Below are 72,089 nucleotides of genomic sequence, written 5' to 3'. Positions count from 1 at the left end.
TATATTTCTATTAACTCATTCACTGCTCGACGATGTGCAAAAATGTGTCCACTCCAGCGCCAGGGTTTTTGTCATTGTCATTCAAATTCCAGGAACCACAGAATATGGACTTTTATGACTACATACACGTTCAATGTAGCGTAAGAAACCATACACTCTCTTCTTTTATCAGAAAAAAGGAGTTAATTCCTAAAGTATGTCGGTCTGGAGTTATATGAGCTTGAAATGAGGGTGGCTGTCCAAAATACAGTGCAATACATACATATTGGTTTATATGGCGCGTTAATAAAAGCTGAAGCTGGAACAAAGTGTTAAGATGGAAAAAAGGCAAATGCTGTCCCCTTGTGGAAGGGAAAAAAAAATGGACAGAGGCCATGGCCAGCGCTTATCGGCACCCAAACAAGAAAAAACAAAACCCGAACAAATTCGGGACTGGCGCTCTACGTCATATTTACAATTCCCGAATATATCCGTGAATGAGTTAAAACAGCAAGACTACATATACATGGGAGAAAAAATGTTGAGATCCATCTACTTTTAAATGTTTTCACTTTGAAAAAAATGGAAATGGGAATAATTTATCATTTACAAAATTAACCATGCAGGTCAAAACAACACTTTTGTTGACCTACAGAATACTTCAGATTTTTTGGACTCTTGATTTCAGGGATCTCCCAGCAATTGCGGTCATTGCTACGGTCTCCAAACCATACGACATAACTGGGTGACTCACATTGTATAAAATTTTCCATCTTTCAGCTGGTCCTATTCTGTCACAGATGAGCTCAAGACTACGACTAGTTATTTGTCTCCGAGGACATCGAGCATCTGTCAGGCGTGGACGATTTCAGTCGAATCTTGTCGTTTTATTGGAAGTTCATTTTGAATTGAGTTTTTGAGTCTCTTTTTGGGGTCAGCTCACTGGACTTTTCTGAGACGTCAGAAAGAAAAAGTATAACATTCATGCATCAGAACGGATATTTGATATACTTTGACATTTAGATTTGTTTTAACATTTTTTCTTCGATGAAAAGGTTTCTTCAGCCGTCATCTGTACATCTTTGAAGGTGTCGGACGTTTCGCTTCTTATCCAAGAAGCTTCGTCAGCAAACTAAAGTTTTACTGGTAGTTTCGGCCCTATATATATCCCTACTGTCCAGACGCGGTGGTGACAGTCAGTCAGGACAATAGAAGTAATCAGTGGAGCCACAGGGATTAGTCCTCTGCTCCCCCCATCCTGAGAGCATGGACTAATCATAGCAGAGTCCGGCACCCTATGTCAGAGATATGACAGTCGGACACTGTGGACAGAGACTCGGAACCAGAAAGATTGTCCCTACTGCGGGCAGTAAACGTAGTCATCCATGACATACGTCTGAATTCTGCGGCCCTCTGCCAAGCTATTTATTGAGGGTACATGCAAATTAAAGTGATACATTAGTAAAACATAGTTTTCTTGATTATAATACCACACCTCTGGATGTTCTGAGCACCAACAGCTGTAAGCAATAAAACATTGTTTTCCATGACCTGATAAGTTTGTAACCTGGCTAATGACCTCTTCCTGTGATAAGGAGTTTGAAGTCCTAAATTACTCCTGTGATAAGGAGTTCCTGAAGTCCTAAATTGCTCCTGTGAAGCTGACCGTTTAACTTGCTGTGTCCGTTGACCCGATTGACCCCAGGTTGTCCGTGCTTCAATTGTGTACTGAGTCACAAGTGTTGACTAAGCATACAACAGCATGCAACTTTTAAATATGATAACTTCTTATTCTGTCTAATCTCTAGCAACCTATCAGTTTTCCAAATAATCAATTAAACCTAAAAACTGAGTGACTAAAAGCAAGGCCACAATCATCCAATCCATGTATTTCATATATAAATATGGTGATAAGATGATACCTACAACAAGTGGAAATTGGAGATCCTCTTCCGTCTAATATTTGGTTACATGGCTTGCAGCACACAAAAGGGCGTTGATATTTTGAGGAAAAAAACATGGACCAGGGAGCTTTGGGACGGATGCTGGACAATCTGTAAGCCATTTGACTGTCCATCTTGAAACCTAAAGCTTTCCTGAGAGACTCACACAGCGCCTTGCATCCCCCCCCCCCTTAACACATTGAAGTGTTGACGAGGGACTGAGTTGGAAGTCGACCCTCTCGAATCCCCGTTATTCAATGATTTTTTTTTTTGGGGGGGGGGGGTGCTGCTGGTCATGTTGTCTCATAGATTTGAGAAGTGCTGTGTTAATGAGCAACTATGGCAGGGGTGCTCACTTTTTTAGCATGGGAGCTAGTTTTGTAATGACAAAGTCAAAATGATCTACCCATTATATTTAAACTTTATTTGTATAGCGTCAATTCGTGACACTGTCACATCACCTCATGTGATCCACCAATAGTACCTTGGGGATCGACAGGTAGGTTGCGATCTACGTATTGAGCACCACTGAACGATGGTGTCTTGCAGTTTCTTGTTTTTTTGTGCTTATAGTTTGGCATTGTTAATGTCTGGATCCTAAAATAGGATCATCCTTGCTGTCTCATGTTGATCATACCTGACAACACGTTTAACAAGATGGCGCCCGAGTAGGCAATCATTACAAAAACGGAGCGTCAGCGCAGGGCGCCGATGCGTGTGTGGAACTGTCGCGGCTTGGAATTGAAGCGGATTTACGTGGGACAGGAGATGTGAGGCAATCTCTGTTTGTCAATGGATGCTACAGCTTTGTGTTTACTTTCAACAATTAGTTTGTCGCAGACGTGCACATTCCATCATGACGTCCCTGATCCACTGGTGAAGAGGACGGTTTGATCCTCTCCTCTTTCATCTAGTTCATAACAACAACGAGGGTGCAGAAAGTGCTCAAGACTGTCTGTGTCTTTTGCGTTGTGTCACATTGTTTATTACTTTGTTTTTGTTGTTTTGACTTCAAGATGGCACCATGAGTGTTTTTTACTTCCTTTCCTATTTCTTTCATAACTTTGTAGCTGTGAAATGTAACTTTCCCCACTGTGAGACTAATAATGGCGAATGCAATCCGATTGGTTTCTGAAGTTTAAGTGTTGTATTTGCTTCAGATTTGATGATATTTTATTTAAAAACCAAATCGTTACTCCAGAGTCCAATCATTTTGAATGTGTTAAGATGGACGTTTGACAAATGTTTTAACTTTATTTTCTGTGATGCTGTTACATCAGGCATTACTGTTCTGGCTCTCTTCGATGATACTGCATTACAATGGCATTCCTTTTCTCCAGACAGACAGAGCCGCTTTTGGGGACTGATAAAAAGTGTCCAGGCTGTGATGTAAAAATGGTTTGTGCATGTGTTGTTCCACTTTCTTTTGACTCCTGTCCTCTTGGTTTCACCATACCTTCAAGCCAGACTCTCAGTCATTGTTTGCGAAAATTGGGAAGTGCAGCGCCAATGATTGGTGACAAAGTGAGTTTTGTGTTGACATGATAATTAAGTTCTCAGTTTATTGTTTGCAGTGACCTAGTGTCAAATGTTGAATTGAATGAATGAAGACTTGAGTCAAAGCTAATCTACAATTAAATTGAATGAGTGGGAAAAAAGGAATGTCAACAAAAGTCAATAAATTATCATCTGTTTTGGCATTGATGTCATGGGAAAAGCCATCAGTGTGTTAAAGTGTAATGACAGTCTTGAGTTCGTTTCAACTGGAGTCATTGTTTGCACGTCTGCCTGACATCTGAGAGGAGCTACAATCTTGGTGGAGATATGTATTGTTTTTATTGTAAAGTGTCCTTGGGTGTTCAGAAAGGCGCTAAAACATCAAATATAACTACAGTAAAGTCTCGTTATATCGATATCGGATATATCGATAGTCCCGGTTATATCGATACTATTTCTATGCACGCACGGAGAAAATTACATGCAAACAGGGTCGGATATATCGATAGTCCTGGTTATATCGATATTTTTTCGGACTCCCTTGAATATCGATATAACGAGACTTTACTGTATATGCAGTGGAATCTTTGTAAAATGCGCTCAGTAGAAGTCATTTGAAGTGATTTGACAAATTATGGACACAACTTGTCCGGAGGTGTCTGTTGACTTTTAATAGTCAAGTAAGCGTTGAATACGAAAAGAGAGCAAAAGGAATACGAAAGAGTGCTGTGCGAATGAAATGCAACCTGTTGATTTGTGTCAAGCAAAGCGGCTTGAACAATGCCTGTTGTTTTAAGCGACGCTGACGTTGCCAGACTTGGAGATTGTTTGTTGCTGACCCCATGTGAAACACACACGCACAGACAGCAAGCAGCTCGTCCCAAACAAAAGTCGCTTGCAGCCACTCAATGCAACATGTCACATGTGCACGCACTCCATTTTTTTACGCATGTGATCAGGCAGTACAGTATGTTTTATGAAATACTGTCTAGGCCCAACCACTGGCCCATTTTTTTTCAGGCGGAAATATTAATTTAATAGATTTTTTTCCCCGCAAAATTCCCATTGCAAATTCATTGTAATTTTTTTCTGTCCTTTTCTTCTGTATTTTTTTAATAATTAATCTTGTCTAAAACAAAAACAATATCAGATATATGATGCATGACAGAATACTAAGGTCAAGGAAAACAAAGCATTCATTATTTTGCATGAGTAAGATCTCACAAGCTAACAGGTGGAAACAGGATAATACTTACTTATGTCATATCTTCGTACTTCAAAAATGGAAATAGCGCATTTGGGCTCGATTTACAGCTCAGTGTCTCATCACTAAAAATAAAAAAAATGTCTATTGGTTCAAAGCAAATGACCAAATTAATCCTCTTAAAGGACAACCGACACCATTTTTTGTTTCCTAAGTGACATCAGAAAAACGTTTTATAGCATCTAAAATACCTAAAACACGCAAGTCGCATCAGACAGTTGGAGTGCACTGTATTGTAGCGACAGCTATTTGTTTATGGAAAAGGGAACTCCACATTACATGTGATTAAATTTTAAAGGGCCAGTAAGAAGGGCAACGGCGGTGAAAGTGTGCATGTTTGCACTTTTTGCTCGTCACATGACAAGAAACGGTGTGTGTGTGTGTGTGGGGGGGGGGGGCGTGCTGGAGGGTCGTGCGACTGGCGTGACGCCCGCTGGCACAGTGCCCACATCTCCGGCTGCTGCCGTGCTCCGTGTCATTGCCGGGACTCCCTGTCAGGGCTTTCCCCAGAATTCCCACACACATGCACAGACGTAAACGCACGCAGATGACACAAACAAAATGAACCATATTTCCCAAGTGTCTACCATATAATGTGCCTGTCCACATACTGGGCCTCATGCACATAATTAATTTTCAATAGTTACTTCTTTTATATATATATATATATATATATATATATATATTTTTTTTAAACTGGACCAACTGTGCACCTTTGACATGGTGGGTTAAATGAATGTAAAGGTGAGTACATTATTATCATCAGTGCAAAGACAAGCTAAGTTAAAGATGATGGTTTTAAAGGGGAGTAAAATAAGCTATTTTCATAAAATGGCAAAATCCTTCCCTTAACCGTAATGGTGGGGTGAGGTTCAATTTGGATCGTTCATACAATAGACTGCTTAAGCAACATAGGCTTAGTTATGCTGATGAGGTGATACCAGGGCAAAATGGGCAATCAGGCCAGTCGTCAGCCAGGACCATTAAAGCAATCAGTGGAGCCGCAGGGATTAGTCCTCTGCTCCCCCCAACCTGAGAGCAGGGACCAATCATAGCGGAGTCCGGCACAGCCACGTCACGTAGGGATATATATATAGGGCCAAAACTACCAATAAGACTAGTTTTCTGACGAAGCTTCTTGGATAAGAAGCGAAACGTCCGACACCTTCAAAGAAGTACAGATGACGGCTGAAGAAACCGTTTCATCGATCAACCTAAGTTGAAGGTCATTTTGGGTCACATCAGCTAGCTGAGGTCAGGAAGTGCGCGGCGCCTTGTGGCGGAAGTGTCCTACTGTGACAGTTAGGCACACCCCCTCTCATGGCGACCGCTAGAAGGCTAAAAAGACTTTGGCAAGGAACAACCGCACACTCTTCCTCTTGGCCACCACCCCTCCTTGTGCCAAGCGGGGTCAGAGGATGTAAGTGGGAAAGGAAGTGAAACCTAGCTAAGGAGGGGAGTGGGGGGGGGCTGGTACCTTGTTGTCTTGAATATAGAGACCTCTGTGCACTGGTGACTTCCTACTTTTCACAACACTACCCCCATGCATCAACTGTAATCAAAATAGTAACAAGGACCTCAAATGTATTATTAGTGACGGCCTTTTTTTTTTAATTAAAGGACAACCGACACCACTTTTTTGTTTCCTAACTGACAACAGAAAAACGTACCCAAAACACGCAGGATGATATTTTTCATCAAATGCAAAACACCAATAAAAATGACTTAAAGTGTCCAAAAACTACTTCAAACTGAACCCGTAAGAGGCCAGTTTCAGAAGGTCCCGCCCCCTTGTTCGTGATGTCACGCCAAGACGTCTTGCCTTGCTCTCGAATCAAAAGAATGGCTTTAGATGCTTTAGATGTTTTCTTGTTACTCATCCAGTTATGAATATGATTCAAATAGTTCTGAAGAGGAAAGCATACATGTTTGCAATCGATAAAAGGAGTCCTCCCATATCAATTCGAACCGTCAAGGACAGCATGTAGTGTCCTACAAAATGCACAAGATGGCCCCCAAGCTCCGTTAGAAATGGGCTGATTTGTCTCCAGGGAATTTGTGTCAGCAAATATCAAATAGTTGCCTTGGTGCAACACACAACGATGCACCATCGCGTTATTTCTGTGTTTTCTTTCTAATTTCGCCATCAACACGGATCGACACGATGTTTTCAGACCAAACAAAGTACCGCAAAATGCATTGTGTGTCGTTTTCTCGGTCAGGGGCGTTCCTTCTGTGACGTCGGGAATCGTCACCAACTCAAAAACAAGACTTCCGGAGTCTTAAAAGATAAAATATAGCTATATGCGGTGGAATCTTTGTAAAAAACGCTCAGTAGAAGTAATTTTTGAAATGATTTTACAAATTATGGACACAACTTGTGCGGAGGCGTCGGTTGGCCTTCAAGCATTGAAGGATGTTTTTCCCTTGGAATTAACGTAAAAATTCTTTTAAAGAGTGATATTGTAGCACAATTTCGATTCCCCTGTCGCTAAAGGTGCAAAATAGATTGCAAACATACATTTGTATTCTTGTGTTCTTTATGTGTGTGCGGTGCAATGTGCAGTTGTAAAAAGAAAGCCTTCCTGTAGGTCAAAGGATCACTGCCAATGGCGGACCTCCTTCCCCCTCCGAGGTGGCTGCTCCTTTTCAATGGGTTCACCAAAGCTTGACCTCTCGCCTGTCACACTAGACTTATTTGAGTGGCGCAGAGACCCTTGACTCTACCGCATGCACACAACTCCTGTTTTCCCTCCTTTTTATGCGTTTCTCACTTTTTGCCCATTTGTTGCACTGTTGTTTGCATGCTTCGGCGCCACACTAAGCTCTTTTAGTCCACGTGCTGACCGTATATTTTGAATTGAATACAAACTCAATAAGGCAAAAATTGTAAACAAATATTTGTGGAGCTGCAAAAAAAATGTCAGAGAACATCTAATAGGTGAAAAGGTTTCTTCAGCCGTCATCTGTACTTCTTTGAAGGTGTCCGACGTGTCGCTTCTTATCCAAGAAACTTCGTCAGCAAACTAAAGTCTTACTGGTAGTACTATATCCTTCATTAAACCGGTTTGGTGGGGTGAGATTCAACTTGGATCGTTCATACAATAACCTGCTTAGGCAACATAGGATTAGTAATACTGATGAGGTGATACCGGTCGAAGTGGGGCAATCAGGCCAGTCGTTAGTCAGTACAATAGGAACTATCAGTGCAGCTGCAGGGAGTAGTCATTTTCTTTGGCTGAGTTATTGGAAGCTTGCTGTGTTGGATACAGTTATGATATTATGCCACGTTGTTTATATTTCACAACACGGTGTGTGTCTCTTGACTTTTTTTTGTAATTATTTATTTATTTATTTAGTTTTTTGATCCATAGTAAGCAGTGACAGGCAGTCATCATGGAAATATCAAATGAAAAAATAAATTAAAGTTATAGTTATTTAGTGATTTGTACTTTAAAGTTCTTTTCCATTTAACTTCACCATTTTTTGATTTTTTTTTTTCAAAATGGCTGAATTTTCACATTTACCGTTCAAATACTAAGTAGAGACGAGCGGTGAGGCAACAGCCGGCTGAGCCTCACTATGGATTGCGCAATGACTATGCTAACTGTGCTGGCTTGCTCTGAAGTGAGACCGCATTGCTGTCCCTCTGCATATCGCTATTAAAGTGTTCAAACACTTTTAGTATATGAACTAAGTTAACTGGTGTATTTAATGTAGAGTCACTTTACATTATAAACACTGTACTACAGTGTTTATTTTGTTTTATTTTTTTATCAAAACTCTGTGCGTAGGTGAGGCGAACAGTTCTCCCACCTCATGACAGGGGGCGCTTGTGATTCCAGAGATACTTGCGTCTCCACGGCTGCAGAATAATAGAATTAGGGACAGCAATGGAGGATTACATACCTAAATTGAAAGAAATGGAGAGACTTTTAAAACTGAAGAAAGATACGCTTCGACAAAGAAGGTATAGATGCCTTTCTTCAGAAGGCGCGCCGCATGGACTTCATTTATAAGTAAAGTAACACGATAAAGTTTTTTTTAATTCTTTTTTTTTCCTATGCTACAGTTTAATGAATGCGGACATGACATTTTAAACAAAACACGTTAACTGTTGCCAATCAAATGGTGAATAAGCGCCTCTGTAGAGTTCATATGTTTGTAAATCTGACTGTGATGACGTCAGTGCCTCACCAGCCATGAACCTCACCGCACATCACTGATAGTAAGTGCGTTCTAGATGCCACCAAAAGTTTGGCACACACGGCAAAATGGTTGGCAAAGCAAAATTTTCCCCTCAAATGCTTTATCCGCGCTGCCCGGCAAGCAACGGTGCCTAACCGTGCTAACCGCATTGGCTATATACAGAAAGGCAGTGCTAGAAAGGCTCAGCTCGTGTTGGGTCAGACCGCAGCATAAAAATATACGGTGAGCAAATGGTGCACTGCCAAGTTTATTTGCTTTTCTGTACATTAACTAGCAAGTACTTAGTGGCTCAGAGGGCGACTCATAATGTTGCTAATTAGACAAACGGGACCATGCCATTTATGATTGTGGGACGTGATCCACTGAGAACATCAATTATCTAAACACAGTGGCAAAAAAAAGTGAATAGAGAAGAACGAAAGATGTTAGTATCAACGTCTTCCATGTGGATTTGAGGGTGAAATGGAGCAGATTTGTTTCATACACATACAAAAATGGATCTTCCTGTTTGAAAATCTCATCAAGTTTGTTGCCTCTTTTTGTCATTCAATCTCCAAGTTGAATATATCTTTATCATTTGTGATTTCTGTTAACCAAAATGCTGCTTTGCTCCCTCAGGTATAAACATGGCTGGTTAGCATTATTAAACTTTAAAATGGATATGTTTCTTCCTATAAGTAAAATGCTTGTGGAGTTGACATCTGTATTTGTTGTGAAAAGAGTCATTTCTGCTGTCCATTGAAGCCCTTTATCTCACAATGTGGATTTGTGAACTACAGCACTAAAAATGGATCCGTAAAGAATAATGAATATGACTTCAAACAATGTTTAAAGGACAACCGACGTCTCCGGACAAGTTGTGTCCATAATTTGTAAAATGGCTTCAAATGACTTCTACTGAGCGTAGTTTACAAAGACTCCACCGCATGCATATAGCTATATTTTACGCGTTAAGACTCGCGCTGAATATTCCGGAAGTCTTGTTTTTGAGTTGGTGACGAGTCCGTACGTGACGTCACTGAAGGAACGCCACTGACCGAAAAAAAGGACACATTGTAGCAGTCCTTCCATCACGTCAATATAACGCCGGTTGCCCTTTAAGAATGTTTTTAAAATTGTCCTTTGAACATGTGATATACTTTGTCTAAACATTTATTTTCATGAAATAAACTCCCGGAATTCAAAACTTGGAGCATTTGATTGGGTAACGACGTGATGTCCAACGGAATGGCATGTTTGTGTAGCACGTTCATCTCCTCAGGGAACGACACAGCCTCTACCCCCTCGCTCGCTGCTACTCCAGCAACAACAACCCCCACCTCCACCTCTTCCCCTTTGCCTGACTACCCCCTCCTCATAAGAGCGGCTGTTGTCACCGAAACTCCACATGGTGAACTCAGCCTCTATATTTAGGCTGTTGGTAAATTTCAGTCGAACGGCGCCCCTCGCCTCACTTTGCCACCATTCTTGGCCCGCGCCGCTTCGTTTGTATCAAGCCGGCAACATTTGTAGACGTCATCGACTTGACAAACATTTCACTCCTCTTCTCGCATGCATATGGATGGTGCCGGCATCAGTGGGGTTAATGGCAGTCACTCAGCATGCGGGGAGCCGCGGCGGCGGGCGGGCGCTGCAGTGCGGAGGATGACCTCTGACCCTGCTGGAAAGGAATGTGGAAGCTCTTTCATCCAGGACAGAAACCAAAGACACCCAGGCGGAAAGTGGCGGTTCAATGCTGCTTTCAGTCTTCCTGATTAGGGGAAGCGAGCGGAGCTTCCAGCAAACGTACGTACGTGAGCATCCAAGCCATTTTGGAAGCAACGTTCCCAGTCCAACTTTTATGATTTGCGCAGTGAGGCTTGTACGATTGGACGGTGGGAACGGTCGCGGTTGTATTGTTTGTGCTGAAGCTCTTAACTCATTCCCTGCCAATTCACAATCGTAGAGCGCCATTCCTGAATTTGTTTGGGTTTTGTCTTTTTCTTGTTTAGGTGCTGATAAAGTGCTGGTCATACCATTTGGCAATGTTTGATTTTTCTTTTCCACAAGGAGGCAGCATTTCCCACTTTTCCATGTTATCGCTTTGTTCCAGCTTAAGTTGTTGCTAAAGTGCAAAATAAAGCAATATGTCTGGATTGCATTGTATTTTGGACAGTCACCCTCATTTCAAGCTCCTATAACTCAAGACCCATATCATTTAGGAATTAACTCTTTTTTTTCGAATGAAAGAAGAGACTCTACGGTTTCTAACGCTGTATTGAATATTTATGTAAACTAGTCCTAAACCTCAATATTCTGTGTGTCCTGCAATTATTACGGAGTGGACATATTTTTGCACGTCTGGCAGTGAATGAGTTAAACTGCCTGTGCTTCAATGCGACTCTTACTTCCCAAAAAAATGTCAAGATGTCAATTGTAAAAGTAAAGTGAAAATAAAGTCAACTTGAAGCAGAAATGTCAAGAGTTTAGTGAAGGAATGAGCAACTTCAACGGGGCAACAGTTTTTCATCAGCGCTAATGAGGGGCCACACTGAACCAGATGCCTGACCAAGTGTCATATTCACCAAAATGATTTTACGATCATACAACCACGTCAGTCACATTCTCAAATTCATATTTGGCTCACTCACCTGTGTGAAATGAGTGTATTGTAAGACAGTCAAGTTGGTCGGAGATGAGTGAATCCTTTTGGCAAAGCCAGTCCAACCCAACTGCTGCTCTTCCAATCAATCCACCATGTGCGTTTGCAACATTTTTCCTGGCTGAATCCATCTGTTTTTGGAAGACAGACAAATCGATCAACTCCTCTTGCACTGCCAACCAACACTCAGCGATGTGGAAAAACAAAATCATTGTTGTCTTGTGTAATTTTTAGACTGTCTTGACGGTGGCCATGACACTCTCCTCTTCTTCTCTGATACATTTTACAACCCCTTGTGAAGAATGTCTGCCACACTGTGGTGGACATTGGTATTACATCTCGAAATGACTCAGCAACAGCAAATCACACTGGTCAACTCACCAGGATAGTCGCTTGTTGGCTTGGAAGTCCTGAAATAGTTTGTTGACCTGGAAAGACCGGAACACCTCAATCACCTGCTAACAACCTAACAGAAGTTAAAGGACAACCGACGCCTCCGGACAAGTTGTGTCCATAATTTGTAAAATGGCTTCAAATGACGTCTACTGAGCGTATTTTACAAAGATTCCACCGCATATAGCTACATTTCACCTTTTAAGACATGTGCTGAATATTCAGGAAGTCTTGTTTTTGAGTTGGTGACGATTCCTGACGTCACGTCACGGAAGGAACGCCCCTGACCGAGAAAGGACACATTGTAGCAGTCCTTTCATCACGTCAATGTATTTTGCGGTACTTTGTTTGGTCTGAAAACTTCGTGTTGATGGCGAAATTAGAAGGAAAACACATAAATAACGCGATGGTGAATCGTTGTGTGTTGCATCAGGACAACTATTTGATATTCCCTGACACAAATTCCCAGTAGACAAATCAGCCCATTTCTAATGGAGCTTGGGCGCCATCTTCTGCATGTTCTGGGTGCTACACATCAGTCCTGATGCCTCAAAATGACAGGGAATAACTTCTTTCATCGATTGCAAACATTTATGCTTTCCTCTTCAGAACTATTTGAATCATATTCATAACTGGATGAGAAACAAGAAAGCATCTTCTCCGAATCTGAAGCCATTGTTTTGATTCTCGAGAAAGGCAAGACGTCTTGGTGTGACATCACGAACAAGGGGGCGGGACCTTCTGAAACTGTCCACTTCAATTTGAAGTAGTTTTTGGACAATTGAAGTCATTTTTATTGGTGTTTTGCCTTTGACTAACAATATCAGCCTGCGTGTTTTGGCTATTTTAGATGCTATAAAACCTTTTTCTGATGTCAGTTAGGAAACAAAAAAGTGACGTCGGTTGTCCTTTAAATCATGACAAATGATACTTTGGTACCTCCTTGTGTGAACCTTTGCCTTCTTTTTCCTGTGAACAGCACAAGGAACTTACAGGCCTTGACCATACTGTCAATATCTATGACGGTGTACTATATGAAGACGACCTAAACCAAGGGTGTCAATTTGTGGAAGCCATTAGAATGTTTAATCCCCTCCACAAATTACATATAGAGCGCACAAAAAAAGAATAACTAGTTTTCAAATTTCAAGTAAAAAATAATTACTGTTATTGTGGTTTATATATGACAATTTGAAATTTTGGTTCTGACTTTAGCAAGCAACATGGCACTTGACATGCTTGATTTGCTTTCGCGGGCCCAATAAAATGATGTGGCAGGCCAAATTTGGCCCCCGGCCCTTGACTTTGACACCTGTGACCTAAACGTTCATTGCAAATTACGTTACAGTAATCCAATTTTGTGTGTGTGTGTAGATATACGTGTACATCAAATGTGTGTTTATGTGTGCTTGTATGTGCGCATGTGTGTGTGTGTGAGAGAGATGCTGCACGAGATGCATTGCACGTCGCTGTTGAGCGGCGGTACGACACGGCATGGTTCAATCCAGGAATGTGCGACGTGGGTAGGCTGCAACAATGGAGCCGGGCTCCCTGAGGGTGGTCAATGGGATGGGTGTCACCCCCCTGCACACTCCCTGCTGGGTGATGATCACCGCACAATACTCCAGCTGTCACGTCCTCTTATCCACCACTGGAAACACACACAACACACACACACACACGAGAGCTCACACGTGAGCATCAATAGATGACATAACATGTGAAATTCACAAAATTGCTTCACTTTGCTTTTTTTGTTAAATATCGTCGAGCTCTTTGTGTCTGTGTGTGTGTGTTATGTCCATTGGAGCCCAGAGATAATATATTGCCTTTAGACTGGCTCGGTAGGTAGGTAGGTAGGTAGGTAGGTAGGTAGGTAGATAGATAGATAGATAGATAGGTAGGTAGGTAGGTAGGTAGGTAGATAGATAGATAGATAGATAGATAGATAGATAGATAGATAGATAGATAGATAGATAGATAGATAGATAGATAGATAGATAGATAGATAGATAGATAGATAGATAGATAGATAGATAGATAGATAGATAGATAGATAGATAGATAGATAGATAGACCTTATTTTCCACACTCTAAGAGACTTTGGAGTATAACGCACACTAATATTTCAAAACCATTTTTATATGTATCGGGTGCACCGCATTACAAGGCACATAGAATGAAAGCTACAATAGTGGTTGTGTTTGCGTTGTTCATCCACTAGATGGAGTTACACTGAAGAAATGCAATCCAACACAAACAACATTCAATCATAAACGTATAATTTGACATCTTCGTCAAGAAATAAAATTGTTTTGCAATTTATTTGAAAATTATTTTGCAATTAACGGGTTATTAATACTTCTATTTCATCATTAAAATATTTGGTATCAACAACTTCTTTCTACAAGTATATTAACGATAATATACAATAAACTCTTTCTCTCTTTGGGTTACACTTTTAACAAGCACATATAAATATTTCAGTACACCATTTACAGGTATGTGTGTCATGTGTACTGGTATGTACTATGCACCATAGCATTCAAAATGGGAGTGGTGACCCTCTCAAAGGAGTTATCTCATCTGCTCCTCATGGAGCTTTTAAGACACATATTTTGTGTGTGTCTTCGTGTACAGTACTTGTAATTGTATGCATGTGCACGTTTTGTGCCGTGCACGCCAAAACACGCTGCTAGCAGAGACATGAAGACGCCTTTGTGTACATGTAAACAACATCCGAAGCATCTGTCAAAACACTTGCAGCAAATTCCATCATATTTGCTGTCACTCTCAAACTCGGTGACCTCTTACACAGAAAGTGTGTTAGTGTGTCTGTTTGTGTGTGTGTTTTGTTCAACACGTGTTTACACAGTTTCAAGTTTACGCTCTGGACTCATATGGAACCTGAGCCTGCCGTCGTTGCGTCGGCTCAACCTTGGACTTAACTGTCCGTGTTAGTCGGTGGCGGAGGGTGCAAAGGTCACATGGGGTGCATAAAGGAATGTGTAATGGCCGAGGGGGTGATGGGGTTAATGATGGGGCTGGCGAGTTGTTGTTTTCGTTTCCCTCAAAGTGTGCATCAGTTTTGGTGTCGGGTTTCAGGTTGCCGTTGTCAATTTTTGGGCCATGTGTGTGTTTTCCTCAGAGTTCCACTTTCATGACAGGTACATACCTGTAAATGTACACACGCACACACACGAATGTAATGGAGTGCTGTGGCCATAAAAACACACTTGTCATTCAGCGCCCTCTAGTGAACGGAAGTAGCTCAGGCTGTAAATTACTTGTAGCTTTTGAAACCAGAGGGTCACAGTCCAAGTTCCGCTGCAGGTTAAGTCAAATGACAAGTCGTCATTGGGGAAATGGGATATTGCAAGATTGGAAATTGATACAGCGCAGCAACACCAAGCAAAGTCATTTGCATGGCGCAGTTCATGTACAAAACAATTCAAAATGCTTTACAAATAACATCAAAAGCAAAGAGAAGCCAATTCATGAAAACAATCTTCATCATAAAATCATCTAACATATCTGTCAAGCCATGTTTACACAACGTTGTCATTTTCAACTTTCTGTATTCTTTTGTTTTTCTCCCAGAGTCAAGATGCAGAAGAATATTTGGCACTCTCCGCCAAGCGTGGCTCTTGGAACTGGCTGAGGAGGAGACGTAAGAGGAGGACAAAGTCCAACACATGTCAAGGAAATAAAGACAAACAACAATATTAGTGAGTAGGGTACTTTGTATTACACCAAATACTGTGGTGAAGCAGTGGTGGGCCGTGCATGTCACTCCTTGGCCTTCAGTAGTGCTACGTCTGAATCAAGCAGGTGCCAGTGTGGTGTGATATTACTACACGTCCACTAGAGGATGCCGTTGGCCACGAAATAACTTAAGAAATACTGTCATTAAACTCTTCATATTTTTACTATCAGCGTGTGGATTCCTTATAACCTCATGAAATTGCAATGTTATTTGCTATTTTTGCTAGCTTCGGAGCTGTTCGCATTTAATGATGTCCATCTATTCTTGAAAAATCCGTCTTGAAAATGGCTTTAAAAGTATATAATAATAATCATCATCATAATACATTTCATGTATCTGCAACTAAATCTATTTTTTCCCCTCCCTCAGCCATTGTGGGTTGACAAAACCACTATTAAATCAACACAACATAATTGGTTATACAGCTCGCTACAGATAAAATGTGCTAGCTTTGACCAGTATGCACTTATCACTAAGCTAGTGATACTGAGATTGGCTAGTGACTAGTGACTATCCAATCATAGTTTGCGAAAACGCTCGTGTTCCCAGCGCCTTTCAGCAGGCCTTGAGTGGCCAACTCGATCTCTGATTGGTCAAAGCTACAGTTTCATCGACATTTTTGATGCTCCAGGGCCTGCAGAACTGATTGTGAAGGCTTACAGGTAGATTTCTAACCCTGGTAACAAATGATGGCTGAAATGTGATTGCTTAAATGCTTAAATACGAAAACACGAAGCAACACCGCAGGGGAAAAGCAAATTGGAAGTGTTCGTTATATAATAATTCATTATCTTTCACATTAGTCTGTGATTCAGATATTTTTTTAGGCCAGCAGAGAAGGCATAGCAGGCCCTGACGGCCCACCACCGCGTTAAAGGGAATATAGGATATAGAAACGCATGGTCAGAATGCAGACTAACATCCATCCTTGCGTTTGACTGTAGATTCTCCCTCATGTCGATGTTTGACTCGAGCTTGTAGTGAGCCGCCACCGAAAGCACCGAAAGCAGCCGTCGGCCCTCCAACTTGGGACATTGAGCCTGCGAGGCCAGGGGAGCCCCGAGTGGACTTTCATGGCAGCGGCTCTCTAGGGCTGCCATGGCAGCTGCTGCCGCCGATGCCTCACACCGTATTACCGCACTGACGCCGGAGGAAGAGGGACGACGGAGCGCCGTCAAGTCGTTTGGGAGCGCCGGCTCGCTGCCACGCACGCAGCGAGAGACGGGGAAAGAGAGAGAAGAAGAAGAAGAAGAAGCGGTCGGCGGGAACGAGTGTCCGGTGTGCGGAGCTCTGTTCGTCTCTCAGGAGAAACTCCGGCTCCACGCTGTGAGTCACACGGGAGAGAAACCTTTCCACTGCACACAGCCGCACTGCCCCAAGGCCTTCAGCTCCAAATACAAACTCTTCAGGTACTCGGAGCGTTTAGCACTTGCTAGGTCATAGGTCATGGTGACAAGATATAGGCAGAATAGAAGTGGGAGGGAGGCCCAAGTCAAATGACTTGACTGGAGTCCATTACTATTTAGGATTCCTGACTTATTAAACACTCAACATGTCTTAGATCTGTGTAAGCTCTCAGTGGTACAGGAGTGGTCCATCGATGAAAAGGTTTCTTCAGCCCTCATCTGTCCTTCTTTGAAGGTGTCGGACGTTTCGCTTCTTATCCAAGATGCTTCTTCAGCGAACTAAATTCTTACTGGTAGTATCGGCCCTATACATATATCCCTACTGTCCAGACATGGCAGTGCCGGACTCTGCTATGATAGGTCCCTGCTCTCAGGTTGGGGGGAGCAGTGGACTACTCCCTGCAGCTCCACTGATTGTTCCTATTGTCCTGACTAACAACTGGCCTGATTGAGGTGATACCGGAAGTCCGTACAGTAGGGATATATAAATAGGGCCGATACTACCAGTAAGACTTTAGTTCGTTGACGAAGCACCTTGGATAGTACAGATGACGGCTGAAGAAACCTTTTCATCGATCAACATGTCTTACGAGACGCGACTTTGACTTGCACGACAGGACTTGACAATTCAAAGTGTTTTTGTGTACAAATGTGCATTTTCAGTGTGCCTGACTTGCTAATTGGCTCCTCCGCAGGCATATGGCCACACACTCTCCACAGAAGACCCACCAGTGCTCTTTCTGTGAGAAAATGTTCCACCGGAAGGACCACCTGAAGAACCACCTGCAGACCCACGACCCCAACAAGGAGGCCTTCAAGTGCGAGGAGTGCGGCAAACCCTACAACACCAAGCTTGGCTACAAGCGCCACGTGGCCATGCACTCGGCCACGGCGGGGGACCTCACCTGTAAAGTGTGCATGCAGAGGTACGAGAGCACGCCCGTCCTCCTGGAGCACCTCAAGAGCCACTCGGGGAAATCATCCGGCGGGGCCAAGGAGAAGAAACACCCGTGCGACCACTGCGATCGCCGTTTCTACACGCGGAAGGACGTGCGGCGGCACATGGTGGTGCACACCGGCCGGAAGGACTTCCTGTGCCAGTATTGCGCCCAGCGCTTCGGCAGGAAGGACCACCTGACGCGTCACGTGAAGAAGAGCCACTCGCAGGAGTTGCTGAAGATCAAGAGCGAGCCTCCGGACATGCTGGGCCTCTTGGCCTCCGGGTCGCCTCCGTGCGCCGTCAAGGAGGAGCTCAGCCCCATGATGTGCAGCGTGGCCTCCAATAAGGACCCCATGATGGGCAAGCCCTTCCCGAGCGCGGCCCCCTTCGCCATGGGCGTGTACAACCCACACCACCTGCAGGCCATGTCCAACTCCGGAGCCGCCCACCCTCATCCGCCCCTGATGTCGGCGCCCCTCTCCGTGGGCATGGGCTGCCACGTGGAGTCCACTGGATCCCTGCACCCCCACTCGCACCACCACCACCGTCACCACCACCACCATTCGCCGCCGGCGCCCCCGCCCCACCACCAACCCTCGCTCCCCCAGCAGCAGCACCATTCCCAGCAAGCCCCCAAATACCAGCTGGGATCTACCTCATACCTGCTGGACAAACCCTTGAAGGTGGAGATGGAGAGCTTCCTCATGGATCTGCAGAGCGGCTTGCCGGGCCCGCTTCCCTCCGCCGAGCCTCACGCTGCTGTTTCGCCCCCCAAGGATGGACTGGAGCCTCCTGCTGGCCTGGCAGAAGAACTTTGCGGAGATCCGCTGCTGTCCAAGAGCCCCGCGGTGATCGCCGAGTCTCTCTCTGCTGCTAACATGGACTTTTCCCACTTGCTGGGCTTCCTTCCACTCAACCTCCCTCCCTACAGCGCCCCCATGAGCACGGGAGGACTGGTGATGGGTTACACTTCGTCTGCCACCTCCTCTTCTTCCTCCTCGTCCTCCTCCTCTTCATCTCTGCACGCTGCCGAGCCTCACGCCGCAGCAGTTGCCGCCGCGGCCGCCATGGCGCCTCTTACCTCTTTGCAACCACAACCTCAGGAGCATCAGAGCTCCGGCGGGGGTCTGGGACTTGGACCTCTGCACCCTCTTCCACCAGTATTCAGCTCCAGCCTTAGTACCACCACGCTGCCTCGCTTCCACCAGGCTTTCCAGTGAGAGTTTTCAATGCTAGATTAAAACATACAGTAGATTTTGAATTAAAAAAAAAAAAGCAAGAAAACTTAGATGCCTGAAATGAAAGCGCACACAAGATTTGATTGAATCCCTAAAAGTATACAAAAGACCTTTTTGGAGAAAAAAAAGTGGTGAAAAAGAAAAGGAAGCTGCTTTTATTTGGGATTTTATTTTTCCTTTTTCCTCTAGTTTGAATAATGTATTAACGCTTGTTTTTTTTTATTTCATCGCCATTTATGACCCCTTATATTTGCATCCCCATTTAGTAGCGTAGCAGGCAGAATCACGGTACTGCTTTCTTTCTAAAGCAATAGAAGACATATATCAAAGTTTAGTGGTGATCTTTATTGTTGTGACCCAGAATATATATATATATATATATATATATATATATATATATATATATATATATATATATATATATATACAGTAAAGTCTCGTTATATCGATATTCTTGGGAGTCTGAAAAAATATCGATATAACCGGACTATCGATATATCCGATCCTGCGGCATGTAAATTTTCTCTTTGCGTTCATAGAAATAGTATCGTAATAAGCAGTACTATCGATATAACCGATATCAATATAACGAGACTTTACTGTATATAGTTTGAAATTGATATTTTTGTTTTACTTCATTTTTCTTTTTCCCCTGAACCAACCACAGTAGTACGTCTCATCTTGAGAGGGAAAAGAAGAACTACGGAATCCGCAATTTACCTTCAACTTTTTCCATTTTATCGTACAAATGGGATCCTTCGAGGAAAAAAAAAAAGTGCTCTTTTCGCAATCTCTAAATTTGGCGGATATATTTGCCCTTTTTTTTGTTGCTTGGCATCCGTTACAGTCATGTCTGAATGGAAAATGCACACGGTATTTTAAAAGGGAGGAAGAAGAAATAAATATCAAATTTGTTGGTTTAAAAATGATGCAGATTTGAAAAAAAAAGTTTTTCAAAGCACTTTTTTTTATTTTAGCAAAAGGCACTTCCATTTCTCAGAATAAGTTTTGTTTCGTCCCTCATGATAATACTTTTGAGGTCGCAACAACCAAAATCGACTGCCTTCCAATCGTTATGCTAAAAGGTGTTCTTGTGGAGGATTCTTAACTAGCTCATTATATATTGAAAAAAAAAGCCTGCTCTTGCGAGAATTTAGTGAGGATTTTTAAGGAAAGTCAAAATTTCATAGTTTTCCCCCGTAAAAGCATCTTTCTTTTCAAGACTGAATATTGTTAAAATATATTCCATACCCCCCCCCCCCCCCCCTGAGACCCCCTCACACAAATTCCTAAATATAACGCTTGTTATTGGGAAACAATTCCTTTTTTTTTTTTGGTCTGTTGCATTCGACGACATGCTACTTTTTTGTCTGGAGTACATCACTGGGATCCCATTCCCCCCCAAAAAAAAATCTGCTTTCTGACTAAATTCTCGTATGTCACGGCGCGGTGAATGCGTAAAACAAAAACAAAAAAAGAGTTAGAGTGGCAGATGAGGAAAAAATAATGTGTTCAAGAATGTTGTTGCAGTGTACGAAATATCTCAAAAATGATTAGCGTAAATACTTTTATCTCCGTAAATGCATATTTTTATTTAGTTAAACAAAGTTTTTTTTTTGGTTGTCCGGCAGGTTTACATTTGTGTTCATCTTGCTTTTTTTCTCTCCCAATGGAGATTGAGGATTGAGCTTTTTTCCCCCCTTCAAAGGACAACCGACACAATTTTTTTGTTTCCTAACTGACATCAGAAAAACGCTTCATAGCATCTAAAATACCCAAACACAAAGGCTGTTATTTTTATTCAAATGCAGAACACCAATGAAAATAACTTAGTGTCCAAAAATGACTTCAAAATGACCTCAGAAAGTGTCAGTTTCAGAAGGTCCCGCCCCCTTGTTCATGACGTCACGCCAAGACAACTTGCCTTGCTCGAGAATCAAAACAATGGCTTCAGATTTGGAGAAGATGCTTTCTTGTTACTCATCCAGTTATGAATATGATTCAAATAGTTGTGAAGAGGAAAGCATAAATGTTTGCAATCGATTAACGGAGTCCTCCCATATCAATTCGAGGCGTCAATGACGGCAATGTAGCGTCCCAGAAAATGCAGAAGATGGCGCCAAAGCTCCGTTGGAAATGGGCTGATTTGTCTGCTGGGAATTTGTGTCACCGAATATCAAATAGTAGTCTTGGTGCAACACACGATTCACCATCGCGTTATTTATGTGTTTTCCTTCTAATTTCGCCATCAACACAAAGTTTCCAGACCAAACAAAGTACCCAAAATGCATTGTGTGTCGCTTTCTCGGTCAGGGGCGTTCCTTCCATGACGTGACGTCAGGAATCGTTACCAACTCAAAAACAAGACTTGCTGAATATTCAGCGTGAGTCTTAAAACATAAAATATAGCTATATATGGTGGAATCTTTGTAAAATACGCCCAGTAGAAGAAGAAGAATGTCATTTGCTGTCATTTTACAAATTATGGTCACAACTTGTCCGGAGGCGTCGGTTGTCCTTTAGGCTTTCTCTTATCTCCAGTCATTACCTTCACATGCAGTTGACTTAGGAGAGCGGAATCATAACTGCGGATGCTACGCTATTGATAGCGGGCACTTTGTGGCTTCATCATCACGAAGGATTTGATCTAACTAGAATGCATTCTTAAAAATGCTGACATGGACGAATTTACTCGCGATTGTAAATCGTCATCGGAATATTTTCAATCCTGTTCACCGCCAGCCGAAAGGAACCTGAGCTCAAAGTTAACTCTAACGCATCAAAGGGTCGCATATAGTGGATATAGAAAATGTGGTTGAAGAAAGACTATGATAATTCATGAAACGCAACTAAGGAAAAATACAATTCCCTTGAAAAGAAACAAATTTTTTAAAGTTTGTTCTCGCAACTTTTGCTTTAATGGGGCTGTTCAGCATGAGACATCTTAACGAGGCAATATTTGTCTACTCTTGAGTCAAAATTGATTTCTATTTGGACCTGCTCTTAAGTGCTTCCACCTTGACTTATAAGACTGTCGCTGCATCTGAAGGAAAAACAACCTCATAGCGTGACGCTGCACTGTGGCCATACGCTTCCACTGACTTGGTTTGAGACCAAGCGCCAAGTCCGCGCCTCCACAGCCCTTATATCCAATAATTAATTTGTAAGCGCCTTTCGAAACTCTCAAGGTCACTTTACAGTCACAGGCTAGTTTTTTTTCTGTTGTTGAGCAGCGGCAGCCACATGCGCCAGCGTTCACTCAACCTGGAAGTAACTCAAATAGATAAAAAGTTAGCTAGCTTGCTAATAGATAGCCAATGTTTCACTAGTTAAATAGCTAGATAGCTATGTAGCTAATCTAATAGAAAGCCAGTTAGGTAGCCAGCTAGCCACCTAATAGATAGCAAACAGATCACAAATAGCTAGATAGCTGAATAGCTAAATAAATAGTTTTGTACACATTACAGGTACAGTTATTCAGTAATAAAAATCGATAATATGAAATATGAAATGATAAAAACGACACCACAGCCGATTGAAACGATCCGAGTCCGCATCTGGCTTCTTGGAGCTTGTTGATGAGCTGATCATGTAAATCAGGTGTGTCGAAGGAGGGAGACATCTTGATAGGGCCTCTTCAGGTTTTCACACTTGGCTGGAGAGATATCATTCAGTAAGAACAAATATTGTTTTTTGTCAAACAATAGAAAGAGGCGGCCCGGTACTAAAGTGGTTAGCACGCAGACTTCACAGTGTAAGAGGTCGTGAGCTCAAGACCCGATCTCGCCTACCTGTGTGGAGTTTGCATATTTTCCCCTAGCCCACGTGGGTTTTCTCCGGGTCCTACAGTTTCCTCCCACATTCCAAAAATATGCATGGCAAGCTGATTCAACACTCCAAATTGTCCCTAGATGTGAGTTTGAGAGCGAATGGTTGCTTGTCTCTGTGTACCCTGCGATTGGCTGGCAACCAGTTCAGGGTGTCCCCCGCCTAGTGCCCGAAAACGGCTGGGATGGGCTCCGGCACTCCCCGCCACCCTAATGAGGATAAAGCGGTCTAGAAAATGGATGGATGGACAATAGAGAGATTTACCTCGTGACAACAATTCTATCCAAATCAACACATAAGATGTGCCATGCTGCTATGTTCCCGTCAATGCATCATAAAAGCTAAAGGCGGCCCCACAAAGTCAAGGTTTTAAGGTGCCGATGATCATTTTGATGATTTCACATATTTCATAAACTCACAACCATTCTTTTATCCACGATATGCACTCTCATGCAATGTTATGCGAAGGCCACGCCCACTTCAAGATGTTGATGAAAAACAAACACACACACACAAAAAAAAAAACAAAGCACATAAACATTGAAATACTTTTTGCTGCTTATTTCTACAGTCGCAGACAACTGTAGACCACTAGATGATTTTTGTTGTTGTTGTTATTTCTCGGTTTTGTTGTCGCAAAACGGATAGAATCATGCACGACCAATCCCGAACTGACAAAGTATACATCAGCTCCTCAAACCTCAGTCCCTGACAACCCATCCATCCCGTTCTCACTCTTAGCTGCTTGGTAGATTTAAAACAAAAAAAAAAAAAAAAGAGAAAAATAGGGTGGGGGGTCTAAAACAATTGCTTTTTTTTGCCTTTTTTTGTGTGTTTGTTGATATTGTTGTTGTCTGTTTGTACAAAGGACCTCGAGAGGAAAAAAAAAAACACAACACATCACCTCATTTTTATTTTTCTTACCAAAACCTGGGGAGAAGAAACTACACTTTTGCACAATCGCTTTTCATCAGATGCTGTCTGACATTTGACCATGACCATAGGACATGAAACAACACAGAATAATTATCTCACGGTTTCACTCGTTCATCCCTTCATAATTGCATGGTTCAACTTCAAAATTTGACCTAAAGTGTATATATTTTGTTTAGAAACCCCTGCATTGTACTTATTCTCGAATTGGCTCTTGTAAATGAGTCATTACGTGATTTATTCATCCTAAACGAATTATCTGACGGCACCTTTTTGAGTATTTAAGACAAGATGTCTTTCGGGGGGGGGGAAAAAAATCCATTGAAAAAGCAAGATTCAAAATTGTACGCTATTATGATTCAAATTTTAAAAAAGGTTGTTTCTAAGAAAAACCCTCGTGGCTTAAGCCAAATGTTGTAGCAATCAATTTAAGCATGTTCTAGTTTTGTAACAACTATTCCTAAAGATTTTTTAAAAGTCAAAACACTTTGAGGAAAAAAAAGAAATTAAAAGCTTTTGGCATGTATTAAGTTTGTCCTCCCTGGGTTTCTGTGAGCTAATCTGAGTTCGAGCACTTTCAACTGTTTTTTGAAAATAAGAGTATTTTTTTTTCCTTTTGAAATTTCATCTTATATGTTCATATGGTTTTTAAATTTTGTATTGAACCTGTATATGTACGTATGTGCCATTAGCTTAACGTGTAGACTTTTATCAGCATTTATGTATTTCTCTTCCGGAGTGGGGAAAGAAAAGAGTAACAGTATTTTTGATAGACTTTTCACTAATAACCTTGAATACACCCCCTTTAACCTCTTTTTCCCCCGACAAATTTGCTTCTTGACGATGAGCTTTCTATCATGATTGTGCTGATCTCATTCTCCAGGCAAGTGCTACAAGAACACAACAGCATACCGTTTACGCCGAAGGGCTCAAAAACACAATTGAGGGGAAAAATGGTGGGGGGGTAGAAGCACTTAAAGCTCGTTCATTAGTGTGCCACATATTAGACTTGTGCTATATTGAATATTGCCACGTGAGAAATCCATAAACCGTCTGTCATCTATAGCACTTACAAAAAATTAATTAAAAATGGCACGACCTTAAAACAGTTTAGTTAAAGGACAACCGACACCATTTTTTCTTTCCTAACTGACATCAGAAAAACGTTTTATAGCGTCTAAAATACCCAAAACACGCAGGTTGATATTTTTAGTCAAATGCAAAACACCAATGAAAACTACTTAAAGTGTCCAAAAACGACTTCAAAATGAAACCGGAAATGGCCAGTTTCAGAAGGTCCCGCCCCCTTGTTCGTGACGTCACGCCAAGACGTCTTGCCTTGCTCGAGAATAAAAACAATGGCTTCAGATTGGAAGAAGATGCTTTCTTGTTACTCATCCAGTTATGAATATGATTCAAATAGTTCTGAAGAGGAAAGCATACATGTTTGCAATCCATTAAAGAAGTCTCCGGACAAGTTGTGTCCATAATTTGTAAAATGGCTTCAAATGACTTCTACTGAGCGTATTTTACAAAGATTCCACCGCATATAGCGATATTTTATGTTTTAAGACTCGTGCTGAATATTCCGGAAGTCTTGTTTTTGAGTTGGTGACGCCCCTGACCGAAAAAGAGGACATATTGTAGCAGTCCTTCCATCACGTCAATGCTTGTTTGGTCTGAAAACCTCATGATGCGCCAGAAGAGGGCGTCCAAGCTCCATATAAGGAATTTATCAGCCTGTGGAAACGCAATACACTGTCAATTCTACAAGAGGTTGCCATTTTCTGCCTCTTTTTTTGTGGGTGATTCATTTCCCCCCAATGTTGCCTCAAAATGGCACGGAATAAATTCTTTAATCAATTGCAAACATGTATGCTTTCGTCTTCAGAACTATTTGAATCATATTCACAACTGGATGTGTAACAAGAAAGCATATTCTCCCAATCTGAAGCCATTGTTTTGATTCTCGAGCAATGCAAGACGTCTTGGCGGGACGTCACAAACTGGGGGCGGGACTTTCTGAAAATGCCCAATTCGCAGCTCAGTTTTTTTGCAGATTTTGTACACTTGAAGTCATTTTTATTGGTGTTTTGGATTTGAATAAAAATATCATACTGCGTGTTTTGGGTATTTTAGCCGCCATAAAACGTTTTTCTGATGTCAGTTAGGAAACAAAAATGTGATGTTGGTTGTCCTTTAAAATTACGTGAGCCACTCCTCAACTTGATAGTCAATGAAAGTACACGCTCCACTGAATGGACTCGTTGTATTTTATTTTATTATTATTATTATTATTTTTTTTTTGGGGGGGGGGGGTCATTACGAACATCTCCCTGATAGTGACATTCGGACATGGCTCTTTGCGTTTCAGCGATGCTGTTGTATTCTTCGACTTCACATTTGGCTCTTTCACCTCAAGCTACACTTGCTAGGGATGCACTTATCCTCACACTTCCTCTTAACTAGCAGGTGTATGCATAAAAAAAAATGATGCATTTTTTTTTTTGTTTGTTTAATTCACACTCTTTCTGTCCCTTCCCTTTGCTTCCAACTAAGAAAATGGGTACTTTCTGGTAGACAACATCCAAATGTAGTTTTCTATATTTTTAGTTCAATGTTAAAATTGTGCATTCCAGCCTTTTGTTTTTTTTTTTTTGTTTATTTGTTGGCATAGATCCTTTTATTTCTATAACTTGCTATGACAGCCACCTCTGGTGTATTTTCTTACAGGATGTCATAGAACTACACAAATGACAATTTCAATGATGTGCTTGGGAGAAAGGAAGTAATATCAATACGCAATAAGTCTTGCTTTGTTTTCTTTTTTTTGTGGAACATAGCTCACACGCAATCACTTGCTGCAATGTAAAAGTGACAGAGTTGTATATTGGTTGATCCAAAGACAAGATGATCACAACAACAAAACTATTGACTTATTGTACAGTACATTGTATGACTTTTGAGTTGTAATGTGTTAAGTTGACATGATTAAAAAAAATACAAACCAGGGCATTTATACCTTCTTTGCACCCTTTTTCATTTTGCTTCTTTTTATTTTTTTATTTTTAACAGCTCGGGGCTTGCTAATGTCGTAACTGAACACGCCACTTGTTCCATTTCACAAAATTAATATCCACAACTCAGTGGCGGGCCGTGGATTTCATCGCTAGGCCTTCAGTAGTGCTATGACTCAATCCAAACTAAAAAAAAAACGGTGGTGTGATTTTCTACAAGTCCACTAGAGGGTACTATTAGCCAGGAAATAACTGACCTACCTTTCTTAATGATGTCCATTTTTTTCTGGAAAAGTCCATCTTGAACATGGCTTGAACAGTAAATCTCCAACTAAATCAATTTCTTCTCCCCTTTTAGCCATTATGGGTTGACAAAACTGCTACTAAATCAACACAATAAAGTTGCTTTTGCAGCAAAATCTGATTGGTTAGAGCAACATTTGGATCAACACATTTGATGCGACAGGGCCCGCAGAACTGATTGTAAAGATTTCTGACCCTGATAACAAATGATGGCTGAAATGCGATTGTTAAGTGCTTAAATACGAAAACACACATCTAAACACAAATAAGACCCCAGCACCGGCGAGTGTTAAGCCGAGGAGGACACAAAAGAAAATTACGGTCGAGGAGAAGAAGGAGTTCATCGAAAAACACAAACAAGGTATGCATTTGTGTGACTTAGCTGTCCAAGTACCATTGCTACCATCCAAAGACAACTACCATCACAAAGGTAAATAAAACGACTTTATTATAAAGTATAGTTTATTACATATATACATAAAATAAGGTATATTTTGTGCAGTTTTAAGGCTTATTTAGTAGAAATTTCTGTTTTATGGGAACCTGGGAACAGATTATTCTCATTTTAATGGTTTCTTATGGGAAATAAATGTTTGGCAGACAAACTTTTCACCTTGCACACACTTTCTGGGAACCAATTAAGTTCGTTAGCTGAGGTATCACCGTATTTAATAAGAATTCATGGACAAAATATAATTAACATCAGTCCGGGATTCTGATATTTTTAGACCAGCAGAGAAGGCTTTGCAGGCCTTGATGGTCCGCCACTGCCACGATTCATGCGAAAGAAAAAAGCATAGATCGCCTCATGATTGCACCTCAGAGATCCATCTACGATTAGAAAAATAAAAAGCCAATTCGTGTGCCCTTTAATTAAAATCCAAGGCCATTTTTGTCACTTGTTTTCATTGTATTAACAATACACTAGAAGTCTCAAAACGTCTTGAGTTGATTGTAAAAATAAAATAAAAAAAACCTCGACGATGCTTGCAGAGGGTGATTGCAAAGTGTGGACAGCAAAGGTTGGATGAGGTGTCTAAAACTGGCAAATGATATGTCGAGGCGGAGGAGTTCAAGTCATTATTGATTTCATCCACTTTCAATTAATTTCCTATCAAGCCGCCTGAAAGCTGATCCCGACCGGTGCATGAAATCAATCTGCCAACAAGAGCAAAAAAGAAATATCACATTATGATTCATGTTGTGCACCTTTTACTCAATGGCATGTTACATGGAATCCTGTTAAATGAAATGAGCTGCCGCTCACCTGAGCACACGCCTTTACGTTCTCCTTTCCTTTCATGCATAATCAATCCATGACTGTGTAATCATTACAATGACTTAGTACCCCAGGAATTAATGTGACTCCAGGTTGCGGATATGCAGCAGCATCACTCTCACAACTATCTGCAAGCTAGCGCCATCGTACCTAATTTGTGGTGGCATTTTCTTTTCTTTTCCACCATTTAATTTAATATTCACCTCTGTTTTAAGCTCTTTTCTAGGTCATCGCCAAGCAACCATCACTGACACTACCCCTCATTTAAATAACATAATAAAAGGGCACTTTTGTCTTCAGCTGTGTTTGTGACGTCACTACTCCAATTAACGGAATTTCGAGGGAACAATCCGGAAATGATCATAACAGCTTAGAGGTAAAAAAAAACATGTATTTCCCAGTCTGGGAAAAAATGGGAATCAACAAAACAGAGTATGGATACATCGATTTAAAGGACAACCGACACCATTATTTGGTTTCTTAACTGACATCAGAAAAACGTTTTATAGCATCAAAAATACTCCAAACACACAGGCTGATATTTTTAGTCAAATGCAAAACACCAATAAAAATGACTTAAAGTATGCTAAATCTGCAAAAAAATTGAGGTGCGAATTGGGCATTTTCAGAAAGTCCCGCCCCTTGTTCGTGACCTCACGCAAAGACGTCTTGCCTTCCTCGAGAATCAAAACAATAATGGCTTCAGATTGGGAGAAGATGTTTTCTTGTTCGTCATCCAGTTATGAATATGATTCAAATAGTTCTGAAGAGGAAAGCATACATGTTTGCAATCGATTAGAGAAGTTATTCCGTGTCATTTTGAGGCATCTGGACAGAAATGTAGCACCCAGAAAATGCAGAAGATGGCGGCGAAGCTCCATTGGAAATGGGCTGATTTGTCAGCTGGGAATTTTGTCAACTAGTATCAAATAGTAGTCTTGGTGCAACACACAACGATTCACCATGGCGTTATTTATGTGTTTTCCTTCTAATTTCGCCATCAACATGGATCAACATGAAGTTTTCAGACCAAACAAAGTACCGCAAAATGCATTGTGTGTCGCTTTCTCAGAAAGGGGCGTTCCAGACGTGGCGTGACGTCAGGACTCGTCACCAACTCAAAAACAAGACTTCCTGAATATTCAGCGCCAGTCTTAAAAGGTAAAATACAGCTATATGCGGTGGAATCTTTGTCAAATACGCTCAGTAGAAGTCATTTAAAGTGATTTTACAAATTATGGACACAACATGTCCGGAGGGGTCGGTTGTCCTTTAAGCATATTGGACTCAAGACTCAAGAGCAATTATGAAAGCACTGGAAAGATGTTCCAGGGAATGACAGAGAATCGAAGGTTGTCTTACGGAATGGAAGGCTTGATAAATGGTAGACAGGGTGAATTGCAGGCAGCCCGAGGGCAGCAAGTTCTTGCTTCTGGATGCATCTTTTACTCGTTGCTTCTTTCAGGACTCGTGGAGGTAGGCGATATCAAAAGCCTCAGAAAAGCAACCACGTGGACTGAGGAATAATTCAAAAGTAATTTATATGGGATTGTTTTTTTCAATTGAAGACACGTCAACTGAGCACATGGATCATGACTATGTTATTATTATTGTTTTGTGTGTTTTTACTTCAAGATGGCGCCACAAGAGTGGCTGCCTTTACAGCAGCTCCTGTATTTTGTTTTTGCTGCTGTGAAATGTAAATGTCTCCACTGTGAGACAAATAAAGACTCCTGTAATCTAATCTAATACAATCATAGACCCATTTAAAGGACAACCAACATCACTTTTTTGTTTCCTAACTGACATCAGAAAAACGTTTTATAGCATCTAACATACCCAAAACACGCAGGATGATATTTTTATTCAAATGCAAAATACCAATAAAAATGACTTAAAGTGTCCAAAATCTGCAAACAATGAAGCTGCGAATTGGGCATTTTCAGAAAGTCCCGCCCCCAGTTAGTGACGTCACGCCAAGACGTCTTGCCATGTTGGAGAATCAAAACAATGGCTTCAGATTCGGAGAATATGCTTTCTTGTGACACATCCAGTTATGAATATGAGTCAAATAGTTCTGAAGAGGAAAGCATACATGTTTGCAATCGATTAAAGAATGTATTCCGTGCCATTATGAGGCAACACTGAGGGGAAATGTAGGACCAAAAAAGAAGCAGAAAATGGCGACCAAGCTCCCTGTAAGGAATTAATCTGATTAATTACAGGCTGATTAATTCCTTACATGGAGCTTTGTAGCCCTCTTCTGCCTCTTTTCGGTCCTACACGACGTTTTCAGACCAAAGTACAGCAAAATGCATTGATGTGATGAAAAGATTGCTACAATGTGTCCTTTTTTTTCGGTCAGGGGCGTTCCCTCAGTGACGTAGGTTGAGGACTCGTCACCAACTCAAAAACAAGACTTCCGGAATATTCATCGTGAGTTTTAAAACGTAAAATATAGCTATATGCGGTGGAATGTTTGTAAAATACGCTAAGTAAAAGTCATTTGAAGCCATTTTACAAATTATGGACTCAACTTGTCCGCAGACGTCGGTTGTCCTTTAAGCCAGCCAATCATACATAGGCTTTGCTTTTAAGATTTTACATTGTTGATTTTTTTTTTTTTAACGCTGTTGCTACGACATGTTGTTGACACTTTCGGAGTTAATGATAAATTATGTCTGCACATGAGTTATTTTATGGGTGTAGTGATAGACCTCTGTTTTAAATTCAATCTGAATTAAAAACCTCAAAAAATCACAAAACAACTGAATGGTTGTTCATTCTCATCGCTGATCCTATTCAATACTGCCTCTGCTTGCTGACTTTGAGCAAAAAAGTGTCCAAGGTGGACTGATTGCCAGTCAGTCCAAGGGTACGAATATTCACACCATCACGACGTGTGAAAAATCAGTGACTTCATTAGCATTTTGATGGATGCAATCAGGCAGCACGTTATAGCAGAAACATAAACATAAAGCACCCATGACACTCGTGTAATTACACGGCCACTATCAATTAAACATGAGCCCGAGCACAAGCTGGTAAAAGAGAGTAACCCTCATCATGTCTCGAAAAAGGGCTGACAAATTTAAGCGATGAGCAAAGACTTGAGACACGAAGCTCATTAACGCACACAATGGAAGGTGTGTGACGACGGAGCGTCTCAATGGAGAGCTACCACGAGGCACTCCAAAGGCAATCGGTGGCATCCATCAACAGCGTAGGAGTCATTATGTGGCACAGCAGTTTAACCTCAAGGATCAACAATGACACTCCGGATGCCTGAAGAACGCACGCGGTAGGAACCCTATTGGGAAACTGCAGATTGATATTTGAATACTGTCACGGTTTGCAAGGTGGTGATGGCGGTTGCGGATCCCAAAAAGCAGGGAGGAGGGAGCAGGCGGTTGTGTTTGACAAATTGTATTAAAATAAAGTCAACAGGAACAAAATCTAAAACGTTAAAATCATTTAAACAGAAAAATACAAAGTATCAAAAGAAAACCAAGTGTAAAGGTCCGCCAAGGTTAAACAAAACATGCACAGCATTCAATGCATACAATTGCATACAAAGTATACAACAATGAGCCGACACCGGATGGTCGTGCCGGGAGTCCTTTTAAGTGTCACTGATTGTAACGACCAGCATGTGCGAGGCAGCAGGCAGGCTGACAGCGCTACCCGGTGGTCGCCAATCCGAACGTGGCAGTCCGCCAAGGCTCGGGACGGCCAGCACCTGTGCAGGTGCAGGCTGGGCCGACAGCCCCACCCGTTGGTCGCCAACCAGATCATGACAAATACTGTATGTATGTGGCGGATCCAAAACTCTGTGCAAACATAAATAAATGAAAAGAACAAAACATCCAAGGGTTTGTGGCCACAAATTGTCTATATACGGATGCTGTTTACATTATAAAGAAGCAGTACCAGTGAAAGAGACCCAACTCTACCGGTGATAGGTGACCATGACCACTCCAAATAAGATGCACACACATCTCATTTTAAAGGACAACCGACGGCCACCGGACAAGTTGTGTCCATCATTTGTAAAATCACTTCAAATGACTTCTACTGAGCGCATTTTACAAAGATTCCACCGCATATAGCTATATTTGACCTTTTAAGACTCGCGCTGAATATTCAGGAAGTCTTGTTTTCGAGTTGATGACGATCCCTGACGTGACGTCACATTTGGACCGCTCCTGACCAGCACAGGTGGGATTTCACATTGTCAATTCTCTGCCTCATTGCCAGTGAGTTGATTAAAGTTCCATATGGTGTTTGGCACAAGCACAGACACACGCACACACGTGCACACCAAAGCAATCAATCTAATGCATGTACAATGGAGTCTTGTCAGCAACATCTGCTTTTCTCCACTGATCTTTGTCACAAATTACCAATCCAAGTAAATATCTAAAGCCGAATGCCACTAAAGGTGTAGATTTAGGAATCTTGACAAACAGCTGTAGGGGAAAATATGATTCTAATGATTATTACTCCAGAAAGCACGTCATAAGAGACCCCCCCCCCAAAAAAAAAATCTTTGAACAATCAAATAAGAAATAAGATAATGCATGTTGAGCATTCTTATCTATCTATCTATTTATAAATGTGTTTATTTATTAATGTGTTTATTTATTAATGTGTTTATTAATGTATTTATTTATTTCTTGATTTATTGATGTATTGATGTATGATGTATGGATCTATTTATTTATTTATAAATGTGTTTATTTATTAATGTGTTTATTTATTATTGTGTTTATTACTGTGTTTATTTATTTCTTGATTTCTTAATGTATTGATGTATGGATTTATTTATTTATTTATTGTCTGTCACAAGGATTGATCGGGCATAAGTGGCCAAGGATAAAAAGCGTGATGAACATCATATACCTTGAACATTTTATGAAATAGGAACGTAGTATGAAATAAAAACGAGTCCAAGTGAACCACACGACAACTTAGACCAGGTTTCCCCTGGTCCAACATCTAGTATACTTTGCTATGACCAAATTTTCAGATGCACCGGCGGCGGCGTATTATAGAAAACACTCAGCAAGGGGCTGCTAAATTCTCAAATAAAATTACCTAGACTTACCCTGGCACAAAAATGAAGATGCACGTGTTTTTATTGCAAGCACATGTGCAACATCGATGAAAATAGGGCCGTAGGTAACCACTGAAAGTTTGTGTCAATCAAATTAACCCTTTAGAACACCCATGGGGTGGATTATAAATCAAATTAAAAGCTATCGTGCTGTAAAGTACAACAGAGCTGTACCTTTTATTGTCCTGTGAAGTGCCCAGAACACCTCGCCAGGGAGGTGTCCAGGAGGCATCCTAATCAGATGGCAAAGTCACCTTACATGACTCCTCACAATGTGGTTGAGAAGCGGCTGTACTCTTTTTTTAATCTATATACTCTCATACATAAGTGCATTCAAAGTAACGTGAGAGCACCTCCGTAACAATTTTGCAACACAGCTTCACAGTAGCAGTATTAAGTGGCAGGCAAGACATCCATTTTGTTGCAATAGTTTTTCACAGTGAGGGACGCTCATTTGTATGAAAGACAACCTCTTACACAACTGCAAAAAGTGATAAAAGTATTGAGGTAAAAATAACTCTCAGTATAAATGTAGCTATGACTAAATTATCAGCGAAATTTAGTCAGGCTGTCCGAGAAAAAGGCATGCACATCCAAGCAATAATATTGACAAGAAATCCCCCCAAAAAAGTGAAGTGTTTTGGACTAATAAATTCTCCGTACATTTACAAGTCCAGTTTTTGAGACCATTTTACGCCCTCCTATTCACTAAATCCGGAGAGGATGCATAGCTCAAATTTATTGCAAGCTGTATTTGTCATTTCCGTGGCCGTTTAAATCAAAGTCCATGACAGAAAAGTAAGAGGGCCAGGAAGGTCCCTACAATTGTAGAATTCAGGAAAGTTGATTGAAAAAAAAATATTCACTCACAGCCAACAAAGTATTAATAACAACGCTGGACAACAAGGCAAAAATAATGGGACAGAGACATGGCAAGGAAAAAAACATACATTGGAGCAAGAGTATAAGATACATCAACCCGTGTGGAGAACAAACCACAGACACACCAAGAACTACCTACTGAATATGAATAATGAAGAACATAAGGAGACAAAAAATAAATACAAATAAAAAACCTCATATTTATAGTTGAGCTCATAACACGAATTCACACATTCAGTCTAAGTATGTTTCGTATGAAACTGATATTGCATTTGTAAGCAAGATCAGAACACTTAAATATTTGGCCAGACCGCTCAAGATGTTAAACAGCCATGTAGCAAGTCTGCTCATTTATTTATTGCTGCCATTAATCATGGAATGCAGAATTTTATTAGTTAAATTACCCCATTCCGCCTCACCGCCACGATTAATTCTAAATAATGTTTGTCATTGCGGTAGGCCAAGGATGTCAAACTGGTTTTTTTTTTCATTGTAGTTACGGCCTCCACATGAATTTGGGGAAGCCATTAAAGTGTTTAATTCCTGGCACATACTGTATTACATCTAAAGCGCACAACAAATGAATGAATAACTAGTTTTCAAATTTGAAGTAAAAAATAATGACTGTTATTGTGGGTTACATGAGACAATTTAGCATTTTGGTTCGGACGTTAGCAAGCATCATGGAATTTCACATCTTGGATTTGCTTTTGCGGGCCGAATAAAATGATGTGGCGGACCAGATTTGGCCCCTGGGCCTTGACTTTGACACCAATGCTGTAGGCCGTTCATAATTCTATAAATTTTAAAGAAGACACGGTGTGTCGTTTACATTGAGGGCGGGGCATGACAAACAACATATTTTCGGTGATTATTATTAATTTTGCAGTGTGAATGAAATTTGTACTGAATGGGGAAAGAAGTGCGAAAAATCAGGCTCCACCTTTGCGTCATGGCAGCGGCGCCCAATTGCATGGTGCACGCCTCCTGGGTGCAAAATATAAACGCAGCTTCAATTCTGTCCTCCCCACACCGGACCGCGTCTTCTTCTATGCGTGTCGAATCTTCTCAGTTATCGCCTAGTTTCAAGAACAAACTCATTTGAAGATTTTTGCATGCGCAAAAAAAAAGCCGAGACATGGATTTCAACTTCACGCACCGCGGAGCTCCGGCGCAGATCTTTTTCTGGAATCATTCTTTCTTGTACAATAGCACCGCCGATCCCGACCCGGAGGACAGGGAGGACTTGGAAGTTAACACGGACGTTTATTCCAAAGTGATCGTGACCATCATCTACTTGCTTCTGTTGGCCGTGGGCTCGTTGGGCAACTCCATCACGTTGTACACCCTCCTGAGCAAAAAGAGTCTGCAGAACTTGCAGAGCACCGTCCACTACCACCTGGCCAGCCTGGCCGTGTCCGACCTGCTCATCCTCGTGCTCTCCATGCCCATCGAGCTGTATAACTTCATCTGGTTCCACCACCCGTGGGTGTTCGGGGACGCGGTGTGCCGCGGCTACTACTACCTGCGCGACGGCTGCTCGTACGCCACAGCCTTCAACATCGCCTCGCTGAGCGCGGAGCGCTACATGGCCATCTGCCACCCGTTCAAAGCCAAGAGCATCATGTCGCGTAGCCGCACCAAGAAGCTGATCAGCGGCATGTGGCTCGCCTCCTTCGCGCTGGCCACGCCGATGCTTTTCACGATGGGCCAGGAGACGCGCCAGGGCGAGCACATCTGCACCACCACCGTGGCCCCCGTCACCATGAAGACGGTGCTCCAGGTGGGTCGCGCCTTTTCATGAAGCGGCGACGCGTGCTTTCTTGTCCTTATGGATGGATTCACTTGACGCGAGTTTTTTTCGTGTTGCTTATTTCGTTCTTTAACCGCTCAAGGAGCAGCAGGAGGAGGAGGAGGAGGAAGAGGCAATGACAAGATTTTCATTTGCTCACACATGATTGTTGATTATCACACGATTAGCTCGTTTCGCAGGTGACATCAATCAGTGAAATTACACCAATCACGTCTTTGCCTCACACACACACACACATTTACACACGTACACTCAACAACTCCAGTGCCAGGGTTTTTGTCATTTTCACTCAAATTGCAGGACCCACAGAGTATCGAGTTTTAGGACTACATAAACATTCAATCCGGCGTTAGAAACCTTAGACTCTCTTCTTTCATCGGAAAAAAAGGAGTTAATTCCTAAGTTGTATGGGTCTGGAGTTATCTGCGCTTGAAATTGGGGCAACTGTACAAAAGGCAAATGCTGCACCCTCGTGGGAGGGGAAAATTCCCAGAGGTCTGACCAGCGCTTTATCCCAACAAATTCGGGAATGATACTGCAAGTCATGCTTCTCAATTCCCAAATAAATTCTGGAATGGCAGTGAATGAGTTAAGCATCGTGCAAGTCAACATTCTTAATTTGAATTCAGGTGTCAACAATCACTGTGGAGCAGCCCCATTTCTCGCTGGTCTCCTTCCTTTCAAGTTCTCACTTAGCTGAACATATGAGGGAAATCAGTGGCGAACAAAAGTAACTGCCAGTGGAGCACAGACCCCTGCCAAGATGTCATTCGGATCATCAATGATCGTCATATTGTAGCTACGCTACAATTTGTCCAGCAAGATTCTTGAATAAATCATTGAGACACGAATTAAAGGACCTCAATAAAAAATGCACCGCAATGGACATCAGCTCATGTCAGCCTACATTACGCTTCATCCTTTATTCGATAACATAAAGGAGGGATTCCGGGAATTAAATAGAGGCTTACATGCAATAACATGCGGCATATTTATATCTGCTGTGTAAACGCATTTTATTTACAACAGACGCCACCCTCGGGCTCATATCGCACCCTGCAATCATTCGAGCAAAACAAAACAAAACTCGGTCGGACCTTCTCAAGGCTATTTATTGTGTGCCCTCGAAATGATTGCTCCAATTTCCCTGATATTGTTTTCCAGTGCACACCCTTGACATTGACTCAGGAGCCCAACTAAATTTGTGATAAATGAGGAAGTAACGATGAGGTGACTTGTTCTGCGGGGGCTTTGTCACACAGCTGGAGGCGAAAGGGCAAGAGATGGGACATTAACTTGCAGGATCGCTGCCAAATGCTTCGTCGAGGGGGCATTTCATCACTCTTGTCTGTTTCGGGTTTGCAACCCCAGTGGGTTTTCTTTTTTTATTCTTCAAGTGTCATTTTTATCTGCGATTGCTGTGTTCCTCTCGTACAACTGGAAGGCAGGAAAATGAGCGCATTTACGGAAAAGGTGAATAGCTATTCCTAAATAAGATTACAAAAAAATCAACAAACAGTTATTCCTTGTCCCACAAAATGGTAGGCAATAGAGCTGAAAATGTATCATAATATGCTCAAAGTATTTCATCCAACCTAATATTTACAATTATTGACTTTTACAACCAAAACCAAGTCAAGACACGGAAACTCCTACTGGACCCTCCACACCCTGCCCACCACTTTTTCCAGCTACTCCCCTGAGGCAGGCGCTACTGATCGATACGCGCCGAATCCATCAGACATTTCAACAGCTTCTTCCCTCTATCTATTAACTCTCTACACAGTTTATGTTCTACACACTTGGCCAATAAAGATGATTCTGATTCTCTTCCAAAAAAAAATACAAAAAAACCACAACAAACAAACCTGTTTTTGTATAAATTGGAATTTAGTGAATGTGCAAGGTTTCTCCTCCTTTAGAGCACCCAAAAAATCTTATTTGTTGGAGTACCCCAAAGCTATTATATTACCACTGAGTTACTGTATATAAACTTTCATTCATACACTCGAAGTGATGTGAACTACTACTCTTGCAGTGTATGCATTAAATTACTATGTACCCATTACCTTAAGACTACTTTATTTACTGTTTAATATTCCTATTTTTTATGGGATCATTATTGCTATATTCCATCCATATTTTACTTGTTGGACTGTGACACTCTTGCACGAGTCTAAAAGCGAGTGTGTTCGGAGAGGTATAGGTTTCACCGATCTCCCACTCAACTCAACTGTCTTTGTAGAGCACTTTAAAGGACAACTGACACCACTTTTTTCTTTCCTAACTGACATCAGAAAAACGTTTTATAGCATCTAAAATACCCAAAACAGGCAGGATGATAAACATGCAAAACAACATGCATCAAATGCAAAACACCAACAAAAATGGCTTAACGTGTCCAAAAACTACTTCGAAATGAAACCGGAAATGGCCAGTTTCATTAGGTCCCGCCCCCTTGTCCGTGACGTCACGCCAAGACGTCTTGCCTTGCTCGAGAATCAAAACAATGGCTTCAGATTCGGAAAAGATGCTTTCTTGTTACTATTCCAGTTATGAATATGATTCAAATAGTTCTGAAGAGGAAAGCATACATGTTTGCAATCGATTAAAGGAGTCCTCCCATCTCAATTTGAGCCGTCAATGACAGCAATGTAGAACCCAGAAGATGCACAAGATGGCGCCCAAGCTCCGTAGGAAATGGTCTGATTTGTCTGCTGGGAATTTGTGTCAGCCAATATCAAATAGTTGTCTTGATGCAAGACACAACGATTCACCATCGCGTTGTTTATGTTTTTTCCTTCTAATTTCGCCATCAACACGAAGTTTTCAGACCAAAGTACCGCAAAATGCATTGTGTGTCACTTTCACGGACAGCGGCGTTCCAAACGTGACATGACGTCAGGACTCGTCACCAACTCAAAAACAAGACTTCCGGAATATTCAGCGCAAGTCTTAAAAGGTAAAATCTAGCTTTAATATGCGGGGGAATCTTTGTAAAATACGTTCAGTAGAAGTCATTTGAAGCCATTTGACAAATGATGGACACAACTTGTCCGGAGGCGTCGGTTGTCCTTTAATACAACCATTGCGCTATACAAAGTGCTGTACATGGAGAGTTGCGACAAATTAATCGGGAAGGCAAATGTATCGTATATACAACAATAAAACCATACATTAACACGACAATAGAAAGCACAAAACAGTCAAACTAAGATCCACTGGGCACACCTAGTGCACGTACCGGCACTATGTTTTGGGGACGATGAACAACCGAAAGTTTCCAAACGGCCGTAGGAACCTACTAAGAACTAAGAGATTAATTTTGAATTTGCCATAGAGAACCTCCTCGTGGGCCAACTGGACATTTTTTCACATTGTGATTTTCTGGTATTAAAAATGTCCTCACAGCTATTTACTATTGATATTGATCACCTGTCGATCGTAATACATATTGATGTTGAATTATCGCACAGCTCTACTTAGCGTGTTATTACAAAGAACACACACAAATTATGCTGACGCTTTTTGTGACGTACATAATTTCACCAAAACATCAAACACTCGGAAAAGCACCCCCCCCACACACACACACACACACAACCTCAATGTGAACTTGCTATGGCTCATCACTCCACTGACCTAATACAGTGGCATTTTTTATCCTCTGATGCTTTTTTTCCCAATGGCCACTGGGTTCAGAAAATAGCCATTATCCGTCGGGAGTCATTTCTGACCACGCAAGACTGTTTCATGCAATGGAAATGAACATTGATGTTACGTATACAACTCCAGATAAAATCTCTTGGGCTTCATTCCTGGCGGAGGACATTCGGCTATTGGACCGTGGTAGCACGCAGGAAGCGATCATATCGCTGCAATAACATTTTATAAATGAGTAAGACTGGATGCTGCATAAGCCGCTGTAAGATCCCAATACACCCCAAGCATGATTCTTCAACCATCGATCGACACTGGGCTCAGAGAAGCTTTGTGTGTGGGAAAATTCAACTATTGGCAGGTTCGAAGGCAGCAGGCAACATAAAAAAATGGAAAAACCTCTTTTTTAATTGCTTTATTAATTAAAAATTAATTGATTATTGCTAGCTAGCAAACTCGTAGCTAGCTTCTACATCGGTCTATCTCATGAAGCAGACACAGTCGGATGTAAAAGTATGAACTACGATATGTTTTTAATGATCTTTGTCCATAGCACTTGATCACTTGAAAATGAAACAGGAAGGAGAAGGACTAACCGAGCTGCGGCTTAGACGAAAAATAGCTTTACAGTGTGATGTTATTGAGCAAGCGCAATAAATTAAAAAGAAATTAGTTTAAGCCTTGATTGTGTTGTTCAAAACGATCCCTTCTGGGACACAGCTTAATTAAGTTTTACCAGTAATTAAAAGTCAGAATGTCGAATTAATGTTCAGGTCAAACTATCACCTAAAGGCAACTTTTTTTTTCTTTTAACTGGAGGTTCTTGACTGTCATTCAAGCTCAAGAATAAAACATAGGTCGATTAATATTAATGAATGCAAATTAGATTTTGGTCAGACTTCACAGAACTCACTTTTTAACATGTTTAGCTGTCACACAAATGGAAAAAGGAGTTAACAGCAGCAAGACAAAAGGAACCAAAGGCAACAGATCAAGATGCGTGTGTTGTCACTGGAGTCTTCCAGCTATAAATGAGTCTGCTTACGTCATTTAACTGCTAGTGTATTTTAATCTCTTCTCACCCCTCATTGAGGATGTGTGCGTGTGAGTGTGTGTGTGTGTGTGTGTGTGTGGTGGATGTCTGTCTGTTTCTCTATTGTACTTTATGTGCCTCAATTGTGATCGACTGGCAACGAGACTTGCGGGTTGACCACCTTTCACTTGAAGGCGTCTGGCCTAAATTGTAGCTCTTTGCGGCCCTGAGCAGGATATGCGCTATCGAAAATGGTTAGGTGATATTTACATTTAACACGCAGTGCGTTTCGTGTGCACTTAAAGGCTCGTCCACCTCCAGGTTACTTGTTATTGCACAGAGTGACTCCTGCTGTGTCCACACTCGACTTCAATTTCAATTGCAAAACACATTTAGATATTGCTTTTTGGCTTGGTTTGTTTTTACACATGGTTATACATGTCAAGCGTTGACAAACGCCAGCACCACAATATTATGGGGAAATTTGCACTATATAGAATCATGCATCAATTCTCTATTCTCTGCAAATTGTGGCACTTTCTGTCCTCATTGTCTAATTTCTGGAGGTGTGCTGTGTGTTATACAATGTTTTGCAATGATGGTTTCATCACAATCCTGAAAACAGTTATCTTTCTAGACCTTCCTTATCAGAATTCCCATTGTGGATTTTTGCAGTTAATGTGAACATCCGTTTCTGTTTGGAAATGTCATCCTATTAATGACCCATCCTATCTTGAAATTATCTCATTTATTCGTATTATTTCTGTGATTGGCTTGTAACCAATTCACGGTGTCTCCCGCCCGGTGCCCAAAGACGGCTGGGACAGGCTCCAGCACCCCCCACGACCCTAATGAGGATTAAGCGGTCTGGAAAATGGATGGATGGATTATTTTTGCCATTGTAGGTATGATTAACGTCGTAGTTATTTTAAGGCCACATAGAATAGTTGTAAAATATTATATTGACATGCACAATCACTGGTGACAACATGAATTCGACCCACATATTATTGATGTTTAATAGAGGATATACAGTATTTTGTCTTCAAAAAGACACAAAAGTTCAGTTTTGACTGACAACAGAGGTATCCATTTGACAATTTGGATGTGATCGTAATTTGCACTAACTGTATGGCATCAAACTGAAAGCTTTTTCTTTTGTTTTTGTCAGCTACCGTATTTTCCGCACTATAAGGCACTATAAGGCACTTTGGACTACCTTTGAAGAATGGTCTATTTTAAAAATGGTTTCATATTTATGGTGCACCACAATATAAGCTACATAAAATAGAAGCTACAATGGATGGACTGACACTAAAGGGAATACAATACAATACAGATCTATTTATACAGACTTCTCACAACCACTGCCGCGGTTGCATTATGCATCCACTAGAAAGAGCTACACTGAGAGGAATGCAATAATATACAGATTTCTTTATATAGAGCTTTCACAACCACTGTAGCTTTAACAAAGCACTTTTTAGAACATTTAAAATACTACATCCAAGAAATCAGAATATAGATTCATAAATATATAAAGCGGATCCAATTACAAGGCCTACTGTTCATTTAGAATGCAATGCTTCTGTGGAAAATACAGTACATGACAGGGGAACACAACGTGAACATCAGGAACATGCAATTGGGTGTAAACTATTGATTGCTACTAGTATCATATTCTGCTGCTTGCAAGTGTGCCCACGTTCCTGGAAAGTTTGCATGACTTGTGACCTGTCGCTGACATGAAGCGACGCTACACCTCTTGCACCCGAGACAGCTCCTCAGATACTCAATCCATCGTTGCAATCTGTCTGAATCAGGTCAACAGTCCAATTGGCCAAGTTGCATTCACTGATGGTTTGCTCTCAGCACACGTCGGCGACATATGGTGACACTACCAAATGTGTCAGATGTGTGACCCAGCTCACAGGTGGAACAGCGGGGTGAGATACAGTAATCAGTACTTTCACCCGCTGCATACTATCTACACATTTAGGAAGGCATTCAAAAATAACACACATTTAGAATTGATTACCACAACACACTGCGGAGGTTTCAATTTTTTAAAAATGACTTCAAATTATCAACACAAACACAGATACTTGCCTTCACGTGTGTGTGTATGTTGAGTGTATAAACAACACAGTCACCTGAACTAATAGCCTCTGCTAACACTCAAGCTCATTTTTGTTGCTAGTGCAGAATGTGGCTGTTAACATCATTCCTGACTGCATGATATCCGGTCGCTTCGTGTGTGGTTAACCTTTACAGGAACACGACTAGACCAAAATAAACGAACCCCCTCAATTTCATTTTAATCGTTACCAGAAGAAACCGTTTCATAACCGTTGGATGCTACACGGGTTTCAAATGGGGGGTATAATATCAATGTCATTGCCACGTTAACTCAGGAAGCAGACCAATTAGAAGTTGCTGTATAGTGCCACTTAGCAGTTTTTTTGACGACGGTACTAGTGCAGCCTGTTCTACCGGAAACAAATTCCTTGTGTGTTCTACATACTTGGCAATAAAGATGATTCTGATGATTCTTTGAGGATGTCAGCGTATTTCTTGACAACATGAAAAAAAGCAAGCATCCATCCTTTGAATCATTGCAGAAATCATTTCAGTCAATTCATTATTGTTCGTATTATTATTATTACAATCTTTGTTTATAACTTGTAGCTATATAAGGTGTGGTGGTCGGATTGGTCTGATCCAGGTGGAATATACCTCCAAAGTGCACAAATCAATTTTACGACCTCCCCAACCCCGACCCTGCTTACAGTTCCTTATACACATAATTTGTGTATGTTTTTCATGCAGCACGCTTCTTATGCAGGGAGTGAAAGGAGCCCATTTTATTGGCAGGAGAAGAAGTTTGCTGGGTTCATGCCCATGATGGTGGAAAACAGCCTTTTTAAAACATACGCCGTACCACAGTTCTATAGAACAATAACAAAAATGAGTCTTCTGCAACTTGGCAGGCCGGTCCACTGGTTAGCATGTCAGACTCACTGTGCAAATGTGCTCTTGCTATCCATTGTGGAGTTTGCATTTGCTTTTTGTGCATGCCTGGTTCCCTCCCGTATTTCAAAAACAAGCGTGGCAGGTTAATAGAACACTCTAGATCATGGTGTCAAACTTAAGGCCCGGGGGCCAAATCTGGCCCACCACGTTATTTCATTCGGCCCGCGAAAGCAAAGCAAACTTGTGAAATTCCATGATGCTTGCTGAAGTTCGAACCGAAATTTCAAATTGTCCCATGGAAACCACAATATCAATCACTATTTTTGACTTCAAATTTGAAAACTAGTTCTTAATTAATTTGTTGTGTGCTCTATATGTAATATGTGGAGGGAATTAAACATTCAAATTGATAGAGTGTTTATGCACATTAGTAAACATATTACGTTATTTCATGTTTATATTAAGTAAACATATGTTTTTTCATGTTTAGCTTAGTATATATTATGAATTGTGCACGTTTAATTTCAGTCTAATTTAGTTAAATAAAACTATCAGCCTTATTAGTTCAATAGCCGTTGGAGGAAAAAAGCAGCGGCTCCAACTTCAATCTAAGACCCGCCCAACACTGAGTTGCTCGTAACCGATTGGACGGGAAAGGTCGACTTGTTCGCAACTGATTGGACAACAGATCGCCACTCTACGTTTAAAACTTGTAGGAGCGGGAGCTCGTTCTCTTTTGCTCTCTTGCTTCTTTTTGCTTCTTTGTGCTCTTGTGCTCATGTCTTCGTCCCACCGAGAGGAGAAGTGCTTTCTCTGCCTCATTAGAATAAAGTAGATGTTTGTCCACCATCTATTGTACTTGCTGATATTTTTATCAAGTGAACTCCAGACAATGCGCGAACCAGGAAAGACAAACGAAGTTTTAACCGGACATTAATTGGTGCCGAAAAACCCGTGCTACGTCGACCAGCCTTTGCTCGAGGACCACAACCTGGGTGACCAGTCAAAGCGAGACGGGAGCTAAAGAAGCTCTTGGCGATTGACCCGTTTATGATTTTTTCGACGGGAGGCCCGCATTGAGATGCGCGTCAAATCTGCGCTTTGATTGGGACGACCTACGGAAGAAACGAAGTTTTTTTTTTCGTTCTTCACTAAAGCCTGTTCGCGGAAAATCCTCCACGCGAGAGACAGAAAGAATCACAACTTTCTGGTGGCAGTTGGGCTCCTCGCGTTCTGGCTGAAGGACTACACGGCAGCATTCAAAAGTTCACTAAGTAAGTAGCGCGCTAGCTAGCAGCCATTGTTTGAATGCATTGTGAGACCTCCTGGCCAGAGAGTCTCTTTTCCACTTGACTCACGTACGGACCGGTGTGAAGCGATTTTCGTTAGGCAAGGTGGCCAAATGAGAATACGTGTGCCGGTGGAGGAGTGCATATTAAGGTGCACACAATATCCACACGCCGAAATGTGAATCGGAAGTTTTCCAGCGAAAGAATATTGTTCACAAGGTGGTGATAGCTGGGATTCAGTTTGTGTGGTGGACCGCTTTTAGTCTGTAGAGCGGAAGTGTTTTAGGGCAGCTGCTATTGTACTGAGTCGAGAGGAAAGAAATAAGATCAAAAATACATTTTTAACTTGGTTTGTCTATGCTAGCATCGTGGCTCAGAGAAAGTTCTTTGTCTCGGAGAGAAGAAAGGGTGGGGGCGAAGTCATTTGAGCCGTTGGTGTGTGTGTGTGTGTGCGTAAGAGCATTCCTTGTGTGTGTGCGTGAACGCGCATCCTGGCTGAGGACTGGCGCGAATCACGCCCTTTGTTCTTGGGTTTTGAATCAACATCGCGAGGTGTGCTTCCTTTCTTGTGATAGCTGAAGAAGGAATTTGTTGTTGCAATCGTGAAAATGGGTGCTATTTTTTCTAAAAAGACCCCAATTCATAGGGACGTAGAGTTTATGTCCAAAAAGTTCCCTGGTAGCGAACTTTATTGCAAGAAGTGGATGGACTGTAGTACGTTCTCTGGTTCTTTACAACTCCAGCCTCTGAAGGAAGTTTTGTTTCTATTGAAACTTCAAGAAGCATCCGCGATGAAAAAATCTCTTGGAAAGATACGTGCCGAGATAATTGCCTGCGAAGCTTGGATTGCGCAAGCAAAAATCAGAGAGAGAGAGATGGAAGCCAAACGGATGAAAAAAGAGGAGAAAGCGATAGTTGCAATGTCTTCCAAAGTGAGCTCTGACGATGAAACTGTGGCTTCGTCTGTTGCACGTCCCAATGTAAAGTTGGTGGAAAATGGAGAGCAGCCATTGTTTCAATCCCCAGGGAGGCGAGGGGGAGAGGCGGGGGGCTGCCCCGTCGAGGCGCCACGACCCCCCTCCTCCTCCGCGGAGCTGAAGAAGGGGGAGGACGCCATTTGTTCAACCCCTGTGGGGCGGGTGGGCCCCCCTGCGTGGGCCCCCCAGGTGATGACTCCAAATGTCTGTTGGGCAGACCAGCAGAATGGAGCGCTTATGACCCCTACTGGAGGAATACGAGGATTGCAACCTGAGATGGCAAATCAGATTGCCGCTGATTGTGTCTCTTCGCGTACGAGGAGCAAAGCAAATTGTTCTGGACAATTGTATCCGTTTGAAGAGTTGAATGGAATTGAAATGAATAATGGAAGCGACTGTGACGCTTTGCCACTCATTCAGGTAGCAAATCCTAATTCTTCAAGCATACATGATCAAACTATCTTGGTTTATCGGCCATGGGGCGACAGTGATGTTGCAGAAGCGTGTAAAGGACTAGGTAATGTTGTTGAAAATGCAGAAAGTTGGACTGAGAATTTTGAGGAATTATGTGCTTCTTATCAGTTGAATGGACAAGAAACACTTAAGGTTTTCAGGAGATGCTTGGGACATCATTGGAATCGGGTGAAAGGTGACTTCACTGGGAAAACATCGATGGGAACAAATATGACGTACGAGGAAGCGTCAACCCAACGAAGATTGGTTTGTGAAAACATCCGAACATTATGGAAGAAAACACCAAACTTTGGCTTAATTCAGAATTGTAGACAGTTACGTGGGGAAGATATTAACATTTTTCGGGGACGCTTGGAAAATGTTTTTCGAAACCACTGCTGTATTCCTGAATCTGCTGATGAGAATTCTATATATGTCAACCAATTCAAGCAAACATTTTTGCAGAATTTGACGCCGGAAATTGGAGATTTCATTCGCAAACATTATGTCCAACACCGGACTGGAAGGTTGGTTGATCTCATGGAATGGGCAATACACGCCCAAGAAGTGGTGAGAAAAAAGTGGGGAAATGGTGCAGATTCGCCGATGGAACATGTGATGGCATCTACCATGGGTAACATAATGGAGAACGTGTTATACCAGGATCGGATGAAGAGACGGATGCCGCACAATGATCGATGCTACAGTTGTGGCAGTGTAGGGCATATGGCTCGCCACTGCAAAAAGAAACCTATACCGAAAAGGAAACATGGGAAATCTTACAGACCTCCACCATATAATACGCGATATGGTGAAGGACATAAAACAAAACATTCAGATTGACGCGAGGAACCCCATTTCAACACTGATGACAACAGTCACAACAGTGAGGAATGGGAATCAATAAAACCAGTTGAAATCTTGGATTTGACTAATGTGTTTGCCTTAACCTTACCGGAAAACGAAAAACCTTATTATTGGCTAAAAATCGGGAAAAAGGATGTCAAATTTCTTTGCGATAGTGGTGCATGCAGATCAGTGTTAAGAGACACCATTCCAGGTGTCACTCCGAGTCGACAACAAATTTCTGTGGTATCTGCAGATGGGAAAGTGACATTGTTACCGATTTCCAAACCAATAAAAATTTTAGATGAGGGACTAAGTCCATACAAGGTCACTATGGTCTTGAGTGGAGAGTATCCTATAAATTTGTTGGGGAGAGACCTGTTACAAAAATTGCAAATAGCTTTAATACCAACAGAAGAAGGGTATAAACCCAAAAAAGTGAATTTTCTGGAGTCCTTCGTAGTTGACGCTATGGGGGACCCAGTAAAGGTCGATTCACTAGAATTATGACTGATGGCCACTTTAGGGGCGGAGGACTTTCCAGACGTCCCTGCCACCCTTTGGTCATCGGGAAAAACTGATGTGGGCTTACTTAAAACAGCGAAACCAGTTGAAGTATTGCCTAAAACGACTTATCGACCAAGACTTAAACAATATCCATTAAAACAGGACGCTATTATTGGCATCACCCCTGTAATACGGGATATGGTGAAAGCTGGTATTTTGATTGAAGACCCAACTTGTGAATGTAATACACCGATATTTCCTGTTAAAAAAGTGGAATCTGGAGTTTGGAGAATGGTGCATGATTTACGACAGGTAAATAAATCCATACAATCACGTGCTCCGTGTGTGCCAGACCCGCACACATTATTGAACAGTTTAAAACCTGACAAAAAATGGTTTACAGTGATTGATTTGAGCAATGCCTTTTTCTCCATTCCATTACACAAAAATTCACGTCATTGGTTCGGATTTACATTTAATGGGAAAAAATATACATATACAAGATTACCACAAGGGTTTACAGATAGTCCTACAATTTTTTCACAGGAAATGTCTTCGTGTATTGCTGATTTTAAACATCCTGAATCTTCTCAGATTCTTTTGTATGTTGACGACATCTTAATTGCTTCACCGACTGAAGACGAGAACAAGACTGTATCAATAGCTTTGTTCCAATATTTAGCGAATACAGGTAACAAAGCTTCTTTGGATAAATTGCAGTTCTGTCAACAAGAAGTAGTTTTCTTAGGACATCTTTTGTCAAGAAAGGGAAGAGAGTTGACAACTAAGAGAAAACAGACAATTTTGCAGGTTCCTCGACCTAAGACGAAAAAACAGATGATGACGTTTTTGGGACTGTGCAATTATTGCAGAACTTGGATTCCGCATTATGCACAAGTTACCCAACCATTATTGACACTTATATACCAAGACGAAATGGCACTGAAAGACTCTATTCAGTGGACCGAAGAGGGCAGTAAAGCATTTACAGAATTAAAAAATTTGATAGCAAACACTAGCGTTTTAGCTTTACCTGACTATGACAAACCTTTTGTTCAAACAGTTGACTGCAAAGACAAATACATGACTTCAGTCCTGTTACAAAAGCATGGACAAAAGCTGAAACCAGTTGCATTTTATTCTAAAAGAATGAATCAGATCCAGGCGCTTTGTTGGCAAAATGGTTGTGTGAAATGTTGTACAACAACAAAGAGGTCCACAGCACGTGTACTGCCGCAGTCCTGTGTTCCCTTTGCAGGAACAGAGAGGCTGCTGGGCTCCCCGAAGGCGCTGATCAAGGTCGGCACCAAAGTCGGAGGGGCCATTCACCGTGCTGATAACCACGCCAACTGCCATCAAAATCGCCGAGAGATCCACCTGGGTGCATCAAAGCCACTGCAAAATCGTTCACCAACCAGATCCGGAGCAGGTGGAAGAGAGACGGAGCCAAACCACTCAATAGCCATGGGTTTGGTCCACATCATCTTGCTGTATGAATTAGTGGAGGCAATCCAGATGACGCACGTAAAGCCTCCCATTCCATCAGCCTGCCAAACTCCACCATTGCAACCAACGATGACAGAAAAGTGCCCTAGCATGGCACATCCTGTAGCCTGCTTGCCACTACAAGATGCAGGAATCATCTCATTTCCTCTTAACATCCTCAGGAACGAAGCACGACAAACGGGAAGTGATTACCCTCATGGTTCTTGGTACGCTCGTATCAAGTCAGGGAAGACTTGGACCACTGGTTGGGACTCAGTTGTGGTCCATTCTGAGCCCAAAACAAAATGGGTTCAAAATAGCTGTGCCCAAGAAGCAAAACGAATTGTCAGAAAGATAACTCAAGGGAACTGGTTAGGAACTGGAACTGGCACAATGACAGATATCCAACTCGTTATCGTAACCCACAAGGTTGCGGGATGCATGGACTTGAGACTCTGTCCTGATTTTCGTGAACATCACACTGGTTTTCCTGTAACTATATGCATGTTGTCATCTTTGACAACACCAGTCGTGACATCGCCTTTCCAGCGCAAACCACACATCAAACCGACAGCCTGGATGGAAACACCTGACAAAAAAGCCCAAAATTCAGATGTCATGGACGCATTATATCAACCATTTGCAGGAGAAAAACATGACTGGAATCCGTTGTTATCAAACACGTGGTATCGTTATGCTACATTAATTGCTAAACAAAATAGGAAAAGTAATTGCTTTGTTTGTTCTTTTATGCCACATTCTGTAACGCAACAAAGAGTGCATTCAAAGGTATTTGGAGATAAAATGGCTCGAGCTGCGTATATGTTAATATCTTCGCATAAACCTGATCAACATTTTCCAGTTCTTCGCAATGCTTCGAGAGGAGAGATTGTTCCAAGTTTGGATACCATTTTGGAAACTGAAAATCAGGTTATGACCGAGAGCGGATTGCGATTACCAGTATGCGTTGCAATGTACGGTACAGGTCAAAATCTAGGTTTTATAGATGAGAATAGATGTTTATACGTGCTACCGTTAAACACCAATGTCACCATTTTACCTGTATCTTCACATCTTTGGTGGTTATGTGGTTGGAAAGTATATTCTTTTATTCCTCCGAAAGCCTACGGTATGTGCGCACCTGTTACTGTGACTGACAATACTTTCATCATTACCAGTCGTCCAGCACACCATCATGTGAAAAGAAGAGTGTCGTTTAAGCCCCACGATTCGATCTGGGGAACTGATGTTCCAGAACAATTCAAACACCATAGCACGGGAAGTAAGGTAATGTTAGCTCTTTTTCCACAAATTGGAGTAGCTAAAAACATGCTACGAATTGAAACAATTGACTACAGGTTTCAAGTGTTTGTAAACGCCAGTTTGGAAGTAGATGAAATGCAAAACACTGAAATTGCAGCAATTAGACAAATGGTGCTGCAAAATAGAATGGTTTTGGACCTTTTGACCGCGCCACAAGGGGGCGTCTGTGCTATGGTGGGTGATACTTGTTGTACGTACATACCCGAAGAAGCGAATTCCATAAACATGACTGATGCTCTGTCTGTTGTCAGGGATCTCAGGGATGCCATGGCCAAAGATCACCGGCCTGATCAACCGTGGATCTTTGACGGGCTCTTTGGGGGCTCTTGGTATAAGACTTTGCTCAGACTGTTTATCCCATTCGCAATTGTGATTGTACTTATTTTCTTAGTCATTGGTTGTATTATTCCATGCTTAAGAACAATGCTAATGAATATGATAACTAATTCCCAGGTGAATTACGCAAAGGTTTTGTATCAACAAATGCGTGAAGGGGACCCAGTGTTGTAGCTAGGGATAGTACACCATGGCCAGAGAGTGGTTGCTCCAAAGAACAAAAGCAAAAAAAGAAAACGGAGAGCCGAGAAGGAGTTTTCCTCATTAAAAACCCCCAAAAAATGGAGAGGTTATATATCACAGCAGCAAAATTGTGATAGAGGTTTTTCGCCTTCTCCATGGTAAGTTAAATAATATTAGACGTTGGATAGATGAGATTAGAATGGTTCCCTGTGCAATTAGTATGACGTGCATGCATGAAATCTTTTGGAAATGTATGAACTGATGTTTAAATGTACAACAGGAGGGAATGATAGAGTGTTTATGCACATTAGTAAACATATTACGTTATTTCATGTTTATATTAAGTAAACATATGTTTTTTCATGTTTAGCTTAGTATATATTATGAATTGTGCACGTTTAATTTCAGTCTAATTTAGTTAAATAAAACTATCAGCCTTATTAGTTCAATAGCCGTTGGAGGAAAAAAGCAGCGGCTCCAACTTCAATCTAAGACCCGCCCAACACTGAGTTGCTCGTAACCGATTGGACGGGAAAGGTCGACTTGTTCGCAACTGATTGGACAACAGATCGCCACTCTACGTTTAAAACTTGTAGGAGCGGGAGCTCGTTCTCTTTTGCTCTCTTGCTTCTTTTTGCTTCTTTGTGCTCTTGTGCTCATGTCTTCGTCCCACCGAGAGGAGAAGTGCTTTCTCTGCCTCATTAGAATAAAGTAGATGTTTGTCCACCATCTATTGTACTTGCTGATATTTTTATCAAGTGAACTCCAGACAATGCGCGAACCAGGAAAGACAAACGAAGTTTTAACCGGACACAAATGGCTTCTCCAAATTCATAACAGCCACCGAGAGGAAACCGTTACGACAATGTGGCCCGCGGCGAAAAAATGAGTTTGTCACACTTTCTCTAGAACATGGATATCAAATTCAAGGCTTGGGGGCCAGATCTGGTCCACCACGTCATTCTATATGGCCCGTGAAAGCAAATCAAACATGTTCAACTTCCATGATACTTGTTAAAATCTCAACCAAAATTTAAAATTATCTTATGTAATAAATTTTTCTTGTATCCAAACGTGCTATGAGTATAAACGGTTGTTAGTCTTTCTATGTCCTGCAATTGGCTGACAACCAATTTAGGGTGTGCCCCGCCTATTGCCCAAAGACAGCCGGGATAGGCTCCAGCACAAGCCTCGTAAGGAGAAGCGGATTAGTAAACAGATGAGGTCCTCTATAGCAGTCGCGCTTCATGCCAGACATCTACTGGGCGGCAAATACAGAGCCCACGTGTCAACCGTGTTATCTTTACCCAAAGGGTTACATTTTAATCTATAGGCGATAAATGACGAGAAAAAATGTCTCTCAATTTTTTTTCCACTCTGGCATCAGTCATTTATCATAGCCCACTTTCTTGTCCAAATCACTTGCTAATTTTTATTATTTATATTTTTGTACTGCTCATTTTTCCTTTCCCCTGTTTGTACGGTGTCCTTGAGTGCCATGAAAGGCGCCAATAAACCAATGAATTGTTATTATCATTATCCTTCACGGAATGCTGCGCACCACTTGCACAGAAGTAGATGTCAGGAGCTATTAGCCCGCCAACTCATCTGACGCCGAGATCAGAAACCGGTGGTAGAATTAACGAATTTGTTTCCGGCCAGTACTGAGGCTGCCAAGTGAAAAGGGAGATTGCTGGGGTTTAATTAGTGTGAGGAATTAAGTCATTTCGAAGGCGTCGTTAAATGTGATCATCATTGGTCACACTCAGACCATTTCCAAGCGTAGGGAAACATTTAGTAAAAAAGTAAGGCCGTCATCATCTCCATCGTCATGGAAACGTATCGTCATGCCGGTCCCGGATCAAAATGGCAAAAGTGATTTCCAACCAATGAATCAATTGGAAGTTTCTCAAAAGGGCAGACTCTCCAAACAGCAAGACATTTGGAATATTTCAACCGATAGCATTTAACTCATTCGTTGCCATTCCCAAATTTATTCCGGAATTGAAAAGTGTGACATTGAGCGCCATTCCCAAATTTGATCAGGTTTTTGTTTTTCTTGCGGGGGGTGCCGATATCACGTTGGTCAGACCTTCGGCAATGTTTTTTCCTTCCACTAAGGGGAAGCATTTCCCTTTTGTCCACGTTAGTGCTTTGTTACACGTTCAGCTGTTGTTAAAGCGCTATATAAAGCAATATGTAATGTTTTGTATTTTGTACAGCCGCCCTCATTTCCAGCTCAAATACCTCCAGACCCATATAACTTGGGAATTAACTCTTATTTTCGGATGAAAGCAGAGAGTGTAAGGTTTCTAACGCTGTATTGAATGTTATGTTGAATGTCCTAAAACTCAATATTCTGTTGGTCCTGCAATTTGAGTGAAAATGACAACAACCTTGGCACTGGAGTGGACACATTTTTGCACATTGTCTGGCAGTGAATGAGTTAAAAACATGACAGTGCTAAGGTGAATGTCGCTGTTTCCACTCTCCACCACAAGTCTTCAAATATTCCATAACCGATCTTCTGGGAGACCAACAACACCAAAGACCAGATGGAATTACAAAGAGTTTGCTTCCGTACGTGACAAAAAAAAAAAACTACACACAATGTTCTCTAATCGTCTGTGGGGAGCCTTTGTAAAAGCAATGTCCCATTGTGTAAATATTTTCATTGCTCCCTGCTTAAAAGTGAGATGAATGTTTATATGGATAGAAAAAAAAAAACGGGTCACCGCATTTATGAGAGCACGCTGCCGCAGGAAATGATAAATAGGACCTCAACTGGTTGTTGAGAGAATGCAAACACCCCCGCTCGGGAAGTTAGACAGTTAATGGAGATTAACCGGAAGAATATTTCTTCATTACACGAGAAGCCCAAGGAGTCATTTCATTGAGAACGCTTTCAACGCTTCAACACACATTGACGACTTTGATGGCATGCGAAGTCCCAAGAAGCAAATATCAAATGCAGTGGTTCCCCTCCACCATCTGTCAACTTCTACAATCTTACCCGCTTCTACAAATCCACCTCGCTGGGCCACCACACCCTTGACGGTTCCTATTTGTGCCTTATCGTTTATCACGCCTCTTATCACATGGGTCGTTCCGATTCCTAAATGGACTCCTCCGAAGCCAGCCCTCTTTGAGTGAACAATTGCATCTTATGATAACTCACCTCAAAAGATGCCACTATGATACAAACAAACCCCAAAAAATGCTTTTGGAAGGAAAGCGCCTTTGATAATACTTCTAACCATCCATTTTCTGAACCATTTTACCCTCACAAGGATTGCGCAGTAGGCAGGGGACACTCTGAATTGGTTGCCAGACATTCGCAGGGCACATAGGGACGAACAACCATCCGCGTTCACATTTACACCTAAGAACAATTTGGAGTGTTCGATCAGCATGTCATGCATGTTTTTGGATTGTGGGAGGAAAAGGTAGTACCCACAGAAAACCCACATATGTATGGAGAGAACATGTAAACTCCACACAGGAATGTCAGAGCTATGATCAAACCCATGACCTCAGGCAGGCAGCCCACTATATTTCCTTGATCAACGAACAATTCAAAAGATTTGCCCAAATCCTCCATGAAGTGTCCCCAGCTGGTCCAGAATGCTGCTGCTTGCCTCTTGATTGGTATTTATAAGAGGGACCACATAACTCCTACTCTGGCATCCCTTCACTGACTCCCTATACATTTTAGAGTACTTTTCAAGATCGTATTATTTGTCTTCAAACTTCAAATGGCCATGCTTCTTCTTACTTCTCAGACTTCATCCACCTCGGGATACCTTCCCGGCGCCTCAGGTCTGCTGACCAGACATTATTAGATGTGCCAAAAACTAAGCGAAGGCTCAGAGGGGATCGAGCCTTTTCCGTTCCTGGTCAGACTCTCTGGAATGACCTGCTACTGAACAATCGACAAGCCCCCTCGCTGCCCATCTTTAAAAACCATCTCAAAACTCACCTGCACGCTTTGGCATTTGACTCAGCATGATTCAGACTTGATCTTAGTTTTGCTCCCTGGTGCTTTCTACTAACTTTGTGAGTCTCTCTGTCGAAGTGAGAATGCCACATAGACAGTAGGGCTTGTCGACCTACGCATGTGAAGCCTGGACCCAGTAGATTGCGTGGAGGAAACCACGAGACTGGTTCAACGGGCATGAAGGTGGGCCCAGCAAAGCGTTGTGGAGCGCAAGTAGGGCACAGTGAGACACGTAGAACACTGAGGTCATCCACTGCATCGCGACCCATCCCCAGTCGTCTTGACTCTGTCTTGCCACTGAATTCAGATGGGCTGGGACGAGGGAGTGAGGCAGACGACATTGTGCAACTCTCCTTCACTTTCATCAAACTCACGCGCAAGTCATCTTCACCACCCCCCATTCCAGTGAAGATGGTCATCTCTTGCCAAAGAGGACGTGTAACACATGTATATGATAGCTGTCCATGTTAACTGTTGTTAAAGCGCTATATATATCAAAATGTATTGTATTGTGTTGCCCATATTCTTGATAATTGATTCATTGATTATAATACCCGTATCACTTCTACTCATCAAGAGGAAAAAAAATAAAATGAACTTGATGGATGAGATCTAAATAAACGGGACTCGTGATAATTCTACGTTGACTAATTTGAATGTTGCACTATAAATGTTGGCTGAAGATATGAAGGTAATTACAGTCTGTAGAAATATGGTACCTGAGCATGATTTTAACATCAAATTACTGAGAATGTGAATAAGAACAAAGACAAAAAAAAAAAAAACATTTAGCAAAATGGAATGCTTAAGCCATAGTAAAACATTACAGGGGGAAGGGCGTGCGAGTCTCCTAATTAATCAGCTTTGTCCAGGAAAACGTTTAAAATAACACCGTGACTAATGGACACCTTCCAAATATTATCCCAAACGAATACAAGTGCCTGGCCTCACGCAACAGTGATAGAGCGCAGACGCCTCTAACTGCATCAGTTTGGCCCGTGCTGACCACGTACAGTAGATCTCAATTGCTTTCATTTCAGCTACGCTTCACTTTTTACGCCTCATGCAGACGAGGAAGATAAATGCGTGTTAGAATTAATGATTGTGACGGCGGGATTGAAATGGGAAATCAATTTCCCCGGCTGCGTGGCATCTTTGGATGCCTTATATTCCAGAATTCGTTTATGCTGTGCCTTTCAAATCACAACTGTAAAAAAAACACTGCAGCTGGAACTTTCTTCCTCAATCTATTCTGGTGAAACCGTGTGAATGGAATCAGGGGGTATTCTAAAGGGAGAATGTTCTCAGCTACATTGTGACTTTAAATTATTGTTTTAGACTATAAATCGGTCGGGACAGAGTCGGGACGGCTCAGGCTTGGGGAATGGCTTGTCACGAACTGCAGGCGAGTGAGAGGCGGGGGGCGGGTTGCTGCCTGTTATTACATTTTTGGGTTGTTGTTGTTAGGGTTTTTTTTTGTTTCAATGTGAAAGCAGCTTTATTCGAAAATATCAATTGATTCAAGCAATTTAGACTTTACAAAAGACCAAAATATTTTCACAAACTTCTGTGTAAGCTCTCAGTCGTACAAGACTGGACCATCGCTGAAAAGGTTTTTTTTTCAGATGTCATCTGTACTTCTTTGACGGTGTCGGACGTTTCGCTTCTTATCCAAGATGCTTCTTCAGCGAACTAAAGTCTTACTGGTAGTATATATATATTTCATTTAACAGAATGAAAAAAAGCTCCCCCGCAGCTGTCTGCGTCAGCACCCATTTACCGGCTGTTCAACACGATGTGGATACTCACACAGCTTCGTCCAGACGGACACCTCAAAGGCATGGAAGCCAGTAAGCCCCAACTCCCCATGATAGTCGTCAGCTCATGAAGGCAGAGTTGAGTGAGGGCAATGTCGAAAGAAAGTGTGAATAGCTGTGATCAACACAGAGATGTGGAGGTCGAGAAGGGGTGTCAGCCTTTGTCAACAGATGCGCGGAATGCTGTCAGGGAGCTTCAAATGTCAGATCTGTACACACTATATATGTACATATGTCATGCTTCCGTATCATGAGGTCATCCGGACCCAATATGTTGAAATCTGTATCAAGCTGTGCAGCAGGCGTCCGGGTCATGCAGGATGGGAGGTTGTCCACAAGGACTTGAGAATCAATAGTTGAGTATATATTGGCGCCGTTTACAAAAACACTTTTGTTTATACTTTAGGGCAGACATGGGCAAAGTACATCACGGGCAACACATGACCTTATGTCTTCTTCTTCTTCTTTTCCTTTCGGCTTTCAAGGGGTCGCCACAGCGAATCACTGTCCTTCATCTACAGAGGTTTGATTGGCATGTTTGTTTTGGCCAAGCTTTTATGTCGGATGCCCTTCCTGACACAACCCTCTGTATGTATCCGAGCTTGGGACCGGCACAAGAAGACACTGGCTTATGTCCCCTTTTGGCTCCAGAACCAGCAACTCGACGAACTCTATCTATCTAATATATACATATACATATACATATACATATACATATACATATATAAGAGCATATGCAAATCTATAGTTTCACAGAACGTGTGTATTGGGTGTTTTATTACAAATACTAAATACAGTAAAGTCTCGTTGTATCGATATTCAAGGGAGTCCGAAAAAATATCGATATAACCGGGACTATCGATATATCCGACCCTGTTTGCATGTAATTTTCTCCGTGCGTGCATAGAAATAGTATCGATATAACCGGGACTATCGATATATCCGATATCGATATAACGAGACTTTACTGTATATCATTATACGTGACTGTCACTTCTAAAATTTGCACTTTGCGACATATTTGCAGAGGTGTCAAAGTCATTTATGTACATTGCTCAAGTCGACAAACCGATATTGGGATTCAAAAAGGACGAGTAGAAGTTTTTTTTTTTTTAAGTAAGGAAGGAGAGAGGAAAAAAACATCCATTATTAGTTGATTGGCGGGTGTCGGGAGAGCGTTTAGGATTACTTTGAAATCGCCTCATAAATTGAGTGAACCCAAATAGACCTGGATTATATGGATCATAATCCTTTTATTCGCAGTCACCTCAAACAAAAGGCAAAGAGCACATCGGGGAAAAAAAGGTCATACTAAAATGATGCTTCTCATTATTTTGTGCTAACTATTAAAAGGAAATGAGCAGAGACCGTTGATCCGGGACTTTTAACAGGAAACAAGTACGCCGGGATTATGGGCCACGGAACAATTACGGATCAACATGATCTCATTCTCTGAAAACTTTGTGTTGATCCGTGTTGATGGCGAAATTAGAAGGAAAACACATCAATAACGCAATGGTGAATCGTTGTGTGTTGCACTGAGACAACTATTTGATATTTGCTGACACAAATTCCCAACGGACAAATCAGCCCATTTCCAACAGATCTTGGGCGCCATCATTTGCATGCTCTGGGACACTACATTTCAGTCCAGATGCCATTGACGGCTCAAATTGATATGGGAGGACTCCTTTAATCGATTGCAAACATGCATGCTTTCCTCTTCAGAACTATTTGAATCGTATTCATAACTGGATGAGGAACAAGAAAGCTACTTCTCCGAATGTGAAGCCATTGCTTTGATTCTCGAGCAAGGCAAGACGTCTTGCCGTGACGTCATGAACAAGGGGGCGGGACCTTCTGAAACTGGCCATTTCCGGTCATTTTTGGACACTTTAAGTCATTTTTATTGGTGTTTTTCATTTGACTAAAAATATCAGCCTGCGTGTTTTGGGTATTTTAGGTGCTATAAAACGTTCTTCTGATGTCAGTTAGGAAACAAAAAAATGGTGTCGGTTGTCCTCTATTGTCAGAACAATAACATCAACAACAAAAAATGGCACTACACTCCAAATACCTCAATAGAAAATTTCCATTGAACTTGTAGTCTGTTTTTATCCGAGTAAGGACATGATGGAAGAGCCACCGACGGTCAGTCGTAAATCTTCAGGGACAAGAAGGTAAATTAAACAAATTGGACCTCTGCACTTAATCAACATGTTTGAAGCCTGTGAAATTGCGATGGGTATGGAAGTGCAACTCAACCTTGACTTTTCCTTGATTTGATGTTTTTTTTTTTTCTTTCTTTCCCCCAAACGCCAGCGCTCGCCGCCATTTTTCGGAGCCACTCAAGCAGTGTGACTCAAGTAACAGCAGGTCATTCGTTATTCTAAACCCCTACTGGTGCCGCTGACTGTAAATATTCCTTTCAAACCTGAGGTTCCATTTCCTTGTCACACCAATGTTGTCCTTCTAGCTTTACTCGCAAACCCCCCCGTCCCCCACTACCCCTTTCAGCTTCAATCAATCTTTACCGTCTTGGAGTCAAAGAACTTTTCCATGGCAGCCTTCCTGTTCATTAAATCCATTAACATTTTCATCTATGAGTCCCTGCATCTCAACCCCGCATGGTCTCTCTCTGCCTGCATCAACATCCCCAAAAACCCGATGGGCTGGAAAACAAGTAAAAGCCATTAAAAAAAATCGGGAACTTTAAGGACACAGAGCAAACAAAAAGTAACTAAATTAGACTCGTAAAGCACCAAGTTCTCACACCCTGAATCCAGATTTTTTATTTTCTTTGAGAGGTAAAATATGGATGATTAAAAAAAAAAAAGATCTAACATGGTTGTTTTTGTGTCTTTCTGAACAGGTTAATGCCTTCTTGTCCTTCGTGGTGCCCATGGTGGCCATTTCGGCACTGAATGGGGTCATCGCCAATCATCTGTTACGAATGTTCCATGAGGCCGAGCAAGATAACCGCGTCTGCATCGTTGGCGGCAATCCCACCATGCTCAACGTCTCGGTAGAGCCCAATCGGGCTCAGTCGCTTCGCCACGGGGTTCTTGTTCTTCGTAAGTCTTGGCTTCATGATGTCATCGGATCATGGTGGGAACATGCTAATATCCGTTGTAAATTGGGATGACTTGAACCACCAGGACTGATTTAGTCCTTGTATGCCATAGGTGTCAAAGTCAAGGCCAGGGGGCCAAATCTGGCCCGCCACATCATTTTATTCGGCGGGCGAAAGCAAATCAAGATGTCAAGCATGTCAAGTGCCATGATGCTTGCTAAAATCCGAAACAAAGTGTCGAATTGTCCCATGTAAACCACAATAACAGTCATTATCTTTGACTTCAGATTTGAAAACTAGTTATTTATTCATTTTTTGGGTGCTCTTTATGTAATATGTGGAGGGGATGAAACATTGTAATGGATTCCCCAAATTCCCCAAGACGTCTTGCCTTGCTTGAGAATCAAAACAATGGCTTCACATTCGGAGAATATGCTTTTTTGTTTGTTACTCATCCAGTTATGAATATGATTCAAATAGTTCTGAAGAGGAAAGCATAAATGTTTGCAATCAATTAAAGAAGTTATTCCATGTAATTTTGAGCCATCTGGATAGAAATGTAGCACCCATAAAATGCAGAAGATGGCGCCCAAGCTCCGTTGGAAATGGGCTGATTTGTCTGCTAGGAATTTATGTCAGCGAATATCAAATAGTAGTCTTGGTGCAACACACAACAATTCACCATCGCGTTATGTATGTGTTTTCCTTCTAATTTCGCCATCAACACGGATCAAAGTTTTCAGACCAAACAAAGTACCGCAAAATGCATTGTGTGTTGCTTACTCGGTCAGGGGCGTTCCTTCAGTGACGTCACGTACGGACTCGTCACCAACTCAAAAACAACGTAAAAAAGATTTAAAAAAGGTAAAATATCGCTATATGCGATGGAATCTTTGTAAAATACGCTCAGTGGAAGTCATTTGAAGCGATTTGACAAATTATGGACACAACTTGCCCGGAGGCGTCGGTTGTCCTTTAACCTTCCATGCACGTTTTTTTTTAATATGGGATGAAACAAGAATACCCACAGAAAAGCCACACAGAAACGAGGAGAACATTTAAACTCCATACAGGAAAGCCCGGACCGAGATTGAAAAATGCACCTTTGCATTATCAGGCAGCAGTTGTACATTTGTTTTGTCTCAACATTTGACAAGCCCTGCGGTGATGTTGCTTTCGTCACAACTTCACTTCCTACGTACGTATGTTCTTTTAACGCCTCGGATTAAGCCACCCTCACCCCTCAGAAGAAAAAAAATAAGCATCGTCATTAGCAGGAGGAGAGGAAGGTGTGGGTGTATGTGATGACTGAACGGCAGTGAGCATCGTGAGAATCTGAGCGCGGATTTAGCCGAGATTCTGCAAAAGGCTGCAGACAAACGAGACCTCTCACCTGCCCTTGACGTCATGATGAACGTCTGCCTTCGGGGAGGACAGGGAACACAATCAAGACACATTTCAAACTCACTCCAGGTCCCCTTTTGCACGGTGAATTACTTTTGAGGGGGTTTCAACGCAACATATCTTACTTACTCATCAGGGAGGGACACTCCAGCGAGTGACTATTTACGTCCTTGAGGTAGAACAAGCTCGCGTTCCATTCAGTGATTCAAATAATCGATTTGCACTTAATGCCAAGCAGCTCAGTCTTACTTAAGCTTATTTCACCCCTGCTGCCTTTCATTTAATTTTCATTTTTTACGTATTTTTTTATAATAGAGTGTCATGGATTTTCCACTTCAGGCGCAGTCTGTGGAAGCAGTCATTTATTGAGGTATTAGATTGTTTTTATTGGTTGAGCAGGCTGTGCTTAAAAAGAAAAGGAAGATAAATATCAGCGCAAAACAGGTTGGGAAAAAATACACAAACTCAAGTGTTGACATGATTATTGAGGAATTTCTCAGCGGACAACATAATTCCTCATTTTAAAATGTTTATTCACTGCCAGATGATGTGCAAAAATGCGTTCACTCCAGTGCCAGGGTTTTTGTCATTTTCACTCAAATTGCAGGAGCCACAGAGTATTCAGTTTTAGGACTACATAAACATTCAATGCAGCGTAAGAAACCTAAGACTCTCATCTTTCATCAGAACGTTTATTTCAAGCGTATTGGGTTCACATGGTTCGAATCCGGGTCAAGCCTTCCTTCTCCACAGGCCCGCGTGGGTTTTCTCCAGGTCCTCCGGTTTCATCCCAGGTTCCAAAAACATACGTATCCCCGACAAGTTGCTGACAACCGGTTCAGGGTGCCCTACGCCTGCTGGCCTCGAGCACACCCTTGCAACCCTTCAGAGGATAAAGCAATTCAAAAAATGAATGGTTGGATGGATGGATAAAATGAATATTCACTGCTTCAACACCTCATAAGTGTCATTTCAAAACGCAAACATAGACAGTCATTCTCAATCACATGTTGATTACAGTGACACTTGTTTCAGGTTACTATCAAGTTACAATCAATAAAGTAAAATACATAACACTAAATAGCATCCTCCATGATATTTTTGCACATGACTATTTTTCTCTGATTCTTTCTTCTTCATTCTTGGTGTTTAGGAGCGGTGGTCATAGCCTTTGTGGTCTGCTGGCTGCCTTATCACGCCCGTCGTCTCATGTACTGCTACGTTTCCGACTGGTCTGAGTGAGTGATGAGCGCTTTTTCTCCTCGTGCGTTAGCAAGCTCGGCATGCCTGGACGTGACTTTGTTACAGACCAATATCGGCTATTGGCGCATCTTGCAAGGACATCAGTTGAGGGAATCTGTCAATGAGACAGTTCATTTTGGTGATTGGATTATACCTCCGATTGGCATTCTTCTCCTGGCTCTTGTTCCTTCTCACATGTTGAATGGTGAACACTACTATTACCCCCAAATTTGCGGACACCTCATATTTTTGAGGTAAATTGCATCAGAGGACCGTATTTTCCGATGTATAAGGTGCTCGCCTTGTATATGGAATAATAATAATAATTTGAAACTACACCATTCATTTGGGGTGCGCCTTATACCAGTGTTTGAAATAACGTCTGCCCGGAGGCCCGGGGCGTACAACTTTTACGTCGGGCATACAACTTTCAAAATGTCTCGGCCCAGGTGGCCGACAACTACTCCAAGGAAAAAAAAGTTTTTTTTTTCAAATCAAACGTTTGTTTTATTCAATAAAGCAAAAGCTATAAGCAAACAGACTATACTGTGACTGTAAAGTGTACTTGAGAGTTTTGAAAGGCGCTTAGAAAGAGGCGTCCACGTGGCTTTATACTTCGCAACAATGTTTTTTTTTTTTAGATTCATCGTATTATTGTGTTTCAAGTTGTGGAAAATGGGGCAGGCAACTTCATGGCCGGGCAGGCAACTTTTCAGAGTTGTCTGCCCTGGTGTCCGCTAACTTTTTGTCATGAGTTTCAGACACTGCTTATACACCGGAAAATATGGTATTTTTACCTGTTAGATACATTATGTTTGTTTGTCATTGGCCTGAATATATTTTTTTAACAATTTTTTGAACATTTTTTTAAATATCAATCATTCGCCTATATTTTTTTCTAAAGTGAGAATTGTTTTCATGAATAATCAAATAGTCATGATACTTTTTTGTATGCGCAAAAAGTAGGAAGTACAAAAGAATTTAAGGAGGAGAAAGTAGGCTGAAAGATAATGAAGTCAATCAAGGTAACAAAATTTTCTACTGAGGTATTTAATATCGCTTGTAAATGGTAAGATATTATATATATTCACTGCATCATTTTGTAATTATGAGGCAAGGTCACCTAACTCAACAATTCACAGAAAAAAAAATAATTAAAAAGCCCTGCAAATGCGCAGAAGGTGATTTTTTTGGGGGGGATGGGGGGAGCTTACAGTACAACATCGGTTCCATATGAACCAATGTCATTTTATGAGTTGCTGCTGGAAATTGGGTCGTAAAGGTTGGAAATGATGTAATAAAAGCCTGGACAAGCTCACACCTATCAGAGCTCTCATTATCATCCAGCAGATTGCTTTACGCTTTTAGCTTAGCATTTGTTTCTGGCCTATACTGATAAATTTTAAAATGGGTTTATTATTTCATGTATGTTAATCCACTCCAAATTTCTTACACAGATCAGATTGAGCCGGCACATGGCAACAGACTTATGCTAGTTGCAAAAATAGAGCCCTAAATATCCCATAAGGGTGAGTATAAGTATATGCCCGGGCTCCAGATCACCTGCAACTCTAATGAGGATGAGTGTTATATAAAATGGAGGGATGTTAGCCTTCATTGTTTCTGGACAATGACGGAATGTAAAGCTAGGCGGAGGTGCAATGAGATGGAAAACTGTACTGTATTAATTTCCACATCAAGTAGAACCTTTAAAGGACAACCGACACCACTTTTTTTGTTTCCTAACTGACATCAGAAAAGTAAGTAATTAATCAGTTTCCACAGGCTGATTAATTCCTTACACGGAGCTTTGTCATCTTCTTCTGCCTCTTTTTGGTGCAACATGAAGTACAGCAAAATGCACTGACGTGATGGAAGGATTGCTACAATGTGTCCTTTTTTCGGTCAGGGGCGTTCCTTCAGTGACGTAGGGTGAGGACTCGTCACCAACTCAAAAACAAGACTTCCGGAATATGCAGCGCGAGTCTTAAAATGTAAAATCTAGCTATATGCGGTGGAATCTTTGTAAAATACGCTCAGTAGAAGTCATTTGAAGCCATTTTACAAATTATGGACACAAGTTGTCCGGAGACGTCGGTTGTCTTTTAAAATGGGGTGATGCAGAAAGTAACTGACTCACTTTATGTTTCATCCCAGTAGCCTGTACGACTTCTACCACTACTTCTACATGCTGACCAACGTCCTCTTCTACGTCAGCTCGGCCATCAACCCGGTCCTGTACAACTTGGTTTCGGCCCCCTTTCGCCAGATCTTCTTTTCGACGCTGCGGCACTTCTGCATGCCTTGCCATCACTCCCCCAGGAGGCGCCCCGGCCCTCTGACTCGACATTCTCTCAGCATCTCCAGCAGCCACACTCTCTCCACCAACATCATCAAGGAGACAGCCTATTGATTCCATTTGAGCGTGTCTGAATACAAAACCACCACCACTGTTTGTCATTGGATGATTATGTACATGGATTTGGAGATGATCCAGAACTTACTTGGACCCTGAGTGATAAAAATTGTGATTAATGAGTTGCGACATTTTTCATTACAGTACAATAAGGCATCTACACACAATACACAATTTACCTTATGACATTTACTATTGCTAGATTGAACCATTACACTTACCGTTAATTAAAGAAACGAGTCATGATCAATTGTATTTTGTTTTCGCCATTTATAAAAATAAAACTGTTAAATAGCTGCAAGGGTCTCTTTTGAAACACAGACAGCATTTAAAAAAACATTCTTCCCCCAAAAAACATTTTAGAGCTTGATTTGTCTCTTTTTTTTGGTCATACAGTAGTTTTAATGTTTGGCACAACTGTTGCAAATACTCAGAATCAGAAAGCCATTAGTAGTCCCACAATGGGGACATTTACAAGCACCTGAAAAGCATATTTCAAATATAAATACATCATTTTCAATTAAAAAATGTGATTTTATTTAAACATGAAACATTTGATTTTAAAAAGGGACATTTCTCTATGAATAGGAACAAAGGTTTCAACTAACAGGGTTGAAAAGCATGCTAATGAGCATATGCTAGCTGTGGCGGCTGTTTATGCTAACTATTCAAAAGCTTTCTGATAAAATAAGGAAAAACCATGAGTTATGTCTTTTTTTGGGACAATATGAACATAATAACAGTGAAATTAATGTCCTCCAATTCTGTAATACATAACACAACAATCTCTGCTGTATATTGTCAAGTTTTTGCTCACTCAAAACGGAACCACAAACAGCAAGACAACAACAAAAAAAGACGTTTGCCATTTCCAGCCACCCTTCACCCCTTTTCCCAACTTTGGCAACTATCAAAATAAAAGTGATCATCTTTTGGAAGTGAAGCGGTCTTATATACTAAGCATATCCCATTTACATCATTACAGTGAATGTTAAAATGTTACTCTTTGTGAACAGAAAGAAAAATGAAGGTTGTAAATGTCTTATTCATGAAATGCAAATGTTATAAACACAAATTGGCACTGGTGTAAAAATGCAGACCTGCTTGTTGCCGTACAGTGTAAATGATTGTCTCGTTTTGTCCAAATCTGACATTTTTTTGGGGGGGCTTCTGTAGATACATGTGTATTCCTGTTGCGTCTATGACTCCATACTGAATCAAAAGTGCAATTTACTGTTGTTGCCTCTGTAGTATACTGAAATGATTTCTTATGTTTAACGTATTCACTGATGTCTGCCTGCATAATTTGGTGTCATTGTATTGTTTACCAATCTAGATGAACACAAATTCATCATGTCATTCATGAGGTTATTCCGAAAAGGCTATTGACTTAAATCACAGTAAACTTAAGATGTTTTTTTTTGGTTGCCAAACCTTGTCTGGGTTTTTATTTTTAAAATATTTTACTAATGACAAGCACTACTTCGGTTTCAAAATTATACCTATTTGTTTATTTTTATATTTGTACAAAATCGGCGTGTAGAACACTCAACCTTAACTTAAATGTGATTTAAAAATAAATAAATATATAGGTAGATAGATGGATGATGAATAAAAAAAATGAATATGTAAATAAATAAACAAATACACAAATAAATACATAAATAAATCAATAGATTTAGAGTTTTGAATAGTGCTTCTGAATAAAATGTATTAGTATGAATAAATAAATAAATAAACAAATACACGTGCGGTAATGTAGGAGATTTATACAGGACAAGATGTAGATTTTGATAGCTGGGCCAAAGCCACCTTTTCATATCGACACTAAATGTCACGTTTCTAGTGACCAATCAATATTTCTCAACAATATTACTCCAGTGTACATTGTGTGCAATGGGTCAGATATGACAAAACAAACATTTCAATGAAATGCAGATAAGTAGGTTTATGAACGTGGGCAGATTGCTACAGACATGTTTTGATCGTTAAACTTGGCTTGCTTTGAGAGGACAGGACTGTGCTAACTCGTCATCATACACTACATAGTGAAGGAAAATGCTAATATTAGCTTGTAATATTTTAACCGAACAATAGAGAGCCTGATATCTGAAAGTTAGCAACTACAGACATGGAGTCTTGGTGGTAAGAATTTATTAGTCAAGATAAGTAAACATAATTGTTTTAGATTGAGTTTTATGGAAGTGGAGAATCGTTTCATTTGTGTCAAGCTATTTTTTTAAGTGTACTCATCTGAAAGAAATGAAGTTGTTTTCAGATGATTCACCATCAGACGATTCACTGTCACTGGTCCACCAACGACCTCACACAGCCGTATCAATGGAGTTTGATTTCATTTCGTAATGAGCAAGTAAAGGGCATGAACCGTGCCACTTCTGTAGATTTTTTTTTTTTATTTCCCTCAGCAAACGTTCAGCGGCTCGGACATTGAAAAGTGTACAAACACACACACACACACTCAGCACAGCAGGCTGTGACCTTTTCTGGCAAACACTCCTGACAACTGATAGCAGTGGTCTTAAGAGAAGAATTGCACTCAACAAGCCCATGGATGCAGTTCTTAAGCAGCCATGTGCTGAGGGATAACATTTGGTCGGTTGGGTGCACCCATGTAGAATTTGTAAACACAAACCAAAAACTAAATTCAAACTTTGTTTTACACAAACACTCATTCAATAACTGCGTATGGATTGATGATGTCAAGCAGAAGTCTTTTAACACATTCACTATTAGATGTGTGCAATAATAATAATAATTGTGTCGTTGTCCTTTAAAGGACAGCCAACATCACTTTTTTGTTTCCTCAATGACATCAGAAAAAAACGTTTCATAGCATCTAAAATACCCAAAACACGCAGCATGATATTTTTAGTCAAATGCAAAACCCTAATAAAAATGACGTAGTGTCCAAAATCTGCAACAAAAAAAAATGAACCCGGAAGTGGCCAGTTTCAGAAGGTCCCGCCCCCTTGTTCGTAGTGTCACCCCAAGACGTCTTGCCTTGCTGGAGAATCAAAACAATGGCTTCAGATTCAGAGAATATGCTTTCTTGTTATTCATCCAGTTATGAATATGATTCAAATAGTTCTGAAGAGGAAAACATACATGTTTACAATCGATTAAATAATTTATTCCGTGCCATTTTGAGGCAATAGGGGGGTGGGGATGTAGCACCAAAAAAGAGGCAGAAAATGGCAACAAAGCTCCATGTAAGAAATTAATAAGCCCAGGCTGATAAATTCCTTAACCGGAGCTTTGTCGCCCTCTTCTGCCTATTTTTGGTGCAACACAAAGTTTTCAGACCAAACAAGTACAGCAAAATGCATTGGCATGATGGAAGGACTGGTACAATGTGTCCTTTTTTCGGTCAGGGGCGTTCCTTCAGTGACGTAACGTGAAGACTCGTCACCAAGTCAAAAACAAGACTTCCTGGATATTCAGCGCAAGTCTTAAAGCGTAAAATCTAGCTATAATATTTGTAAAATATGCTCAGTAGAAGTCATTTGAAGCCATTTTACAAATTATGGACACAACTTGTCCGGAGGCGTCGGTTGTCCTTTAAGTGAACAGTTCAACAAGTAATAAATTCCTATACTGTAGTTGCTGTGCAAACTTCTTTCGGCACACAAAACGTTGACAGCTACATAGTTTTTGGTATGCCCAATGATCACATGTAGCAGTTCATGGAGCAAGCAGCCAGCTGGTATGATCCAATGCTTATTTTTATTGTCATCACCAATTTTTGGTCTGCTGATCACAGCAAACGTCGTCATTTCACAAAGATGCCTCATGGGGAGAATGCAGTGATACTTCGCCATTTGTTTTCCCGCCAGACAAAGCGACATCACACTGATAATGACGCATCGCAGCCTAACAGGCTGTTGGTTCCGCCACACGGCGGAACTCATCTATCCAACAAACAGAATTCACACAAAGAGACCGTTAATTTCCATGCATTCCTTGTAAATAACCTAAAGCTCCTTATAGGTTCATTCAGTTCTCATTTGACCGTGGGTGCTTTTAATTTTGCATTTGATGAAACCCAAATTTAAATGTTGTCACTGTGCTGAAATTTATAATTCTAAGATTATCTTGCAAACAGCGTCAAATACGATATTGATAGAGAATAAACAGAATAGAAGTTATCATATTTAAAGGTTTCATGCAGTTGTATGCTTACATCTTTGACAGATGTACATGTGAAATATTAGGGAGGAGTTTCATCCTCACTGGATTTTGAGCAAATTACAGTATGTTACACTCCAATTTCATGTGAAATGAAAGAAAACTCCATTAATGCTCATATTTAGAGTGAACTTTACGTAAGAGTTGCACTGGGTATGAGAATAGGGCCCTTAGAGTGACGGTAAATATTATATAATCAAGGATTAGTATAGAAAATATTGTTCGAAAGATAGTTGATCTAAAACCATGGAGGTATGGATTTTAAGGTAAGTCATGGTAACTGCAAATCCAAATTGTCTAAAACTGATTTAGTACATGAAGTCCAGGCTCGGGGTTCTCACTCATTCTGCCTTATGATGACTGGAACTCATCATGTACTTTATTACATGCTGGTCTGTGGAGATTTGCTGATCCATAACACTGATCTGGACCCTTTCAGATTTGTAGAGCAGATGATATGTAGAAGGGAGCACACTGGACACTTTGCCAGCCATTTGGAGAAGCAAATAGAGATTGAATCCAATCATTAATGTCACCACTTGTCCTCATACAAGTTGCAGGTGAGCTGGAGCGCTTTCAGATGACTTTAGGCGAAAGGCATGGGACATTGTGGACTAACGGAAAGCCTCTCGCAAGGCACATATGGCCAAACTAAAATAGTACAGTACTTTGAGGTTTTACAATGGAAACACAGCTCAACTCCCAGTAGACACAAGTTTGTTTTACATATTTCCCTACTATGTAAAAAACATTTTTTTAAAAATCAGCAAAAGTGGCCATCCAGCAGCATTCCATAATTTCTTGATTTCTTGAGGGTATAGAGAAAGAGCAAGGCCTGGTCAAGCGTGTGAACAGCTTGCTACAGCCCAGTCACTTGAGGGAGGTAAACCAACACAGGAGGAAACTAAAATCTAGTCTTTGGGAATTTGCAGAATAAATTGTTTGAAAGCCAGCTTAGAAAAGGCTTTCCCACAGGTTTTCATGAGGGGGCCGTCAATCTCATTAGTTGCAGTCGAGCCGACAGGGGAAAAAGCAGTCAGATAGAAACAGCACGTAAGAATAAATAACATTCCTTGAATGATCTTTAAGTAAATTACCACACACGAGATCGACTACCAAGTTTAATACTTGTCAAAATTAGTATACAGTTAAACATGAAAAGATGGGTCCACACTTTGTTTTAATAATTGGAGCGCAAAATCTAGATTCCAAGATTAAGTCAAGCAAATTTTGTTAAAATGTGGCAGCGAGTCAAGAAGGTCTAAAACTAACACAAACACAAACACATGTATACGACAGCAAAATAACACATGGCAAAAGAATGTGCATCAAACTCGTCACTACAGTAGTTGCTAACGTTCGCGAGCTAATACGCTAATTGATACACATGAATGCTAACTGTAAAAATGTTGCTGTGAATAAAAATAGGAACGATGTGTTTGTAAATACAGTGCTTGTACACAACGACGGATGGATGGATGGATGGATGGATGGATGGATGGATGGATGGATGGATGGATGGATGGATGAATGGATGGATGGATGGATGGATGGATGGATGGATGGATGGCTATTTTTTTTCAAACAATTTCATCCAAAAGTCTAATGAGGGCATGGATCTGAGTTCCAACATCCTCCTAGCTGGGGTGCCATTCATTACAGCGCGTTTGTTGCAACCGATTCTATCAGTGAACACCACCGCAATGTGGAACAGGTTGTTGAATGGCCGGTGGTTATTTAGGAAGGCTGCAGACAAGCGGCTTATCAGTTCACAAGGCTTCAACTCAGTGGCCAGCCAATCAGAAATAATCCATCATGTTGCGTGGATTGGGTTTCGCTCTCAAAGGAGTGTGATTGATTTTTGTTTGGGGAGACCGATCCCAGATGACTATAGATAGGATTCATGAGTGTAACCCATGCCTTCTTGATCAAATTTTCAAGCTAATATTGGTGCAGAACACTGTATATTAGTATACACTGAATGGGATATGCACCTTTCGGAAAGGTGATATCAGTGAAGACGAGGTGATATCAGAGAATGATAGCCTTCTTTGTGCAAATCCACTTTGTAGTGATATTGGACTTTTCGATGCATGACCTTCTTTGTTCCTATATTTGTGCTGCAGTAGTAGGAAAGTGTGTACCCGAAAAACAAACAAATAAAGACAAACAGACAAAAACAAATACATAAATAAAACCAAAATGACAAATAATAATAAAACTAAAACCACAAATAAAAATAAATATAATAACTACAAATAAAAATAAATATAAAAACTACAAATAAAAATAAATATAAAAAAATAAAAAATAAAAATACATATAAATATAAAAAATAAACATAAAATGTACATGTACATATAAAATTAAAAATCAAAAGCAAATACCCAAACAAACACAAATACAAATACAAATACAAATA

The 72,089-nt window shown here is 41.2% G+C and overlaps 2 protein-coding genes and 1 long non-coding RNA gene across 6 annotated transcripts in view; 2 read left to right on the top strand and 1 right to left on the bottom strand.

The window, feature by feature from the left end:
- Window positions 1-12,586, bottom strand: part of LOC148904121 (uncharacterized) — a 26,634-nt gene extending 14,048 nt beyond the window's left edge. The window contains exons 1-2 of one of the 2 annotated variants that reach the window (XR_016116298.1): window positions 11,915-12,586; window positions 11,523-11,664 (exon numbers count right to left, since the gene is read on the bottom strand). This is a non-coding gene — a long non-coding RNA (uncharacterized LOC148904121). Of the gene's footprint in view, window positions 1-11,522 lie in introns of both variants that reach the window. The other variant, XR_016116294.1, reaches the window with a different exon arrangement.
- The window catches only part of plagl2 (pleiomorphic adenoma gene-like 2), a 35,374-nt gene extending 15,742 nt beyond the window's left edge, over window positions 1-19,632 (top strand). The window contains exons 2-4 of the mRNA XM_089014438.1: window positions 15,527-15,654; window positions 16,637-17,101; window positions 17,794-19,632. Coding sequence (XP_088870564.1) covers window positions 16,791-17,101; window positions 17,794-19,258 — 1,776 coding nt within the window. The 5' untranslated portion in view covers window positions 15,527-15,654; window positions 16,637-16,790 and the 3' untranslated portion in view covers window positions 19,259-19,632. The remainder of the gene's footprint in view (window positions 1-15,526; window positions 15,655-16,636; window positions 17,102-17,793) is intronic.
- Window positions 19,633-35,679: 16,047 nt separating this feature from the next.
- On the top strand, window positions 35,680-66,867 carry ntsr1 (neurotensin receptor 1 (high affinity)). Of its 3 annotated transcripts, none has more exons than XM_089006651.1 (4): window positions 35,680-36,417; window positions 60,199-60,400; window positions 62,957-63,041; window positions 65,263-66,867. In XM_089006651.1, exons 1-4 carry the CDS (start codon window positions 35,773-35,775, stop codon window positions 65,456-65,458), a joined length of 1,128 nt encoding a protein of 375 aa, XP_088862777.1. In that variant the 5' UTR covers window positions 35,680-35,772; the 3' UTR covers window positions 65,459-66,867. The 3 variants fall into 3 exon arrangements, with proteins under 3 accessions (XP_088862777.1, XP_088862693.1, XP_088862612.1); XM_089006567.1 differs by having other exon boundaries at window positions 65,206-66,867; XM_089006486.1 differs by having other exon boundaries at window positions 65,203-66,867.
- Window positions 66,868-72,089: the final 5,222 nt, after the last annotated feature.

The sequence above is a fragment of the Hippocampus bargibanti genome, linkage group LG01, assembly GCF_051943395.1.
Source record: "Hippocampus bargibanti isolate YZ-2025 linkage group LG01, ASM5194339v1, whole genome shotgun sequence".
NCBI classification, from domain to species: Eukaryota; Metazoa; Chordata; class Actinopteri; order Syngnathiformes; family Syngnathidae; genus Hippocampus; species Hippocampus bargibanti.
This window is presented reverse-complemented; position numbering and strand designations above follow the sequence as displayed.

Bases quoted from the DNA above. Each gene is read 5' to 3' on its own strand.
- ntsr1 (XM_089006486.1), top strand. From the start codon at position 35,773: ATGGATTTCAACTTCACGCACCGCGGAGCTCCGGCGCAGATCTTTTTC. The intron at 36,418-60,198 runs GTGGGTCGCGCC...CTTTCTGAACAG, and splicing joins CCATGAAGACGGTGCTCCAG to GTTAATGCCTTCTTGTCCTT. The intron at 63,042-65,202 runs GTGAGTGATGAG...GTTTCATCCCAG, and splicing joins TACGTTTCCGACTGGTCTGA to TAGCCTGTACGACTTCTACC.